Here is a 72089-nt window from a genome sequence, read left to right as displayed (position 1 = left end):
ATTAGTTCCATTAACCCTAAATTATTCCACAGCTACAATAAGATCTAGTTCGTATTCGGAGTTACCTCCACAACTTACTAAATTTCCGAAGTTATCAACCCACGATTCAAGGAATCACTGATGGATAATGTGGCCGAAACAACCTGATATTGCTGTCCTCCAACCTAAAATACCTCAGATCAGTACAGAGCAAAGATCTGACACATACCCGAGTATATATATCTAAGGGATACCATCTCGAAGTGGACCAACGAAGACAAAGCCGACGGTGGATCGTCGGCTAGGGCTCGAAATGTGCAGAGGTGCGGCGGGTCGTGAGCACAGGGAGGAGAGGGAATCGAGAGTCGACCAGGGCTAGGGCAGAGGAAGCTGCGGCGGCGTAGGCTGTGGCGACGATAGCGACGCAAGGCTCGGATGCTGACGGATCGAGGGTCGGCGTCGTGTCAGCCAGAGGAGAGGAAGAGGGCGTCGGCGGGGCGCTAGGGCACAGGCGTCATCATTGACTTCCTGTGGTCGGTGATCAGCGCGCGGCTCGGCAAAGTGGTGGAGCAAGGTGGCGCCAGGTCGGTGTCAATGCGCATATCCGAAGAGGGGAAGTGCGGCGCCAATAGATGTCCGGTGGCGTGCAGCTCGGAATGAATGAGGAGGAGAGGGGATCGGCTCTGGAAGGAAGAATGAGAAGAGAAGAGATGGTGCACTGCTTTTGTTCGCGAGGTGGGGGAAAGAAACCGTCGCGACGCCGGTTAAGGCAAGGATCGACGTTGCAGGGGCTCAGGAGGAAAAGCATGCGGGTGAGAACAAGGGAAAAGAAAAAGGAAATAAACTTTTCCTCATTAAATTGGGTAGCCTAAACAGACTTTCTCGGACCCCATATTTATCCCCGTAAGCTCGTCCATACGAGCTCCGAAAAATTCTCAAAAATTTTCTAAAAATTTCGAAAAATTTCCTTATCATTATTCACCATTTTTCGGTATTTTACAAGAATCCTATCATGGATCTAAAAGGTAAAATTATAAATTTAAAATATAAATTTCACATAACCTATTTTAAGTGTAGGGAGAAAGGACACTATAGAAACAAGTGTTCTACTCGTAAGATTCGACCGACACAACCGGAGAAGAAGGAGAAATTGATCCGAAAAGGGAAGAAACACATTGAATGCTCCAAGTACAGACCAACGGGTCACTGTAAACGACAATGTCCAAAAAGAAGACCCAAGAATCCAGGTAGAGAGATCAAGGTAAGTAAATTTACATTACATGAAAATCCAATTTGTGCAACACATGTATGTACTCTAGCTAATTCCGCTTACTCTAGTATAGATTTCTCTATAAAATTAGATATGCATACTAATAATACAATGAATAAATTTGATTCAAATCTAAATAAGAATAACTCAAAATTATTTAATAAGAAATTAACTTTTAGAAAATTAAAGACACAAAGTAATATTTTAAAAGATAAAATATGTAAGTTAGAAAAGATTATTAGCCCATAAAATCTAGACTTGGGTTACAAGTCTAAGGTAAAACTTAAACCCTACAAACCAAGCTATAATCAAGTACCTTTTAATTATAAAACAAACTTAAATAAAATCTAACCTAAACTAAATTAACTCTAAATCTAATCTAACTTAAATCTAACCTAAACTAAAAACTAATCTAACTTAAATCTAACCTTAAATACAATTAACTTAGATCTAAACTAAATCAAATTAAAATTTAAAAGTTAACTTAAAATTGTTAACTTAACTAATAAATTGTTTGACTTGGTTGATCCATGCAAATTACCATGATCATGCATATACTAAATTGATCATGATTATTAATTGTATAAACTAGAATAGTTAGATAAGGACCTAAGCATTATTCACACTTAACTAGTTAGACCTAGGGGTTTCAGAAAGAAAATTAAATATCCAATTTTTTTGAAAAATTTTGTCTAGAAGTGGTGAATGATCTCATACCCAAGAAGGCCTAGTGTCTCGCCACAGCCTGAAAGTCAATTATTAAAATAGTTATTTAATTGACTAACTATAAAACTAGAGTCTAACTCAAATGTAAATCAATCCTTAGATAATAATTTAAATTGAAAATAAAATTAACCATCTCACAAATCTATTAAGGCTCCCTGATTGAAAATCTAGAAAAAGGTGAGATAGATTTAGGCTTAAAGTAGTTCCAAATTAATTAACTTAATTAATTTCAAAAAATTAATTTCAAAATATTAATCTTAATTTCAAAGTGTTAATCTTAATTTAAAATGTTTAAATCATAATTAAATTATATTTTTTAAATTAATTTCAAAAATCATAATTAATTTCAAAAAAATTATTATTATTAAGTTTCAAATCATAATTAATTTCAAAAGGCTAATTAATTTCAATCAAAGTAAATTATAATTTTTTTTTATAACTTCAAAATTCAAAATCATCATTTACAAAATTATAATTTTCAAATCATAATAATAATTTTAAAATTATTAATAATTAAAATTTTAAAATATTAATGATAATTAATTTCAAATCATATTTAATTTTTGAAAATTTAATGATAATTAATTTTCAAATCATATTTAACTTTTCAAATCTTCAAATCATATTTAAAATCTTAATGATAGTTAATAGGTAAGATTATAATTTCAAACTTAATTAATATATTTTCAAAATCTTAAAAAATTTAAATGTTTACTCATATTTTAAATTCAAACTCATTAGAAATTCAAACTTCTATTTTAAATCTAAATTTTAATATTTTTAATATTGCTAAAATTGAAATAAAGTTAACTCCGTCTCACACTCACTTATAAGCTGAACATACTTGATAACATAGAATGAGTGAGATAGAAAATTAGGAAATTAAAAATAAATAATAACCTAAGTTTTCTTTGGAAAGGTTATAACAGTTTTAAAACTTATGTTTATCTAAGTTTTCTTTTGAAAAAGCTAAGTATTTTAAAAAAATCTCCACTTTAGCTAAGTTTTTTTAACCAAGTAATTTTTAAAGCTAAAATTTAGCTAAATTATTTTTAGAAAATTAACTAAGTTTTTTTCAAAGTAATTATTTTCAAAGCTAAGCTTAGCTAAGTTTTTTAAGTGCTACCCTTCAGAGGAAGCTTAAAGTTAAATGAAGTATATTTTTACATATTAAACAAACTTTCTCTATACTTAGTATTACTTTTTATTTATGTCAATTGCGAGAGGGGGGTAGTTAAAGATAAGAATTCAAACGAATTTAAACATAATCTTTGTGAAAGGGAGAACATTAGAGTTTTTTTTCTTCAAATTATAGTGTTTATGCTCATGTTTAAATTCCTTTATTTATTGTTATGTTTTACTTAACTTTGAATTGTGTTGTCATAATAAAAAAGGGGGAGATTGTTGGTGCGAGAAGCATCCGACGATCGAACCTGTGTTTTGATTATATCAAAGGGTTCAAAGTTAAGTTGTCTTATTATCTAATGTGTGTGAATGAGTTTGCAGGAAAGTCCTAAGTGTACTTAGGAAAAAGTCCTAACTGCGGTTAGGCAAGTGGAAAACCCTACGGGGTGGTAATCCTAGGTCCTAGGGTAACCCTGGAATAGGACAAATCACCGATGATAAGCACAGAAAGAAGAGCAAGGAGATGAGGAAGGCGAAGGCGAAGGCGAGGAATGCAATGGGACTAAGAAAAAAGTTAAGGGTTTAAAAACCCTATGAGCAATCGACTCGGGTCGTTCGATAGAGGGTTTTGGAAAATGAGGCTTCATCATGATCGTTGAATTCGAAAAGGTAGCCGATACATCAAGCTTAAACAGTCACCTATCACATCACGCATGCAACGACATACAGGGGCGACACGTGGCATTTGATTACAGGTGGCATTAATGAGGAGGCAGAGAGCATGATTACAAGTCGTAGTCAAACATGCTTTGCATTAATAGTTGGGGATTTGAACGACTTTCTAGAAATCAAAGTGACATTAGCAATAATTGAAAGGCATAACGTGGGTTAAGCGGTTGGAACAGAGATCAGAAGGAAAGCAAAAAAGGGCTAAGTGTTGGCTATGATATTGTCGTGCGACAGATGAGCATTACAGTCAAGCGGTGACTATAAATCCTTGAGCAAAGAAGATCATAGTCGCCCGAGCGGGAGGCATTACGGCCGAGTGAACAGCATGTATGAGTGGACGAGTAAGGCTAAATAGATAGCTCGAAGATAAGAGACAAAAGGCAGTGCATCCCCCGGTCGTTGTCCTTGCCGAGCAGGAGGCGTGCCCGTCCGGATGAGAGGCAACCTTCCAACATCGGAAAAGCTAAGTAAAGGAAGATGGTGTTGTTCAACATGACCGAGCGGACGTAGACTGGCCTACAATGGGACCCAACTGCATATCTCCTCGTACTGTATTGGAGGTTTGTACCACTGACAACAGAATATGTTCCTCAGACAAATCCTACTTCAGAAGCTTCCAGCATGTTGCATCAAAGATATGCATGCACGCTTAAGGAAAAGTATCAGGAACACCTTTTGACTTGCCTTTTCATAGGATATTTGGAAAAATGTGCATATGCTTTGAGATGCGTGCACAGACACTACAGTGACACTATAAAAGGGAGTTCCCATATATAGGCAAAGGTATATACAACTTTGTTATTCTACATGTTTTAGCTACAGTTTTTTACTATTCTCTATATCATTGGAAACTGACTTGAACGTCGGAAAACCGACGCCGGAAACCCTTTCCCGTCCCAACAATAACGCTTCTGTGTTGCAAGACTACATTGTGTCTCCGCCCCGTCAACTTTCTAACCACATCGCTAGCTTGTCATCTTCTTCGTTTTTGGATAGGAACATCTAACTTTAACAAAGATAACTTAAATTATAAAATAATCTAAAAGATAATAAAAAAAGACCAAATATCTTTTAGACCTCTCAAAAGGTTTTAAATGATATTTTTCAGTTTGAAACTGAGTTGTTATAGGTTTCCGATAATCAATTGTAAATTTATGAATAAACTCCAATTTGATGTATTATAAATCTCATACTTCAACTTGAATCAAAAGTTATAATTTTTCAAAAAAATTTTATTGATCATACATCAATCCTGCTTGATCTTATCGATCCCGTCATGATCCCACTGATCATACTCCGATTCTACTAAAAAATGATCATGTATGATCCAAGATCAATTAGGTATTCTAGATTATAGGATCATACAATCTTACAATTCAAGATCACGATTTTATAAACATGGTTCAACCATATAAAAGAGCAAAGGATGATGATGATGATAATTGAAGGCAAACTTTTCTCTACGAGAGCCCAAGCCTTTCATTTATGCTCTTCCATTTTTCTTTTTCTCAGAGGGTGTTTGACTGAGTTTATAAGCTTTCTAAAACAGTTTATAAGTTGTTTTGGAACTTATAAGCTCTTCGAATTTGTTTGGTAAAAATGTTTTCAAACAGCTTATAAGCTGTCAAAATAAGTTATTTTGGAGCTTATAAGTTGTTTTTAAAAAAGTATGGAAGACCCTACTTTTTTTAAAAAAATCTTATTTTAATAATTTTTTTTCTAAAATATCCTTATATAATTTCATAAATCCTTATCTTATCCTTCATAAATTTTTTATAAGCCTAATATCTTTTTATCTCCGTCGACTTCTCTTCCAACGTCGTGTCATCTTCTCCGCCAATGCCTCTTTCTAATTTTCTCTCCCCCGGTGCAGAAATCCACCCAAAACCCTCTATTAATAAAAATCTCTAAACCCTCTATTAATAGTATTATATCATTTTTGATAATTTTATTAATAAAAAGATCTTATAATATCAAACACATCAATACATTTAAGTAGATGGTAATAAGTTCATCCAAACACTTTAACAACTTATTTTTAAAATAAGACATAACAATTTATAAACTCCTAAAATAACTTATAAATTATAAGAACTTATAAATTATTTTTAAAAAATTTAACCAAACATCTTTTCAGTCTCACGCTAACTTGATATCTCGAGGGATCCCACTGAATGCGTGATGCATGTTGATACAAGTCCCAATAACCGTCCGAGTGCAGAAAAATAAAATCTCTATCGGTTTGAATCAGTGGAGAGATGTGGTTCATGGGTCGGAATATTATCAGTCATTCAAGTAAAGTTCATCAAATCAATACTTCTATTCACAACTCGTCTTATGCTATTGATTACTTTTTAAAAATAGTTAATAGGCTTAGAAAATTGGCACTCGCCAGGTTCCACCTCCGCCAATTATTGACAGGGAGCGTGCGAGAAGCCAACCACGTTGGTTGGTGCAATAAATTACCAGCAATAATTCCACCCATGCCCCAACCAATAACGAGATAAGAAAGCAGCGGTCCCTACCTGCCAAAACAGCTTGGCTGTCCGGGGTCCACCTCCGTGCGTGACGACGCGGTTAACTTGATCATCGACAGGCCCATCTCAGCCGTCCGTCTATCTCTTCGCCATGTTTCGACCATGCGTGAGTACGTGACGGCGGGGTTAACTTGACCGTCGACACGTCTTGACACCGCTGACGAGGAAAGAGAGGGACAGCAATGAGAACGATGACTCATTCCACCACCAATGGCCACTTCCCAAATCCCCATCCCCATAGAAAGAGATAGAAGAAACTGACGTAAACATCTGCTTCTCCCTCCCGGCCACTGACGGGCTCTTCTCAATCGGCGCCGGCCTCTATACCTGCTGCCATATATCTAGGTCCTCTTACTGCCATTCTCAATTCGAGTAAAATTCCCTTTGATTGTTAACTCACTGACATCGATGAGCTGTGAAATACTTGTGAGTTTTCAAGGTTAATGTTATCTGTGTGTCTGAGTTTTTTTAATCTGAATTTAAAAAAAAAAACAGATATAAAGTCTATTTTGAGCAAGGAAAAAAAGATACAGTTTTGTTCTTTGAAAAACATTTGATACCTTGCTCTGTCCCCGTGGATCCCTAAGGAAGAGGGGCTCTTCCAGCGACTGAAGTGCCACCAAGAGTCGACATCATCAATGTCTCCATTAGAAGCCGGAGAGTATGATCCAAGCAAACCGAGCCGCTAAAGAGACAGAGAGCTTAAGTGGAGAAGGGGAGGAGCAAAGTGTTGAGCGAGATGAAGAGGAGGTGAGGCATGATAAACAAAGAACAAGAGCCAGAGAGCACAACTGGAAAAGGGAAGGGGGGGAGGTGAGGCCGAAGAACAATGAAATTTTAGTCCCGCATCGCTAAATATAACTCTCCGAGTGCGATTGAGAACTTTAAAAGAAGGAAGGATCCTACTATGTAATTCATACCTTTCTCGGCCTTTTGGCTAAGATCAAGTGTAGTATCTGTTCTTATCAGTTTAATATCTGATACGTGGGCCATTGGTCCACTATGATATTAAATTAATTTTTTATGGGGAGAGGGTTCACCACAATAGCTTGCTATTGGAATCCTTGCACGTCGCCTTTGTGTTGCACTATTGCATAGGTTGGCGCACCCGACCAAATATAATTTAAATAACAAAATTAGCTTTATTAAAGTTATATTAAATTGAGTTAGTTCTAAGTTTAAGTCTTTATGTTTTGCTTCTTTAAAAAACATTAGATATCTTGCTAATAAATAGATGCCACCAAGAGTCTTTCCCTCTTGTATAAATTGGAAGGTGTGATCTCAACAAATCGAGCCGCTATATTGACATAGAGCTTCGGCGGAGAGATGGGCAGTCGAGGATAAGAATGGCTACGAGTAACCCTTGTTCCGTATAACACGTTATGACATAAGATTATATTAAAGAGGGTGAAGAGCATTGAACTTTAGACCCACGTCACTGAATTAAGCGCTTCGGGTGCGATCTGGATCTTTAAAAGAAGGCAGAATGTAACTATCCAATTTATATCTTTCTCAACCTTTTGGTTAAAATTAAGTGTAGCATATGTTCTTATTAATTTAATATTAGATAAGTGAGCCATCGGTCTATTATGATGTTAAATTAATTTTTTATTGGGCGAGGGTTAACCGCAGTAGTTTGCTACTGGGATCCTCGTGTGTGTTGCCCTTACGTTGCACCATAGAATATTATGGGTTTGATGCATCTAATCAATATAATTTAAATATCAAGATTAGCATTACAAATTATATTAAATTGAGCCAGACTAATTAAAATCTATTTGCGTTGCACTATTGCATAGGCTGGCGTACCCGAACAAATATAATTTAAATTACAAAATTAACTTGGTAATTTAAATATATTAAATTTTTGCAAAGCTAAAACATGCATGTAAGGATACAACTCAAATTTTATAGAAATTAATTATGATAGGATTAACGAATTTGTTTTGCCTCTAATTGTATATGATATGATTTCGAGAGAGATATGTTGGTCCCATGCGATCAACAACTTAGATTAGTAGTATAATTATAAAAAAATTAATTTAACAACTAAAATAAAATAGGCAGAAGAATTATTTGATTATAACTTAAGTGGTCGTTAATCAAGATGTTGAAATAATTTTGAACTTTAAATTATATTAAATTTTTGCAAAGCTAAAACAAAACATGCATGTAAGGATACAACTGAAATTTTATAGAAATTAATTATGATAGGATTAACGAATTTGTTTTGCCTCTAATTGTATCTGATATGATTTCAAGAGAGATATGTTGGTCTCATGCGATCAACAACTTAGATTAGTAGTATAATTATAAAAAAAATTAATTTAACAACTAAAATAAAATAGGCAGAAGAATTATTTATTTATAACTTAGGTGGTCGTTAATCCAAGACGTTGAAAAGCTCACTAAAAAATTCTCAATTCTCCTTCGTTGCAGACGGAGAACCCTCTTACAAAAGTTGACGGCTCAAAAGAATGACTAAGAAAAAGTACAAGACTTGTTCAAGTTATTGATTAATTCCTACCTCCAGAGACTTTTTAAAGATCTTGAAAAATCTTATCCATAGGTTGAAGGTGCCTTCAAGAGGGTTTAAGACACCTTCAAGTGGAAAACTTAATCCGCCGAAAATAAGATTTTATCTTCGGCTAATGATTAGGGAAGACACCTTCAACCAACTAGAATGAGCCTCGGTACTGTTCATGGAAAACGTCTTCCAAGCTATTGAAGGTGTCTCCATACAACAGATCAGCTCCATAACTGATCTTCATCCTCGAGCAATCTTTCGCTCCAACTTCTCGTCCTTCGAAAACGCAACACGCTTCCTTGTTCGCCAGCATACATTTCTGCAGTACCTTGTCCCTCGGACGCGCTGAGCCCGTAGACTCTTTCCCGTGTCATCCTTCTCGCTAGCTGTCTTTCGCTCGACTTCTTGTACTCCTAATTTCCTATACACTTATACGCAAGGTCAAACACGACAGAACATAACTTAACTTAATTAACCACATCAAAACTAACACGGGATGTTTACAATCTCTCCCATTTTGATGTGCATCAATCTAAGTTAAAATTTTTTTAACGGAATAACATAGTAAATTATAATTATATAAAAAAATTGCAATGCAATGAATTAACTAAGTTAATATTGCAAAATAAGTATAAGAATAAAAATTATAAAAAATATCCAAACTCCCCCTTAATCCCCTATAACTTTAACCTATTTCTCCTTTTTGATCCCATAAAAAAAATATAAAAAAATAGTTATAAAAATTTGAAAATTTGTCTTGCGGCTTATAAAAGGAATATCCAATAAAGTAATATTTTTCAGAAACTATTTTAAAAAATAATTACATTTTAATGATAAATCTTCTATTTTGACCAAAATAATGTTAAAATTTACTTATTAGTTTTCAAAAATATAATTTTTTTTTATCAAACTCAAACAGGCAGCGTTAGATCAGTATACAAAATTTTGACAAAAATAATTTATATTTTAATAGAAATAAATCATTTTAGTACATCTTGTTTTTCATAAACTTATATTTAAAAATGTATTTTTATATTTAAAAATTTTGACAATTTTTCTAAATCGGTATTAAAAAGTAGAACGATAGAAAAATTAAAAATTTTTAAATTTCGATTTGTGTGAAAAATTTTTTCGATAATTAATTCAAAATAAATTTATTATAGATCAAACAAATTTGAAAATACTTAGACTAATAGAAAGTTTACTATTATATCGATATAAAAATTTTAATAAGAAATTCGAACATAAAAACTACTTAAAAAATATTTTTTATTAAAATAATTTCTATCCTAATAAATCAAAAGATTTAGGAGTTTAATCTAAAAAGAATTTAGAATCCAATATAAATTCGTACCTACTAGATTTACCAAGAACTTTGAGGTACTTTTTTCTTAGGAATATTCCTAATTTGTTTAGTAATTTCTAATATACTTGATTCTATCATAATTTTTAAACTTTGTTTTTTGAAAATTATTTGAACATGCATGGCTATTTTCTATTTTCTCTAATTTTTCTTTCAGATTTTCATTTTCTAGTTGTAAATTATCATACATGTATGGGGCATGAATTTAGTAAGTTTAATTTTAACCTAACATTATTTTTTTTAACAAATTTTTAAATAACATCTTGATAAATTCAAAAGATTATTTAGGGGATAATGTACATACCTTAGTTACTTTGTGGTGTGATGCTCCCCTTTTATCGTAACTTTCTTCTGAAGATCTTCCTCCTTTAACGATGTTCATCTTTGAGTTGCTTTCATCTTCTCCTTGATGGTTCGCTAATAGGACTAGTCCGGCGTATTCTTCAACTTTTGATTCTGATATCGACGATTCATCCCACGTCACCTTCAGAGTTTTGAACTTCGATCTTGTTGGTCTTATGCCCTTGTTCTTCAGTTTAGGGCAATCGTCTTTGATGCGACCTTTTTCTTAGCAATTGTAACATAAGACATTCCTTTCGCTCTGAGATTATTTCTTAGCCTATGCCTTATTAAATTTATTAGATTTAATAAGATACATTTTTGTTCTTTGAAAAACATTTGATACCTTGCTTTGTCCCCATGGATCCCTAAGGAAGAGGGGCTCTTCCAGCATCCGGAGTGCCACCAAGAGTCGACATCATCAACGTCTCCATTAGAAGCCGGAGAGTATGATCCAAACAAACCGAGCCGCTAAAGAGACAGAGAGCTTAAGTGGAGAAGGGGAGGGGCAAAGTGTTGAGCGAGACGAAGAGGAGGTGAGGCATGATAAACAAAGAACAATGGCCAGAGGGCTCAAGTGGAGAAGGGGAGGAACGAAGTGCTGAGCGAGATGAAGAGGAGGTGAGGCCGAAGAACAATGGAATTTTAGTCCCACATCGCTAAATATAACTCTCCAAGTGCGACTGAGAACTTTAAAAAAAGGAAGGATCCTATCATGTAATTCATACCTTTCTCGGCCTTTTGGCTAAGATCAAGTGTAGTATCTGTTCTTATCAGTTTAATATCTGATACGTGGGCCATTGGTCCACTATGATATTAAATTAATTTTTTATGGGGAGAGGGTTCACCACAATAGCTTGCTATTGGAATCCTTGCGCGCCTTTGTGTTGCACTATTGCATCAGCCAGCGCACCTAACCAAATATAATTTAAATTATAAAATTAGCTTGAAAAAAATTATATTAAATTTTTGCAAAGCTAAAATATGCATGTAAGGATCAAAATTTTATAGAAATTAATTATGATAGGATTAACAAATTTGTTTTGCCTCTATTCGTTTCTGATATGATGTTTATATTCTTTCAACTTAGATTAGTAATACAATTATAAAAAAAATTAACAATTAAAATAAAATAGGCGGAAGAATTATTTGGTTATATAATCTAAGTGGTTATTAATCCAAGACGTTGAAAAACTCACTAAAATATTCTCCGTGTTGCAGGTGGAAAAACCTCTTACAAAAGTTGACGGCTCAAAAGAATGACTAAGAAAAAATACAAGACTTGTTCAAGTTATTGATTAATTTCTACCTCCAAAGACCGTTTTATAATTCCTGAAAAAGAAAAAGTATAAGACTTGTTCAAGTTATTGATTAATTTCTACCTCCAAAGACCTTTTTATAATTCCTGAAAAATTCTATCCATAGGTCGAAGACGCCTTCAAAAGGGTTTAAGGCGTCTTCAAGTGGAAAACTTATTTGAAAATAAGATTTTATCTTCGGCTAATGACTAGGGAAGACACCTTCAACCGACTAGAATGCGCCTCGATACTGTTTATGGAAAACACCTTCCATGCCATTGAAGGTGTCTTCCCTACAACAGATCAGCTCCTTAACTGATCTTCATCCTCGAGCAATCTTTCGCTCCAGCTTCTCGTCCTTCGAAAACGCAGCACGCTTCCTTGTTCGCCAGTGTACTTTTTTGCAGTACCTCATCACTCGGACGTGCTGAGCCCGTCGACTCTTTCTCGTGTCATCCTTCTCGCTAGCTGTATTTCGCTCGAATTCTTGTACTCCTAAGTTCCTTCCTTGGATATGCACATCTAGATTCATGAATTTCAAAAGTAGAAAATAATTCTTCTAGATTACTTACTTCTAAGTCCCTAGAGATGTATGTATTTACTAAAGTTAACCATTCTGGTGTTCTTGGAAAAGTGTTAAGTGCATACCTTAGCGAATCTCGATTAGTTACCTTTTTTTTCGAGATTTGTGAGTTTCGTGATTAGCTCCTTTAGTTTGGCGTGCAACTGAGGAACCGTTTCACCTTCCTTCAGCCGAGGATTTGTTAGTTGTTTCGAAGTAGATCTCTTCTTACGAGCTTGACATCGGAGGATCCTTCGTGAAACTCTTGGAATTTTTATCCAGAGATCTTTTGTATACTTGTAGACTCTGATCCGGTTGACCTCTTGTGGTGGCAACACACTCAGCAGATGAAATTTTGTTTTTCCGTTGGCCACAAATTCGTCTTGTTCCTTCTTTGTCTAATTGCCCTCTTTCTTTAGATCGTCATTGGTGTCGGTAGGTACTACAGAACGTTTGAAGTTTACCTTCATTTTCTTCTTCTAAGTCCCTAGAGATGTATGTATTTACTAAAGTTAACCATTCTGGTGTTCTTGGAAAAGTGTTAAGTGCATACCTTAGCGAATCTCGATTAGTTACCTTTTTTTTCGAGATTTGTGAGTTTCGTGATTAGCTCCTTTAGTTTGGCGTGCAACTGAGGAACCGTTTCACCTTCCTTCAGCCGAGGATTTGTTAGTTGTTTCGAAGTAGATCTCTTCTTACGAGCTTGACATCGGAGGATCCTTCGTGAAACTCTTGGAATTTTTATCCAGAGATCTTTTGTATACTTGTAGACTCTGATCCGGTTGACCTCTTGTGGTGGCAACACACTCAGCAGATGAAATTTTGTTTTTCCGTTGGCCACAAATTCGTCTTGTTCCTTCTTTGTCTAATTGCCCTCTTTCTTTAGATCGTCATTGGTGTCGGTAGGTACTACAGAACGTTTGAAGTTTACCTTCATTTTCTTCTTCTAATGGACGAAGTCTCCCTTGACCTTAGACAGATGAATACTTGTTCCGATCATCGTCTTTTGTACTTTAGTCTGCGGTTAGTTCTTCTGAAACGGTTGAGCTCTGATACCACTTGCTGGTCCTGTGCGACCAACAAGAGGGGGTGAATTGCCTATCAAATGAAATTAACCAGTGGGGGTGAATTGTCTATCAAATGAAACTAACCTCTTCTCGTTCTTTTAACTTGATTAGTAGCACAATTTTAATAAATTAATTGAACAATTAAAATAAAAGAGGCCGAAGAATTACTTAGTTACAATCTAACTGGTTGTTAATCTAATGCGTTGAAAAGCTCACTAAAGAATTCTCTTTCATTGCAGGCGGAGAAGCCTCTTACAAAAGTAGACAGCTTAAAATAATGACTAGGAAAAAGTACAAAACTTATTATTCAAGTTATTGATTAATTCTTAGCTCTAGGGGCATTTTTATAGCTCCTGTAAAATTCTATACGTGGGTGGAAGGCGCCTTCGAGTGACAAACTTTATCCACCGAAGATAAGGTTTTATCTTCGGCTAATGGGTAGGAAAGGCGCCTTCAACTAGCTAGAATGCGCCTCGGCACTGTTCATGGAAGGCGCTTTCCATCAACTCCTTAGTTGATCATCATCCTCGAGTAATCTTTCGCTCCGATTTCTTGTCCCTCAGAAATGTCTCGTGCTTCCTTCTCATCCGCTAACGTACTCTTCCGCAGCAACTCTCATGGGCGCACCAAGCCTGCCTACTTTTTCCCATATCATCTTTCTTGCTAGCTGCGTCTTTCACTTGACTTCTTGTGCTCCTAAGTTCTTGCACACTTAGACACAAGGTCAAATATAATAGGACCTAACTTAACTTGGTTAACCATATCAAAATTATGATGAGGTACTTACATTATCCCCCTTTTTATGTCCATCAACTCAAGTTAAAGTTAGGGTTAAATCATAATGAAATAACATAGTTAATTGTAATTATATATAAAAAATTACACCACAATGAATTAACTACATTAATATTGCAAAATAAGTATAAGGACAAAAATTATAAAAATTATCCTAACTCCTCCTTTGATCCTATCTGAGACCTACGGAAATAACACACTGGGCATGGTGGATGAGTGATTCACCGTCAGAAGACCTTTCTCTTCAACAGAAACTTCTCCTTTGATCCTGCGCACAAGCAAACGATTCAACAAAACGCTCGTGTCTAGAAACCAGAGGGAGTCCCTAGCAAAGGTCCTCCGACGCTCAAGATAATCCCGATCCGAACGAATGGAAGAATAGAGAGAATGTATGCACGAGAGTGGAGTTGCAGATGTCAGTGAGTGTGCCTTCGTTGCGGAGAGGACTCCCCCTTTGTATACCACCTCTTATAACCTCTGCAATCATGAGATAGCAAAAGATGTCAAAGTTTGTTAAACAGTTCACCATAAGCGTCCGAGGAATCTTTGTTGTATCCACATGTATACCCTTTTTGTCATTTACAACTTCTGTTATTGCTAAGGTTGTCGAAGGAATATACTGTTATTATTAGTCTGCTGATAGGAGACACGATAATCCTTGAACAAGTTTCCAGAAGAATATTCTCTGACACAAAGTTATTATCATGGTAAGTTGTCGGAATATTGTCTGCTAAACATGATTCTGTCGATCCTTAAGCTGGCCGCCCTGTTGAGATGCTATCGTCAACTGAATATATCTCGGTCAGTCCTTAAGTCGGCTGTCATGTTAAAATGATGTTGTTGGCTGAATATGTCTCAGCCAGTCTTTAAAACGACCACTTTGTTAAGATGATGTAACCTGCTGAATATATCTCGGTCAGTCTTTAAGCCGACCGCATCTATCCTAACCAGTCATTCAGCCACTCTATTATATTCTACGCAATTCTGAGATATTCGTTTGAGGGTCTATAATAAAATCTTAGTCACATTGGAAATATGCTTGAAAAATAATATCGCACCCTATGCTCTCTAGAAATCCATCTGATAACATCTGCTTTGTTGAAATCTCGCCCGGGTGATAATATGAGGATAGGTACTATAGGTCCGGTCGTTCTTTTCCCGCTTGGTCCTATAATGGGCTACTAAGAGAGGCAGCTATGTTTTGATAAACTCGGTTGATATATTGAGTCAAACTACATCATGTCATTGCTTGACCGAATTTTTATATGGTCAGGGTATATATACTCGTCTGACCTTGAGGCTGGATGGATGTACATGCACACTGTTACTTAAGATTGGTAAGCTATGGAGTGAGTCAGTTATTCCGACCGATATGTAGGACCGGTTGGCCTTTGTTTCGATCATCTTAAGATTTGGCCGCCCTTGAGACCTTAGACTTCCTGATTCATTCGACTTAAGGGTTGATCATCAGTCCCCGACCAAATTAAAATTCGACCTAATGGAATCAAAGAAGCTTAGTACGAGGCAATTTGATCAAAAATTGGATGAGGGGATTTTATTCCATCTAGAGTATGACTGTTACCTCACATTGACTTTGACCGCCCCTTCACTTGAACTTTGACCACTACATTATCTTCTGGGTCCACTCATCATAACCCGTATCACCCTTAATCTCTCTTAACTTTGACCAATTTTTTCCTTTTGATCACTTAAAAAAATAATAAAAAATATTAAAAAATAGTTATAAAATTTTGAGAAATTGTCTTTAGGTTTATGAAAAGAATATCTAGTAAAGTAACATTTTTCAGAAATTATTTTCAAAAATATTTAAATTTTACTGATTAATCTTTTATTATGAACAAAAATAATATTAAAAATTACTTATTTTAAAAAATCCTAAATTTTTTTGTCAAACTCAAACAAACAATGTTAAGTATAAAAATTGTTACAAATAAATATTTTATACTTTAATAGAAATAAATTATTTTATTAAAAAACCTATTTTTTGAAAATTAATATATAAAAATTCTATTATTTTTTCTAAATCTTTATAACAGAAAGTAGAACTATAGAAAAAATTTTAAAAATTTAAATTTTTATTTTTGTGAATTTTTAGTATTAAAAATAATTTTTTGGTAATTAATTTACAATGATTGTATTATAGATCAAATAATTTTAAAAATATTTATAATAATAGAAAGTTTACTGTTCTAATAGTATAAAAAATTTGAATAAGAAATTCGAATATAAAATTTCTTGAAAAATATTTTTCATATTAAAATAATTTATATCCTAATAATTCAAAAAATTTAGAAATTTAATATAAAAATGATTTAAGAACCCAATATAGATTTCTACCTATTAAATTTATCAAGAATTTGGTGATATTTTTTTCTTAAGGATTTTCTTAATTTGTCTCTGATTTCTAATGTACAGATAATTTTATTATAATTTCTAAACTTTAATTTTTTGAAAATTATTTGAACATATTTGAACTGGTCATTTCCATTTTTACTAATTTTTTTTCCATATTTTCATTTTCTATTTTAAAATTATCATAGATAAGTAAGAAGCATGAATGTACTAAGTTTAATTTTAACCTAGCATTATCTTTTTCTAGTTTTAACAAATTCTTAGATAACATCTTGATAAATTCAAAATATTATTCAGAGGTAATACACGTTCCACATTTACCTTATGGTGTGATGCTCCCCATTCATCGCAACTTTTCTTCTGAAGATCCTCCCCCTTCATCGATGCTCATCTTTGAGCTGCTTTCATCTTCTCCTTGGTGGTCTGCCAATAGGGTTAGATCGACGTATTCTTCAACTTCTGATTCTAATGATGGCATTCGCCCCACGTCGTCTTCAGGGTTTTGAGATTCGATCTTGTTAGTCTTTTGCCCTTGTTCTTTAGTTTAAGACCTTTCTTCTTGGAAGTTGTAGCATCGGACCTTCCTTTTGCTCCGATATTATTTCTTAGCCTACGTCTTATTAAATTTATTATATTTAATAAACTTACTAAATTTTCTTACCATTAGGGCTACTTCATTTTCGTCAATAGAAATTTCTGAATCTAATTCATCCATTTTTATCCTTAAGGTAACATTCTGATTCGGCTTCTTCCTTAGTTCTGCAAATCTAGATTTAAGAATTTCAAAAGTAGAAAATAATTCTTCTAGATTACTTATCTCTAAATCCCTAAAAATGTAATATGCATCTACTAAGGCCGACCATTCCGGTGTTTTTGGAAAAACATTAAGCGCATACCTTAGCGAATCACGATTGATTATCTTTTCTCTGATATTCATGAATTCAGTGATGAACTTATTTAGCTTGGCGTGCAATTGAGGGACCGTTTCACCTTCAATCGAAGATTTGTTAGTTGGTTGCAAAGTATATATCTTCTTGTGAGCTTGACTTCGAAGGATCCTTCATGAAGTTCTAAGAATTTTTTATAGAGATCTTTTGCAGACTTGTAAACTCCGATCCTGTTGACCTTTTATGGTGGAAGCACACTCAACAAATGGAATTCTATTTTTCCGTTAGCCATAAATTCGGCTTGTTCCTTCTTTGTCCAGTTGTCTCTTTCTTTAAATCGTCGTTGGTGTTAGTAGATACTACAAAATCATTTTTCAAAACTAGAAAAATATTGAAATATGTTTCAAAGCATACCTCCATTTTCTTCTAGTAGACAGTCTCCCTTGAACTTAGGCAGATGAATACTTGTTTTGACCATCGTCTTCTATGCTTCAGTCGGCAATTAGTCATTCTGAAGCGGTTGTGCTCTAATACCATTTATTGGTCTCGTGCGGTCGACAAGAGGGGGTGAATTGTCTGTCAAATGAAATTAACATCTTCTCGTTCTTTCAACTTGGATTAGTAGCACAATTATAATAAATTAATTGATCAGCAGCAACAGTTGTTAGCCGAAACAAATCTTCTAGTGGACGAATGCGGTAGTAATAGATCAGCAGAAACAGACTTCCACCTACTTCCCTTTCTGTTCGACTAGAGCAAAGCCACCGCCAACATCGATGCTATCCGGCAGCAACATTTGTTGTGAGGAGGAAGCTTGCTGGCGGTGCTTCCTTTGGCCGGAACAACAGCTTGGTCGGTGGGGGAAGATGAGTGCCGACGGACTGATACTATCCGTTGGTTCTTCGCTGCATGGGCGGCGAACTAAGGCCGGAGAACACCCTTCGACGTCCTTCTGGCCAACTGGTGCTTATGGACGGAAGGGAGGTGGGGCCCGAATGGCTTGGGCAGCAAGAAGGGGCGGCGACGACAGACCCCCTTTTTGTTGGTGTCAGTTCTTCATTTTTTCTCTTTTCGAAAATGATAGAAGAAAAGAATAAAAGGGATAGAGAATAAAGAAATCTCCTATCGAATTTGGATCACATCCAAACTCATATCCACTAACGCACAATCCATACCATTAGCATTTGATTCAAAATTAAACCATTTAGTTTAAGAACCAAAACTCTTTTAATTAAAACTAAACCAATTTAATTTATAATTTAACCAAAAAAGGTCCAACTCGTCTTCAAAAAAAATGATTCATCCATGCGTCCGTTTCGACAAAATATCTCCTATATTTGTCCTTCATCTAGTCCAACCAAACTTAATCTCTCTCAATCTTAGAATCAAATTGTCAAACTCATTTTAAGTCTTTCGGATACGCTCATTGTACTTGTGACCCAATAAATTATCTATTTATGTTGGTTGCCCATAATTAACCATTAATTATAGAGTGATTATGAGTAGCACCTAATAGTACATTATGATCCCTAATTAATTAAAAAATTGACGATTGATTCTAGAACCATTTCTAAACCTTTCAGTAGCTATAGTGAGTCATATCTCGTTCCTTTCATTTGTCTTATACCTGCTTGATTTAGGGCATAGTCTATGTGTAGTTTCCATTAAGTTGACTACGTCACACCTAGCTCAAGTAATACTTCCTTATCCTGCCAATTCAAATTACTCGTACATGTATCTAAAAATACAATATTCTTAACATGTATGCTTTAGCCAAATACAGTAACAATCCTCACAAGTGACTAGAGGGTATATGTCTCATCGTAAGGAGCGGTGAATTTTTTATTAGTTATTCAAAAACCTTCACATTTTGACTTATACGAAATCATCCTGAATTCACATGAAGTCTCATAACAGGTCACTCCAAAGAACTAGTTACCATAACTAGTATCCAAATTTAACTCTTGATACCATAATGTCTCCAGTAGTAAGGAACTGTTGTACCCCGTGGTTGTTTTGATATGATCAACCAAGTTAGGTTAGGTCCTGTTTGTTATTGATCCCTGTGTTTAAGTGTGCAGGAGCTTAGGAGCGCATGAAGTCGAGCGGAAGACGCAGCTAGCGAGAAGGACGACACGAGAAGGGAGCCGACGGGATTGGTGCATCCAAAGGATGAAAGAGTTGTGGAAGAGTACACCGGTGGACGGGAAGAATGTGCGCGACGATCGAGAGACGAAAAGCCAAGGCGAAAGCCCGCTCGAGGAGAAAGCCGAAAATTGGATTCGGATGAGCCCTATTTCGATTGGTCGCAATCACCAAAGCAATTGAAACTTCGGAAGCTAAAGTGAAGATGAAGAAATGTTGGGAAAGCAGCTGGAGGCGCCCTCAACAATCGTTGGAGTCGCCTCCGCCCTCATCAGATTGAGGGCGCCCTCAAAGCGCAATAGAGAGGCACCCTCAACAACATTGAAAGCGCCCTCAATGCCTTTAAGGGCGCCCTCAACCTGTTCAGATTGTCGTTGGCAAGTGGATAAAGTTTTATCCGCTTATCCCCTTAGAGACGCTCTCAACCCCTTTGAAGACGTCCTCTACGCTCGAGATAGAATTTCCAAGAGCTATATAATGACCCCTGGAGCTAGGAAATAATTAATCAACTCTTGTACTAACTTCCTAACAACTCTTAGAGCTTTCAATGTGTAAAAGGCTTCTCCGCCTTCAAAGAAGGAGATTCTTAGTGAACTGTTCAACCGCTTTGGATTAACAACCACTCCGATTGTAACCAAGTCAATCCCTGAGTTTCTTCCCTAATTCTTTTATGTTATTTGATTTTATTTTATTGTTGCAATTTAAGAGTTGAAGTACGAGGAGGTATTTTCTTATTTCAGGCAATTTACCCCTCCCTCTTGCCGGCCCGCTGCACCAACAGGAACAACTGCTTGGATAAACTAAAAGTATAACACGTACTAGTCTCACAGAATCGATCATGTCCGTACTCATCAATTCAATGACTAGAGTTTATTTTAATATATTCATAATTGTAAATGTAAAGATGTTCACTAATTGTGATCCAATCACAAATTCTCTCATGCTATAAATTATATTACGGACATTCAGTAAATGAGTTTAGGATATAATCATACACATAGAGAATGTACACTCAAATAATAAATTTCTATTTATCCAATAAATAGTAGATCTCATAAGACAATTGTCTTAAGATATCTCTCTAATATAACATACTCACACATAGCGTAATATCAATCGTCATAACATCCAATATTACAGCGTCTACTTTACTCTCAAACTTATTTTAAGGTAGAGGTTTTGTTAAAGGATCCACTAGGTTCCTTTTAGTTGGATTTTTTTCGATTTGTATTTGTTTCCTACTATAATCTCCCTGATCATGTGACAACGATGAAGCATATGTTTAAATCATTGATGAGATCTAGGTTCAATGACGAACTTCTCGATCTAAACCACTTTCATTGATGCTTTAAAAACTACAATATATTTCGTCTCAGCGGTCGAATCTACAACGGTTTCTTGCTTATAACCTTTTTAACTTATTGCGCATCCATTTAAGATGAATACATATCCGAATTGGGACTTGGAATCATCCCGGTCCGTTTGAAAACTGCATCATTATACTCATGTATAATCATATCACCCCCTCCATATACCAAGAACAAATACTTAGTGTTGGTGCAGGAAGCATCCGACGATCGAACCTGAGTTTTGATAATGACAAAGGATTCAAAGTTAAGAGTTGTTATTATCTAACATGTTGAATGAGTGTTTCAGGAAAGTCCTAACTGCGGTTAGGCAGGTGAAAACCCTAGGGGGTGGTAACCTTAGGTGGAGAAAAGTCCTAACTGCAGTTAGGCAAAGGAAAAACCCTAGGGGGTGGTAACTCTAGGTGGAGAAAAGTCCTAACTGCGGTTAGGAAAAGGGAAAACCCTAGGGGGTGGTAACCCTAGGTCATAGGGGGTGGTAACCCTATGCGAAAAGTCTTGGCAGGTCGATGGCTTCAGGCAAAAGTCCTAGGGGGTGGTAACCCTAGGTGGAAAGTCCTGGTGTCGCGAACCAGGTGAAAGACTGGGCGGGTCATGGAGCGGATGTCCAGCAGAAAGTCCTGGAGCGTCGAGTGCTGAGCAAAAGTCCAGTCGATCCGGAGGATCAGGCTGGCAATCGTTAAATCCTGAGTGGAGTAGGTGAGGACGCGTTCCCCGTAGAGGGAACAGTAGGCGTCGGGTCGACCTAGGGTTTCCGGTAGGAAATCCGAAGTCAGACCCGGACAGTCCAGAGACTGTCAATACTTCATTTATCATACTTATTGTATTATGTGCTAACTTTGTGCTGCAGGGTAGTGTTTGGGACTAACGTATCTTGCATGTGCAAAGAAGCAACCAAAAGCCTCGGATGAACAGTATCCGAGGCGCCTTCATGGAGCTTGGAGGCGCCTCGGGTGCAAGGCTGGAGCTGGCTGCGAGAAGCTGTTCAAGGCGCCTTGATGAACAGTGGAAGGCGCCTTGAATCTGTGATAAGATTCGACCAGTTCGCTCCTCATCTCCGCGGCTGACTAGGCCTATTCAAGGCGCCTTGGAGCTTTGTTTAAGGCGCCTTGAACAGCATTTAAAAAGGGGGTTCGACCAGCAGCTTGGCACAACAAGATTCAAGTCTTCCTTCTGCATTTAGCTGCTAACGAACTCGTCCCGAAGAGCTGCAACTCGACACCGACAACCCGAAGCTTCAATTTAGTATTTTCCATTGTCGGTATAAAATTATTTACTGCATTACTTGTAAATCATCTTTGTATACTTTCGAACTTATAGTTGTTGCCCACCGGAAGCGATCAAGGATCGCGGGCCTTCGAGTAGGAGTCGCCTTAGGCTCCGAACGAAGTAAAATCGACCTGTGTCTTTGTGCTGTTTGTTTTATTCCGCTGCATTTTTACTCGAGTGTTTTACGAATCGTACGAAATAACCGCGAGCGCTATTCACCCCCCGCCCCCTTTAGCGCATCTCGATCCAACAATTGGTATCAGAGCGGGGTCATTTTGAATCGGTGCAACCACCATTCAAGACAATTTTCTCGTGATATTTTCAGATTTTTCCGGAGTCGATTAGAAGTTAGCCTCATAGCTTTATTCTAATTCTTTTTCTCGAATCGATTTTCTGCTCGGAGTTGGTGCAACACCACCCGAGTTCGTGATTCTTTTATATACTTCCCGCACTACTAATCCAGGACTAAGTCCTGGGATTTGCTTGTCATTCTTTTTCTTCATAGTTATTTTAAAATGGCTCTACAAGAGGGCTACAGTACAGCCCGGCCCCTACTCTTCACCGGAGAGGACTTCGGTTACTGGAAGGGCAGAATGGAAAACTTTCTAAAGATCCAGTTCGAGACGTGGATGATCGTCAAGACTAGTTTGGATCTGCCAACAGATAAAGATGGAAATCCTACTCCTTGCGAGGATTGGGAACCAGCATTGATCAAGAAAGTGGAAGCAAATGCAAGAGCAACTTGTACCCTCCAGTGCGGACTAACAAAGGAGGAGCTAAACCGGGTCGGTCCGTTCTCAAGCGCCAAGGAGCTATGGGAGAAGCTGATCGAGCTTCATGAAGGGACCACCGATACCAAAGTAAGTAAGCGTGATTTATTATTCAATAAATTGTATAATCTAAAAATGCAGGAAGGTGAAACGGCAAGTTCACTACACGCGCGCATTCAAGACATCCTCAATTCTCTCCACGGAATCGGACAAAAGGTAGAGAATCGGGACGTCATAAGGTACGCACTAAATTCGTTTCCGAGGAGCACATTGTGGGCATCAATCACTACAAGAAAATTGGGATTCTACAACACTTAAACGACAACGCTTTTTATAAAAAGCGTTGTCTATTTTTTTTTAACAACGCTTTTAGTGAAAAGCGTTGTCTATTTCATTATTTTTTTATTAATAGACAACGTTTTTCTAAAAACCGTTGTCTATTAGTGATTTTTACGGGTCAAAGACAACGTTTCGTAAAAAGCGTTGTCTATTAGACTTTTTTTTAGTGTCTACGACAACGTTTTTTAAAAAGTGTTGTCTATTGTTAAGTTCTCATCTAAATCTTGATTAATACAAACCGTTGGATCTTGGATCTAAGGTAGAAAACCCGAACCCTTCTCCCAACTCCTCATCTCACGCGGCTTCTCCATCCAACTCCTCTCCGGCCTTCTCCATCCAACTCCTTCTCCATCCTGAACCACTCCTCCGAACTCCTCTTTGTCAAGAACACACCTTCGTCAAGCGGCAGATCTCGGTGCTGAGGCGATCGACCACAACAGATCAACCCATCTCTTCGCCTCCTTCACCCCGACGTTGAGGCAGTGTAACCACAGCAGATCCCATTGTCGACCTCGCTCAAGTCCGCGGCTCTTCTAGAGCAGATGAAGGTCCATCTCGCCACCGACGCTGGAAAGCAGATCTCCAGCAAGATAAGCCTCGTCTACCAGCTCAACATCGCCCCAAAGGTCCTTTTCCATTCTGGTTCCCATTTTCCCCAAACCCTAAAAAAATTCTATTCCTTTCTCCTTCGCTCTGCAGAAGATTGGAGTGGATGAGGAGATCTACGTTGTCGATCTCAAGCAAGGAACGGTCACCGAAGGTCTCTCCTTTCCCTATTTCCCATCGATTTTGTCGTTGATGTATCATTCTAAAATTTGTTGTTTTTTTTTCTAATCCCCCTTTTTTCCCTTTACAGATAACGATTTCCTGTCAATTGCGACAGGGAAGATGAACCCGCAGATTGCATTCGTCAGATAATGCTCCGCCTTAAATTTATGTAAAGAAAAAGTTTTGGGGGGTTTGATTACGGATTTTTTTTCTCCCTTGAATTATTACAGAGGAGCGATGAAGATTAAGGGAAGTATAAGTGTAGCTCAAAAGTTCACACCTGATATCTTCCCCAAACCATCAAAACTTTAAACCGAAAGCCTGGTGATGCTCCCTTTAGTGCAAACTAGTGTATGCTCATCGTTCTGCCTGTTCTAGTCTTTATAAAATAAAAGATAAAGGAAATCAAAATCAGCTAAAGGTTTGAGTTGCATCATTTCACTGAACAAATCATACTCTTGTTATTTGTAGACATTGTTTTCCTAAATGAAATAATTATTGTGTTGAGGTAAGCTTATTCCTAGTTATTTATTTGTTTGTTCAGAAATTACTTCGCCAGTCTTTACCAGCTTCCAAGGCCTATTTCTACCTCTATTGAGTTTCTTGGATTGTAAATGTCGTATGATATGATATTGTTGTTTACATCGCACATTTGCTGCAGAACTTACCATTGAAAGTCATCCAACATCAGCCATTTTACCAAATCACACCCTTTGTATTTAATCTTTTGATCAAATCGCACACTATTTATTTTATACCAAATTACATCCCCATCATAAATTTTTCCATATTGTGTCCTTAATTTTCAAGTCCTCCCAGAATGAAAATGAAAACCGATTTACAAATGAGTTTGTCAATCAATTAACATTTGGATTTTAGAGGTAACTTAAAACACCAAGGATAATATCTGAAAATTTTATTGCCATTCAAAAACCACAATAGTGGAGCATGATTTGATCAAAGCCAAACACAACGGGTATCTCGTTTGGTACAATGCCCTTCGACATTTGTTTTTTTTTCCATAGTTTTTAAGATTAGTTCTCAAGCTAAAAGATTTTTGCTTCTACTATTTATTATTGTTGGAGGAATGATAAATATATTTGCATTTCTCATTGTATTTGACTTTTATTTTAATAAAAAGAAATGCAGGTCAATTCCATTTTCAATTTTTTCCAAGCAAGCTGGTGATCTGTGTTTTTTCTCCCATCCATTGATAGATTTAAAAATCTCAGCACCTAACCAAATCACATTAATACTAGTATTGGTGCCATGTAACATCGGGTAAGTAAAAATAAAACATCACTTTCCATTGTTGTCTTTCAAAAATTTATTGAATTATATGCACTAATTATGTGTTTGTGCATAGTTTCCATTGGATTCTCACTGTCATTAACCCTTACAATGAAGTTATTTATTTGTTGGATTCTCTAAGGCACCGCATTCATGATGAGGATTGGAAATATATAGTGGAAATGTGAGTTCATATTTCTTTTTTATTAAACATTTATGTTAATATAAAATTTATATATAAAAAATCATTAATGTATGAAGGGCCTTGAGATTGTTTAATTCAAACAAGGGAAAGAAAGGTAGAAAAAAGACTATGTGGGTAGTAGAAAAGGTATATGTAATTTTTATAACATATATTTTAATGTGTATGTTTATCATTAATAATTTATCTCTAATTACCATAGGCTCCTCGACAACAAGATGTCAAACAATGTGGTTATTATGTGATGCGATTTATGAGACAAATTGTTGAAGAAGTTGAAATTATCGAGAGAGATTCACTACGATCTATAGTAATATTTTCTTTCTTATGTCTCAAATTATTTGAAATAAACTATTTCAATTTGAAAAGTCAATGTTGATTCTTTTCATTAATGTCACAGTTCACACAAGCAGAGTATTCTCGAGAAGAAATTGATGAGGTGCGATCGGAGTTGGCAGAATGTATACAAGATCATATTTATAAGTATGTGCGTTCAAGTTTATGTAAGTTCATTACCTTGTTTTAGCTAAAGTTTATGTAAGTTCATTACCTTCTTGATGGCCCAAAAACATCAGATGAGTTTAGGAATATGAATTTGGGATTGTCGTATCTTTGCAGGTCAAACAAAATATGACTGACAGAACTCATCAACTTCTAGATGCTCGATCAAAGGGCAGGTAATATCCAAGAGTCGGCTTCAATATCTTATAGAAAATACCATGTTTACTGGTTCAAAAATGGTTTTTTGCTACCTTCATGTTGACATGTTGAATTTTTAAATCCTTCCTTTGCACTCTAGAATCAAAGTCATATTTTATATGTATAGTTTAGTACACCGGAAAACTACATTTGCTACTGGAAAATTTCAAGTCAAATTGTGTTTGATAAAGCTATAAGTTATGCAAACCAAAGAAATCAGAACATATGCTGATTTCGACTTTAGTTCATATGTAAGAACTCAAATGAAATATATGTTGTTCTTTTTGCACTGCATCTCTAATTATGTATTTAGGTCTCATAGTGGTTTCCCTAGCATCTCCAATTATGCTATTCTTTTTGCTATATTTCCATGGCGGAAACAAAGTAGCACATGTATTTTTCGTTTGCTCTATTCCCCATTATCTTATGCTTAATTCTTTTTCTCTTAAAAATTATTGTATGGTGTGAACTGTGACCTTTATTTTCAGCTATTACCACCGAAAATTTCTTTTACATAATACTGATGGTATTATTTTCTGTGACAGATACACAGTGGTAGTTGTTTTGTCTCAGTCTCAAGCCGTCAATCCATTTTGATCAATATATCTAGTAGAAGTAAACATGCAGATCATTGTCTTCGAGGCCGGCTAGCTATTTTGTGCTTTTTTTTTTTAAAAATTTGAATGTCACTAACTACTTTGAAACAGAAATATTTAGTCTTTGTGTATAGTTGAATTCTCCTGTAAATACTAATACTTTGTAGTTGAATTATATTGTTTGGTACGAGTTTGAAATCATTAGCTAAGCTAATTAATGCTATTTTATATGTCAAATTCAAATTTGGACATGGTAAAAGAAAATTAATAATTTTGTAAATATAAAAAAAAAATTTGTAAATAGATTTTTTAAAAAAAATTTAAAAAAAGACAACGCTTTTAAAGCGTTGCACAAGTGTTGTCTTTGCCAAAAACAACAACGCTTTTAAAGCGTTGCAATAATGGTGTTTTTGCAAAAAAAATACACAACGCTTTTAAAGCGTTGCAAAAGTGTTGTCTTTGCTACAAACGACAACGCTTTAAAAGCGTTGTCGTTCAACAGACTTTTAACAACAGTGCCTTTAACAACGCTTTTTCAGGCACAAACACAACGCTTTAAAAGCGTTGTCTATTAGCTTTTTTCTTGTAGTGAATGGTAGATGCCTACAAAGTCTCCAAGGACTTATCTGCTTTAAAGTTAGATGAATTGTTCAGTGAATTTGAACTTCATGAACAAACTAATGCACAGCCATCCGAGAAAGGTGTAGCTTTGCTTGCAGAGACAAGTAGAACGCGTGAACCGAGATCCCGGCGAAAAATCGAACCGGAATCAGAAGATGAACCCGACTCAGAAGACTCAGAAGACGAACTGACCAGCGAACTCGTGAACCTCGTGAAGAGGCTCTACAAGAAGAAGAAGAGCTTCAACAAGAAAGATCTGAAGAAGGCAGTTCAATTCAAGGAGGCCCAACCGAGTCCGAAAGTAAAATTTGAAGTTACCTGTTACGGGTGCAACCAGAAAGGGCATATCAAAGCCAACTGTCCCAACCAAAAGGAGGCCAAAAAGCCAAGAAGAAAGAAGGCCCTGAAAGCAACGTGGGACGAATCTTCTTCGGAGGACGACGACGACGAACTCGATCAGACGACTTTGCTCGCATTGATGGCCCGGGACCAAATCATCGAATCTGAGAGCGAGAGCGAGTCGGAGGCCGAGTCCGAGCGAAGCCACGGATCCGCATCCGTTTCCGAAGGGCCAGACTCCGCTGTAAGTATTCCTAGACTTAATAATTTAGTTAATTATTTACTTCGCAAATTAGCTAAATCGAACCTTAAGATTAAGTCACTTCTAAAGGAAATTTCTGTCCTTAAAGAAGTGACTAACTCTGAATCCTTACCTGATCAAGTTCAGACTGAAGATTCAACTCAAGTTCAAAAACTTGAGGAAGAAAATTCAAGTTTGAAAAATCAGGTCAAGGATTTAAAAGATATCTTAGAACGGTTTTCTTTAAGTTCCAAGAATCTTGACCTAATTCTTGGGACACAAAGAGCCGTTTACAACAAAACTGGACTGAGATATAAAACGAAAAGGAAATATAAAACTTATTTATCTTTAATAAACAAACCAAATAGTAAATCAGTCCAAGCATGGGTCCCCAAGTCCAAACTGGTCAATCAAGTTGGGCTTGGCCAATACTGGGTTCCGAAGGACGAAATACACTACCTCGATAAACCATATCGAGGATATGATCCAGGGAAAGCTAAAAGAAAAACGATATTATAAATTTAAAATTTAAAATTCGAAATTAATTATAAATTTAAAATTCAAAATCAAATTATAAATTAAATTATAAATTTAAAATTCAAAATTCAAAAGTAAATTAAAAATTCGAAATTAAATTATAAATTTAAAATTCAAAAAAGAAATTAAAAATTTGAAATTAAATTATAAATTTAAAATTTAAAATTCAAAAAATAAATTAAAAATTCGAAATTAAATTATAAATTTAAAATTCAAAAGTAAATTAAAAATTCGAAATTAAATTATAAATTTAAAATTCAAAAAACAAATTAAAAATTCGAAAATAAATTATAAATTTAAAATTCAAAATTCAAAATTCAAAAAACAAATTAAAAATTCGAAATTAAATTATAAATTCAAAATTCAAAAGTAAATTAAAAATTTGAAATTAAATCATAAATTCAAAATTCAAAAATAGATGGTGGATCCAAACTAGCTGGCACTTCCAACTGAACTACCCGACAGGATAACTGAACCTAATTTATCCGAAATGGGTAAAACAAGAGTAGATTACCCGATAGAGTAATTAAGGCTAGTTTAAAAACGGGTTAAATTTAACTTGAACCACAGTACCGATGAAATTTTTGGATGATAGTACGTTCAGGAAATTTGGGCATCGCATGTCTAGGAAGATATGGCTTCGACCTGGTGCATTTGGCCAAGTGGAACTGACCGAAGCTACCCTTAAATGGATCCTAACTAGTAAGACCAAGGATTAGTATTAAGTTCAATGGGTAGGACTATTTGGAAAACCTCGAAGGCATGGTTACTTTAATGAGCTCCGTGTGACTCACCATAGCCCAGAAGTTTATCCAGAGAATGCTTACTTGTTGAAACCAAAGCTAAACCTGAATCTAACACAAAGTTAAACCAGACCCTTAAAATCAACTATAATTCATCTCACAACAATTATAGGATTCTCTGATTGACAATTTAGATCGGGTGAGATGACTAAGAAATTAAAATTGAGTTAATTAACAACTATTTTTAAAATTTCAAAATTATTTTAAACTTAAATTTCAAAATTATTTTAAGCTTAAAATTTCAAAATTATCTTAAACCTAAATTTCAAAATTATTTTAAAAACTAAATTTCAAAATTACTTTAAAAATTAAATTTCAAAATTAATTTAAAACCCTAAATTTCAAAATTATCTTAAACCTAAATTTCAAAATTATTTTAAAAACTAAATTTCAAAATTACTTTAAAAATTAAATTTCAAAATTAATTTAAAACCCTAAATTCCAAAATTATCTTAAACCTAAATTTCAAAATTATTTTAAAAACTAAATTTCAAAATTATTTTTAAACTTAAATTTCAAAATTATTTTAAAAACTTAAATTTCAAAATGTTAATAACAATAGGCTTAAGTGTTTGCTAAATTACCTTGAATACAATAGAATAAAATAGAAAATCCAAGGAGTCTATTTCAATCACGCTATCTTTAAATTCATTAAAAAGAAACCAATTCAGCTACTTCATGTGTAGGAATTGGATCAATGGATGTTGAAAAGTGGATGCTCCAGACATATGACTGGAGATAAGTTGAAGTTTACCAAACTCAAGTACAAGAGTCTAGGATCAGTTGCATTCAGCAACGACGGTAAACTTAAAGTAATCGGAAAAGGTAATGTTGAACTTAATTCCGATTTCATTATTCGAAATGTTTTATTGGTTGAAAATTTTAACTTTAATTACTAAGTATAAGTCAATTGTGTGACAGCGAATACCTAGTCAATTTTGATAAATCTGGATGTCTAGTTAAAAATATTGAAAACCCGAAAATTAAACTTAAAGGACTTAGAAAGAATAACATCTACACAATTGACTTATCAATATCCTCAATAAAGTGTCTCCTGACACAACAAGAGGAAACCCAACTGTGGCACAGAAGGCTGGGTCACACTCACACTAGACTCATTTCAAAAATGAGTCAAAATGGTCTAGTTAGAGGTTTGCCCAAATTAAAATTTATTGAAAACTCAATCTGTGATGCGTGTCAAAAAGGAAAACAAACCAAGTCAACCCACAAGTCAACCAATCTAGAAAGAACTAACACCATACTTGAGCTCTTTCACCTTGATCTATTTGATTCACATAGAGCCGAATCACTAAGCAAGAACCAATATTGCTTAGTAATAATTGATGACTACTTTAGGTACACATGGGTAAAATTTCTAAAAACAAAAGATGAAACCTGTGAAATATTTAGTAATTTTTGTAATTTAACGAAAAATGAAAAAGATACTAAAATTAAAAAAATAAGAAGTGATCACGGAGGGGAATTTGAAAATCATAGGTTTACCCAATTTTGTAAAATAAATGGATACCAACATGAATTTTCATGTCCTAGAACCCCCCAACAAAATGGTCTAGTGGAACGTAAAAATAGAACATTACAAGAAGCCGCTAGGACTATGTTAAACGAATATCACTTAAATCATCAATTTTGGGCTGAAGCGATAAATACTGCAAATTATATTCAAAACAGAATTTTAATTAACAAATCTCACAATAAAACACCATATGAACTCTACTATCATAAAATTTCCAATCTAAACTATCTAAAAGTATTTGGGTGTAAAGTTCACATTTTAAATACTAAAGATTACTTAGGAAAATTTACACCCAAGTCTAACCAAGGAATATTCTTAGGATACTCCTCTACCAGTAGGTCCTTTAGAGTATATAATCAAAATACCTTGAAAGTTGAAGAAACAACTAACGTAATATTTGATGAAGAAAACAACTTACCTTATATAAATGAAAATATTGACATTAATCCAAGAGCTATAGAAGATGATGAAATCCAACCTAATCTTAATGAGTCAGAAGAACCAGTTTCTGACCCACAGATAAGACCAACTAGAGTAAGTACCTCTCACCCACCTGACCAAATTTTGGATGACCCAAACCTAGGAGTCAGAACTAGATCATCCTATAGAAACCTTAGTCAAATTGCCCTTATTTCTAAAATTGAACCTAAGACTATAGAAGAAGCTCTGCCTGATCCAGACTGGATCATTGCAATGCAGGAAGAATTAGCACAATTTGAGAGAAACCAAATCTGGGACCTTGTACCTAAACCCATAGATAAATCAATAATAGACACCAAATGGGTTTTTAGGAACAAGTTGGATGATCACGGTGATATAATAAGAAACAAAGCTAGGTTAGTAGTCAAAGGATTTAGTCAAGTCGAAGGCTTAGACTATGATGAAACCTATGCTCCGGTAGCTAGACTCGAGTCCATTAGGATGTTATTAGCCTATGCAGCAAATAAAGGATTCAAATTGTACCAAATGGACTTTAAGTCAGCCTTTTTAAATGGTTTTATCAAGGAAGAGGTCTACGTAAGCCAACCTCCAGGGTTTGAAGACATAGACTACCCTAACCACGTATTTAAATTAAAAAAGGCATTATATGGACTAAAACAAGCCCCTAGAGCATGATATGAAAGATTATCTAATTACTTAATATCCAAAGACTTTAACCAAGGACAAATCGATCCGACTTTGTTCGTGAAAACTATAGAAAAAGACATCTTTATAACCCAAATCTATGTTGACGACATAATCTTTGACTCAACTAATTCAAAATTCTTAAAAGAATTTGTTAAATTAATGGAAAGTGAATTTGAAATGAGTATGGTTGGAGAACTTAATTTCTTCTTAGGCTTACAAATTAAACAAACTAAAGATGGAATCTACATTTATCAAACCAAATATGCTAAGGAGTTAATTAAAAAATTCTGTATGGAAAATTCAAAAATTATAAATACTCCAATGGCAACCAACATAAATATTGACTCTGACCCTGAAGGAAAACCAGTTGACCCAAAATACTATAGGAGTGCTATAGGTAGCCTACTTTACCTAACCGCAAGTCGACCCGACATATTGTTTGCAGTAGGTATGTGCGCAAGATACCAATCCTGTGCAAAAGAGTCACACCTATTATACGTTAAAAGAATACTTATGTATATTAAAGGAACTCTAAATGTAGGACTTTGGTATCCAAGAACTTGCACCTTTGACCTTTATGGCTATTCTGATTCAGACTATGCCGGGTGCAAGTTAGACAGAAAAAGTACAAGTAGTAGCTGCCAGATTCTAGGTCAGTGCCTAGCAAGTTGGTCAAGCAGAAAGCAACATTGTGTTGCTCTATCCACCACAGAAGCTGAATACATAGCTCTAGGAGAATGTGCATCTCAACTGTTGTGGATGATGCATACGTTAAAAGACTACCAACTAGAATATAAAAATACACAAATCTTTATTGATAATATCAGCTCAATTAATCTCACCAAAAATCCTATTCACCACTCTAGGACTAAACACATAGAGGTAAAACACCACTTTGTAAGGGATCATGTAGCTAAAGGTGAAATTGCACTCAACCACGTTGAGTCCAAATCAAACCTAGCTGACATCTTTACAAAACCCTTACCTGAACTCGAGTTCAATGCACTTAGAAGGCAAATAGGAATGTGTTGGGTAGAGTAGGTGTCTCATTTTGTTATCTTGTTCTTCAAATTCTAGGAAAAGTAATTTTCAAAATTCCCAATTTTCTAGATTTTTCAAAATTCTGGAATTAGCCTAAGTTTTCCCCTAGAAATCATGCTCCCCTAGACCTAAGCCAGAGCATCTCATAAACACCTAGGTATACCTTGATTGTGCTTGAAAAACATAGAATGGCGTGAGATGCATAGGGTACTGCCTGGACTCAAGAATACTTATATCTGTGCATCAATATGAGTCTGGGCGTTAAAAACGCAATATACATTAATCAAGTTGAGTCTTCGAGCTCTAGTCAAATCTAACTGGACCAAATCAACTTGACTTGACTAACCATGTGAAAGCTGTTGCCCTATAGGCAGTCAGCAAGTAGCTAAAGGTTAGACAGTTGGTAAAAGGACACTCAGTTTTCTGCTTAAGCATGTTTTGATCTTTAGGGCTCTGATACCTAGTAAATTAATCTACTGATTATAACTCATGCTTGGACTTAAGGACCAACTGAATTTTAATGAATAACCTAAACTAACTTTAAATATTGTTCAAACTTAAGTTTACTATTAACCTAAGTTTTCAAATTCAATACTTCTAAAGATCTAAGCTAAGTTACAATCTTAATGATCAAATCCTTGCTGAACCTAGCTAACTTTGAAATCTAACATTGTAAATACCTGCAGAGTTCTTTTTATTACCCTCAAAGATTACTTTTCTCCTAGCCTTTAAAATCTATCAAAAAGATACATCTTTTCACTTAACTATAAATAAGAAATGAATGTTAAGTATCTAAGTTATTCAAAAGTCTATTATTTTTGATATATGGCAAAGGGGGAGAGTAGCAAAATTTAAATTTAAATAAAAGGGGAGCAATAGTTAAGGGGGAGCATATAGTTTAGCAAATTTGCTTTAGTTAATGTGCTCACCTATAATTAGCAAATTTGCCTGTGTTAAATGGTTATCTATTCGTTTGTTTACTTAACTTTGAATTTGAGCTGTCATAATAAAAAAAGGGGAGATTGTTGGTGCAGGAAGCATCCGACGATCGAACCTGAGTTTTGATAATGACAAAGGATTCAAAGTTAAGAGTTGTTATTATCTAACATGTTGAATGAGTGTTTCAGGAAAGTCCTAACTGCGGTTAGGCAGGTGAAAACCCTAGGGAGTGGTAACCCTAGGTGGAGAAAAGTCCTAGCTGCGGTTAGGCAAAGGGAAAACCCTAGGGGGTGGTAACCCTAGGTCATAGGGGGTGGTAACCCTATGCGGAAAGTCTTGGCAGGTCGATGGCTTCAGGCAAAAGTCCTAGGGGGTGGTAACCCTAGGTGGAAAGTCCTGGTGTCGCGAACCAGGTGAAAGACTGAACTGGCCGGGAAGCGGATGTCCAGCAGAAAGTCCGGAAGCGTCGAGTGCTGAGCAAAAGTCCAGTCGATCTGGAGGATCGTACTGGCAGCAGGTAAATCTCCTGAGTAGAGTAGGTGAGGACGCGTTCCCAGTAGAGGGAACAGTAGGCGTCGGGTCGACCTAGGGTTTCCGGTAGGAAATCCGAAGTCAGACCCGGACAGTCCGGAGACTGCCAATACTTCATTTATCATACTTATTGTATTATGTGCTAACTTTGTGTTGCAGGATAGTGTTTGGGACTAACGTATCTTGTAGGTGCAAAGAAGCAACCTAAAGCCTCGGATGAACAGTGTCCGAGGCGCCTTCATGGAGCTTGGAGGCGCCTCGGGTGCAAGGCTGGAGCTGGCTCGAGAAGCTGTTCAAGGCGCCTTGATGAACAGTGGAAGGCGCCTTGAACAGATGAAGGCGCCCTGTGAACAGTAGAAGACGCCTTGAATCTGTGATAAGATTCGACCAGTTCGCTCCTCATCTCCGCGGCTGACTCGGCCTATTCAAGGCGCCTTGGAGCTTGTTTAAGGCGCCTTGAACAACATTTAAAAAGGGGGTTCGACCAGCAGCTTGGCACAACAAAATTCAAGTCTTCCTTCTGCATTTAGCTGCTAACGAACTCGTCCCGAAGTGCTGCAACTCGACACCGACAACCCGAAGCTTCAATTTAGTATTTTCCATTGTCGGTATAAGATTATTTACTGCATTACTTGTAAATCATCTTTGTATACTTTCGAACTTATAGTTGTTGCCCACCGGAAGCGATCAAGGATCGCGAGCCTTCGAGTAGGAGTCGCCTTAGGCTCCGAACGAAGTAAAATCGACCTGTGTCTTTGTGCTGTTTGTTTTTATTTCGCTGCGTTTTTACTCAAGTGTTTTACGAATCGAACGAAATAGCCGCGAGCACTATTCCCCCCCCCCCCCCCCCTCTATGGCGCATCTCGATCCAACACTTAGTGCCTAAGGATTGTCATAATAGCCAACTAACAAACTATATCTGGATCCAATTGATATCTGCTCATGACATTCAGAGCGTACAATATTCTACTTCTAACACATATGAGATCTAAATCATGTGAATCCTCTTGTCTTGTGTGCTCAGACAGATTTTGAAAGATAAATCTCATGTCACATGGAAAGACAACCGTTATTGGATTCTTCTAAGCTAAACCATTTTAGTACTTTAATGATGTATGTTGGCTGTGAAAAATTAAGTAACATTTCTGATCTATCTCTATAGATCTTAACACTAAGAATATAAATTATCTCTTTCATATTTTTCATGAAGAATATTTTAGATAACTAAATTTTAACTGATTGATGAACAGGTACATCATTTCTTATGAACAATATGTAATCAACATATAACACTAAAAACATAACTGCTCCCCCACTAACCTTCATGTACACAAAGGGTTCATTTGGATATTGTGAGAAATAAACTCTCATCCATCTTAGCATAGTGGTAGCATGGATCCTTCGGAACCAGTTCTTATTTTTTGGCCTTGAGAACAATTCTCAAGTTCGAAACTAATCCAAGAAGTTCAGCCTTGTCAATTTGGTTGTTTCTAAAGTTGAGTGCAAATTCAAAGAAAATATGTTATTTTAATAAAATAGAAATACACAATCAAGTAAATATGATAGAGATGATTTATTCCATAAATATAAACAACATACACATAAATATTGATTCCCACTTAATATCCATTATTGATAAGAACAACCTTAACTTTGGCCAACAAATATTCTTAGTTATAGTGGTAGATATCACATATACTAATATGTATCTCATATACAAAATTATCATATTATGCTATCAACTAATTAAATATTTATATAAATATTAGGTTACTGACACATTAACAAGTATACATCAAATATATATCACCAACTTCACCTCTATCCACTTAGACCTTGACTTTGACCAAAAAATTAATACTTCAAGTTAAAATAAACTCGTTAATCATGAGATCGTATCTCAATGGTTCAAACATATTTAATTTCAGGTTGAGTTTCACTTTGGCCAATAACTTAAACAAGAAATCAAACTCTAGTTCTTATCCGTAGGTGTAAGTCTTAATATTTTTAAGTAAAGGATTTAAGTATTATCATCATCATGCAAATGTACTTTCTAAATGACATCACACTCATGTCTTAAATGATGACATATGACATCGCATGCATGACATAATCAATAATGTAACACATTGTGCACATGATATATACATCTAATACATCAACATGACATACATTTATGTTATGGCATGACATGCCATGCCTATTATTCATAATTTTATTTATATATAAAGTACGATTAAGATTCTGATTTTCATGAATCAAGCTTCTTTTACTTAAATTAGGAAATAAATTTTTAAAATTTAAATACATATTTTATATAGAAAATTATTCTCAATCACGAAAATCTAATTAATTAGAAAATAATTCCCTAATTTTAAATCTTCTAATAAATTAAAAAATTAATAATTAAAATTTTGTAAATAATTCAAAATCTTTCAAATTTGGAAAAATTTTAAATTATTTCAAAAACTTTCTAAAATTAATTTACTAACAAATTAAAAAACTTTCTAAAAATAAAATTTCTTAATAAATTTAGAATCTTTCCAAATTGAGATTCCTAAATTATTATATAGTATTCCCATATTAAAAATTTCTAAATTATTTTATAACTTTCCAAAAATAAATTTTCCTAACAAATTAGGAAACTTTCTAAAAGTAAAGATTCGCAATAAAATAGAAAACAAAATAAAAATATTAATTTATGACCAACTATGACTTAAAAAAATATTTTACGATCATGTCGAAGCACAATTAAATTCTAAAACCGTTGTTAAGGAGCCCGACACGGAATCATGCTAAAATATATTTCGTAAACATGCACGGTAGAAATAAGAACATAATTGATCCTGTTTGAAAATGAACAAATGATGCAATGGCTAGAACAATAGAACAAGTCAGAACATTACAATGGGCTTAGTGAATAATGTGGAAAAAGATGAACAGTAGAACAACAGTGTGGATACGTATGCATGTGCGAGTATGTGTATGTAAGTACCCTTAGCCAACATAGAGAACCCCTTTCTATAATGTCTCACATAACCTCTACAATAATGAGACGTTAGAGAATATCTAATGTCAAAATATGTCGAACAATGGAGGATATACAGTAGCCTCTCCTTGGGTAGCAGAAAGTTCCATGCGTATATATATATATATATATATATATATATATATATATATATATATATATATATATATATATATATATATATATATATATATATTCCCAGGCGTGTGGCGACTATTCTTTGATAGGGGAACTGAGAAGTGGGGAGTTGAGCCCGGTAGATTTGACTAGCTATAGGGCCACTTGAGTTTGTGTTGGGATCCTTACCACTGAGAAGTGGGGAGCTGATCCCTGTAGGTTCGAACGGCTCTGGGACAACTTAGGTTTGTGTTGGGAACCTTGCCGTTGAGAAGTAGGGAGCTGAGTTCCATAGGTCCGACCGGCTCTGGGACCACTCGGGCTTGTGCTAGGAGGCTTGTCCATGAATAGGAGACGTATATCCTGTTGGTCCCGATGCAGCCGACAAGAGGGGTGAATTGTCCTGAAATAACAAAACTACTCTTCTCGTTCTTTCAACTTTAATTAGACAAACACTTAATAATAAAAATAAAAAATACATTAAAAGAAATTCGAGGTTACTGAATTTTACTTGATTTACAACCGGAAAAATTACTAATCTAAGACAATGTTAACACTAGCGAAGTCTCCTTTGAGCTAGGTCGGAAGTGGAGAAGCCCCGTACAACGTTTGAAAGCACGAATACAAAAGACATAATTGAAAATTGAAGTACAATAAGTGTTGTCAAGTGTCATTATAAATGAAGAAGACCAGAGCTTTATTTATAGCCCACTAGTTGAAAATTGTCGTTTGCTGACGTGACATCTCTAGGCATCTGGACCCTATCGAGGCACCCCTAGCGGTGCAAATTCTATCGTCTTCGCAACGACCCAAAGATAAAAGTTGTCCTTGTCCGGGCGCTTGGATCGGTCCGGGCATCTGGACTGTTGTCGACGTGTACCCAATCCTTTATCCGCAGCAACGTTCTGAAGAGGAGGTGCCTAAGGAGGTTCGGGCACCCAAGGAGGTTCGAGCGCCCAAATCCTCTTCAGGCGCCCGGAGTCTGGGCACATGTCCAAGCTCCTGGACAAGTCAACACTGTGTTGACTTATCCGATCTTCCGGTCCAATCACTTGGGTGATTCTCCTGCTATCTAGAGTTGAGCTTACCCGAACTCAACTCCGGCTTTGTCCTCGAGCAATCTTCCACTCAGGCTTCTCGTTCGTCAGAAACGTCGCATGCATTTTTCTCACTCCACCGATATAATCTTCCGCAGCTTTTCGTCCATTGGAAGCACCGAGCCCGTCGACTCGCTCCTAGTGTCATCCTTCTCGTCCGCTACGTCTTTCGCTCAACTTCTTGTGTTCCTAAGTTCTTGCACACTTAAACACAGATCAAAGCATTATAGGATCTAACTTGACTTGGTTGACCACATCAAAACCAACCCGGGAGTACTTACAATCTCCACCTTTTTGATATGCATCTAACCCAAGTTATATTAGGGTTAATCAAAACATACAATAAGTAATAAATTAATTTCGCAAATATTACAAGTAAGATAGTTCAATTAAGTACTAAGTAAAATATTACAAATTATCTAAAATTACTAACTCCCCCTTAACCGGCTAAATTTCTATCCCCCTTTGATCACATAAAAAATTAGGGTAAATTCTACCACGGTACAAATTTATCCGCCCTCTCTCTTCTTTTCTTCTTTACTCAACTCAAGGGACCACGGTGCAAATTCTATTAGCTTCGCAACAGCTCAAAGATAAAATTTTTCCTTATCCAGGACCCTAGATCGACTGGGCGCCTGGACTGTTGCTGACGTGGACCCAATCCTTTATTCGCAACAACGTTCTGAAGAGGGCGCTCCCTAGGCGGTACAAGCGCCCGTAACCTCTCTGAACGCCCGGAGTCAGGGTGCCTGGGCAAGTCAACACTATGTTCACTTGTCCGGTCTTCCGCTCCAGTCGCTTGGATGATTCTCCGGCCATCCAGAGATGAGCTCACCTGAACTCAACTCAGGCCTTATCCTCGAGTAGTCTTCCGCACCAAATTCTCGTCCCTCGTAAACATGGCTGCATCCTTTTCGCTCCTCCAGCATACTCTTCCATAGATTCTCGTCCCTCGGATCCACCGAGCCCGTCGACTTGCTCCCTGTGCCATCCTTTGCTAGCAGTGCTTCCTTTGGCCAAAACAACAACTTGGCTAACGGAGGAATATGAGCGCCGACAGATTGATACTATCCGCCAGTTCTTCTAAGTTTTTATTTATTTATTTATTTTTGAAATAATTTGATTGTTTATGGGAAGGATTGTATAATATAGATATAGTGAACTTCGTACCAAAGATCCTACACATGGAAGTATAATATTGATACTATTCAGCAATTCTTGTAGTTCTACACATGGAAGTATGCAGCATGCACACTACACTTACAAGGTCCTACTTAAAGAAGATGCAGAAAAAATCATAGTTAATATGCTCAGTTAAACCAATTCCATGTACATTAATTGAACTAGAAACTATGCTTATGCTTAAAAGAAATGAAAGGAACATCTGAAATTATAAATTAGAACAAAAAACATACTCGTGCATCAGAAAGAGCAGGATTAATGATGTCATTTTGGAAAGTTGAGATAGTGAAGGTAGAACCAGTTCTTTCTGCTTTCAAAGCATATGCAGGAATAAGATCAATATTTGACAATCTGAGGAGGGAATATGTCAGCTTCAGTGCTCGAGATTTTGTTGTCTCAATCTGCATTTTAAGAAAAGAAAGATACTGCAAAGATTCAGAAAAATTACTTATAATCTTAAAATTTGAAGAAATTCAGGAATAGAGATTAAGCTGTTGTTTGTATGATCCCCTATTACTACCCTGGTAATATTATCTATAACCATGCATACCAAAGAAGTGATACTCTTCCTCCATGTAACAGGCAATTTCATACTCTTCCTATCACTCTTAATTTTTGCAGAATAGTCTTTTACACTGCTAAGGATTCCAGTGATTGAAATCAATCCTCACAGGCAATTTCATATTCTTGTTTTACAAGTGCTTGGCAGGAAGATAATAGCTTGTGAGCAATAGCAAGTGGTGTTTCAAGTTTCAACTTCACTCTCTCCAAGCCACTTTCTGTTGTTCCATCTAAAAGACTAAATAAGAACTTCTCTGGCTCATAAAATTGGCTGCTCATCCAACGACTATCACTAAACAAGGCTTCCTTATATTTTACCACACTGTAACTTGAAGAGGAGAGTTTCGCATCCAAAGCAGACTGTGCAGATACAGGAAATAAGCAGTCTACGTAGACTGAGTTAAGCAGTCTACGTGCTTTTTCTTTTACAAAGGAAGTTGCTTCCTCAAGCTACACAAAAGAATAAGTATAACAGACATTGAAATTAGAGATACACAACATAGCTAAACAGCAGCACAAATTACAATGAAATATATCAGAGGAGGAATTCATAACCTCACTGCTTGTTCGATAAAGATCCAATTCATTTAAAACAAATACAACTTTTTTCTTCCACTGCTGGACATAAAGAAGAAAGGCAACCTGACATTTGGACAGATAAATAAGTAGGCACATACATAAATACAGATTTCCACACTGCAGAAATATATAACTGACATTGCTTAACAGTTGACATTCCCAGAAACAAAATTAGCAAAATTGAAAGCAAGAATATGCTAAGCATGCAATCAGGGGAAGAATATCAGATTCTACAAAAGTTGTATTAGATACTAAAAATAGTGAAATTATATGATAAATCAAGATAATACCCATTATATTGTAGGCACTAATGGTTTCCTTAAAGTGAAATGAGTCTTGGAGGATGAAGCTTGGCCACTTTCAAAAGATTCGTGAGAGATTGCACAGTGAAATGAGAGATTGAGATTCAATATCATGCTCTTCAAATAAGAAATTAAAATTGGAAGAGAGACCAAGTAAAATCCAATATTACTCAGAGATCTCAAGGAAAGGCTTCATAAGTTATGGCATTTCCAAAGGACAATCTATCTTTTCAGAGTTACAATTAATAATGGAACTAAAAAAGCATCACAGATATGAGTGAGTTGAAAATTCCAACATCTTTTTCTGTGAGGGGAGGAATGTAAGTAACAAAATTATTGACCATTTTACTTTGAGAGAGGGAGAATGTGTTAGGACAGATTTAAGTGAAATTGGCACAAGCTCTGATAGAAGAGATGTTGAAAATGATAGATAAATAGTAATTTTTTCTTAAATCATGCAAAAAGGAAAACAAAGGGTGCTGAGGTAGTAACTATGTTGGCTAAATATCGTTACCTATCTCTAATACTTGAACTCATATAACCCCTCCATAACCGTGTTGGACAATGATACTCCAACATTGACACTCCAAGATAATTCTTGATACTCCTATCCGTCATGTATAATTTTTTTTTAAAACAATCGTGTTGAATATTTTGATCTAACACATGTTTAATACCTGCATCTGTGTTCAACTAACATAGATTGTCATAATAACTATAATAGAGAGTTCTTTTCTAATACTGATCACTTTAGACAACGGAATCATCTAGAAGTTTGACCATTAAGTGTGAACTGAAAGAACATAAGAATGAGATAGAAGGGATGGACAATGTGTGGGGCAACAAAGATGATGTGCCATCATACAAAGAGACAACCACATGATTTTGATGATAGAAAAGTAATTATAACTTATAAATAAACTTCAACTGACAAATTAGTTTATACAATTGCAGTGTATTAAGAAATAATAATCATTTAGATCATAATTTAGAAATTAGTAAGTAAGCATGCAGAAGTAAGACAAGATTCCAAAATACGCAAACCCCTAGTGAACCAATGCAATGAGAAATCACGTGATTAACCACAACAATAAAAAATTACGCTAAATCAGTAGGTGATCCAGGATTAATTCTCTGATTTGATCTATCAGCTCTAATAATATGAATATATAAGAAATTAGTAATTCAAATTTCAATATATTTGAATACACAAGTCACCATCTGGTGTTGGACACCAACTTCATAGCAGTAAAATTTTAAGAGTGTTTACGTTAATGAAAAATATATAACTGCGAGGGAACTTTGTGCATATGGAGGCAATAGAAAACAAGGGTCAAATTGAACATAAAAATCTGAAGTTCTGCCCTCTTGCTCTAGTGGGATTAGTAGCAACATTTTTATAAGTTCAACAGTTCAACCTTGTAGCCTTGGTAAGGCAAACTAGCTTAAAATCTTAAACTATAAAAACGTTTAACTTCAATACCACTTTGAAAACAAAGGGTTGGAAGACAACAAGATGGGTCTTGTATTAACTAATTAGGCATGCATAGTAAACACGTAAAACAAGCAAAGAGAACCCTCAAATTTAAGCCATCAAACCAGCTTTATATTTCCCAAAATCTAACGTTTATGAACGATACATTTCTGAAACTCCTTGATCATTACAAACATCTAAAACCGCTAGGTAAAACTCTCAATTTATCTTCATGGAAAACTGTTTTTGTTCCAAGTCCAACAACCTAAAATACAGAGAAGCCGCCAACTCAGGAAGTTTCAGGCTAGTATTTGAATTCTTAGTACCAAACATTCTAGTATGATTTAATGGCAATTAATGGTATCTGTAAGATTATTTCTTAAGAATGTTACATTTGGAGCAAGAATAGCCCAAAAACAGCAATATACTGAACAGAGAGGTAAATTGAAAATTCTCTTTAACTTGCTAATAAATAAAGGTCATATTAATGTTCCTAAATGTTTACAGCTCCCAAGCAAAAATCTGCCAATTGAGCAGAATGGAAATTATTTGTATCATAAAAAGAAGATTGATGTATCACTCATCAAAGTATTGAAAAGGACTTTAATATTTGAAAGGGGAGAGAATCCACTGGCTAATGTTGTCATTCGTGTCTTTTAATATGCATTCATAAATTTTAACTTTTCTTCTTGCAATGACTAGTGACGAACCAGCAAATTTATGATGGGATTTGATCCCTCAGTTGGTGAATGTCTTGTTGAATTAATAAAGAAACAGTTGGCAAACAAAACTTTACCAATTAAATTAGTCGAGAAGACAATAAATTAAACCCAGATCTTAATGAAGGACAAGTTCCTGATGGCAGTAACATTTGGTGCTTAATGTTGTATTTTCAAGCTAAATTTTGTTGGTATTAAAAATGAGCTTTCTTAAATGACAGGCTGAAATTTTAAATATGAAAATGCAATTAATTTAGTCTTTCCTTCAAGAGAGAATTCTGCACCTAATTCTTCTATTTGCTTATAAGATAAGACCCAAAAAATTGCTCAGAGATGATATGAAGCATGACTTTGAAAGAAACATGCAAGGACAAATAATTTGAACATAATATTTTAGAGAAGTTTAGATTTATTAACTTGTTTGAGTATTGGAGATGACAAATAGCATATAAATTGTCCATCTGGATTTCTTTCGCAGCGGCTGTATTTGGCGGACTCTGTCTCAGAATGCAAAAGCAATGTGATCTCATTTGTAGTAGGAACCACTCCTTCCTTGAGATATCTCTGTCCAAGAAGGGCATTGATAATAGTAGATTTTCCAGAGTTAAATTCGCCCTAAGAACAAAATGAACCATTTATCTTAGAAATAAGAAAGATTAAAATAGAAAAGGCAATTTCAGAAACATCCACTCAGGTTTCTTTCAACGAGTTTGTATTGCATAACAAAACAAAATGAGTTGGCAGGGATCATGGGAATTTTTGCAACAATGTGCAGATAGTAATCAACAGAAACAATGAATTGCTATTACTTGTCAGCCATCACAAAGTAAACAGTAAACAAAGAGTATACAACGAAATTATGAAGAAAGCATATCAACTGTTTTATGTACAGCTCTCCCACAACAATTGAGATTAAACGTAACTATCATAGAAAAAGGTTAATAACTACATAATTGACTGTTGCAGGAAGTTATAAAGAACGCTGCAGAGTTAAAGGCAGAGATGATATTACATTAAAAATAGACAGTAGGCGCTACCTCTTTACATCTGACAATAGGAGTCTGTCAAACCACCAACAGAGACAACAGCCAAGTATTGTGCAAACCCACATTTAGGGAATACGTTCATGTGAAAATAATAATGGCAAAAATCACTAAAGAATATACCAACAATAAGAACTTATGATCAACATTTGAGTACATCTACTCAATCTCAAAACTAATTCCATAGTGGGCAAAACATGTCCTTTCAGCTGTGTACAGAAACAGAGACTCATTTGGATGGAAAACGTGTATACGTTCAGCCCATGTTGCTTAATACTAACCATGCATTGCTCATAGTGGGCAAGTTGCCTACTAAGTATTCTTCCTCTTGGTCTTCTTCTTCTCTCTTTTTCTCTTCCTCTCATCATTCGTGTTATGCTTGATCCATCATTGCCCATTTAGGTCTCATCTCATGTTAGTTGCCTACTAACAACTTTGTACAATCTTCACCTCTGGTACCCCTATATCCCTGATCAGTGTATCGTCCATTAAATGACATTGTGATTTCACTCTCTCTCTAACTTTCCCACTGGATCTCACACAATACAGAGGAAGTATAACAAAATAATATATATGTACCTACATGTGTAAATATTAAATTGAATCAAGTTGTTCCCACAAATGGAGAGCAATTAGAAGGTAGGCTGTCGCCGACCAATGATTTCAGAGCACGCGCCACCGTCGAGCACAACCACTCCGACTCCTTTGGGCAAGGCAAAGTCAATTTCGGCCCCCCTTTCGAGCGACTCGTCCACGCTTAATCGGAGCACCAAGGTGGGGACGCTAATCTCCGGCCGCTTGAACCCGCCGGGGAACAAAGTCCTCACCTGCTGCTGCTGCTGCATCTGTTTGTGAGGATTGGGGAAGGAAGACGAGTTGGGCCCGACGGCATTGACGGTTCGGGGAGTAGATGGACGGTCGGAGAGGGAGGGGCGCCGGCAGAAGGGAAACGCCGAGAGGGGTTTAGGAAAGCGAGGAAGGTGGGGGCTGAGAGCAGCGGCGACGGGCGCGTGGCCGTGCAGCAGGCGGGCTACCATCGGTGGCCGACGAGAAATTTGGACAGCGGAAGAGAGGGAGATGCGAAGGGGAGAAAAGCACCCGAAACATAAAACTCATCCACAAAAATCCTCTAATCCGGATTTCGTTCAATTTCTTATCAGAATATTTTTCTTATAAAGCGGAGAATACCTCGATAATAGTCCGTCCGTTAGTTTTGGGAGGCGAAACGACTCCGACTAACCCACGATTATATGGCCCGTTCACTGAGCTACCGTTTCTAGCTGTTAATAGATAAAACCAATTTCTTCCAGCAACTTGGTAGCAAATCAAACACTTCTAAGAGATTCCCGTTGGAAAATATCATGATCAAATCGGACCTCTTGGTCTGAATGTCCGACTATTCCTTCTTGACAGGTACACTCAGACATGAATTTATAAGTATATGTCACTAATAAGATTGATAATGACAAATATAACTCATGATGATGATTTTCACTTAGCATTAGGTGCACGACATCAACGTCACATCTATGACACTTATCAAAAGCAAGCTCCCAACACCTACGGCCCCTTGCTTCTAGTAGTACGTGAGAATTTGAGGTTCAGGATATATTGTCCTATAATCTCTACATGCAAACTTTTCTTCCTAAGTCCCTATATCAAAAAAAAATTATCCTCACTACTTACATATAAATTTTTCTTTGCTTCAACTCCCTAATGCACACTGATTACCTAAATTATCCTTATTTTTTTTAAGTAAAAGAAGTTTAAAATTAAGTATAAGTCTTCTTAAATTCAATAAATGTAAACTAGAATCTAGTATATTTTTTTATCATATTGAGCACGACCCTTTTTCTACATGACAAGTCGATTGATATACTCGATTCTAGTTAAATGATGTTGAATTTAGTAGGAATTACACTATTAGATTTAGATCAGAATCTCTTATTATTTTTTATAGATATAAAAAGTTTAAAATGAGGTATAATTCCACCTAGATTCAGTATTATTCAACTATAACAAGTATATCAATTGATTGGTTAGGCGAAAAAAAGAGTTATGCTCAATTTAATAGAAAATATACTATATTTTAGTTTAAATATACTGCACTTAAGAGGAATTGTACCTCATCTTGATTTTTTATACCTAAAAAAAATAAGGACAATTAGTTAAATCGATATCCATTAGGGAGTTGAAGTAAAGAAAAGTTTGCATGTAGAAAGTGGGAATAAAGCTTTTTTTGGCATAGTGACTAAGGAGGAAGTTGAATTTGCTATTAGGGATTTTAGGGCAATTTACCGTTAATTTTTAACTACCATGCTATTTTTAGCATAATAATACTCAATAATATTTATATTCTCATATCACAAAATTCAAGAGTATAAAATTTCTATTAACATGATAATAATAATTGTATTCAACTTCGAGAATATTCCCTTATTCACAAGATAATTTAATTTATGGGAAAATAAGCAGTTAATGTAATAGAAACTATTAAAAAAAATTATTCGAACACAAACGTTGGAAATAATTTTCTAAAGACCTATTGATTTAGTAGAATATCATACGATAGACATCTAAAAACTTATCATTTTGGGGAAAAATAAACGACATAATATTATTGATAAAAATTAACTAAATAGATATTTAAATAATCTCATAACTCTAACCCTAACTCTATAGAAGACAAAAATAACTTAAATTATAAAACAATCTAAAAGATAATAAAAGACTAAATATCTTCTCGACATCGCAAAAGGCTTTTAAACGATATTTTTTAGGTCTAACACTGAGTTGTTATATGTTTCATCTGATAATTAACTGTAAATCTCTAAGCAGCCTTCAATTTGATATATTATAAGTCTCGTAGTTAAATTTGAGTCAAAATTTATGATTTTTCAAAACTTGATGCTACTCCGATTCTATTCGATCTTACGGATCCTGTTACGATCCCACCTCTCTTGATCCGATTATATTACAAAATGATCTTGTATGATTCAGGATTGATTTTGTGTTCTAGATCGTAGGATCCTACAATCTAAGATCACTAATCCTGTCTGAGAGCTGTAGAGATAGCACGCTAGTGACAATGGACAGATGTTTGACTGGAACAAGACTTTTTCCTTCTTGGCGAAGATTCCTTGCGATCCTACGCACACGCAATGATCCAACAAGGAGTTAGTGACCAAAGGGTAGGGAAGGAGATCCCTGACAAGGCCCTCCGACACTAATGTTAGTACGATCCTGGATGAAGGAGTTAAGAACAGAGAAGTGCTCACCCGAGAATAGAGCTCAAATGATGTAGATTGGGTATCTTGCCAATGGAGAGGACCCCCTTTTTATAGCACTTCTCATAACCTCCGTGATTATGAGGTGGCCTTGTGTATAGGAGTTTGTTAGTTTGTTATCACATGAGTATCCGAGAAATCTTTTATCTACCCACAGATGTACCTCTTTTGTCGCTTCTGGCTTAGACATTTGATGAAGTTGTTACAAAAGTATGGTGTCATAAATGGTTACACAGTAGGAAACAAAATAGCTTCTGAAGGAGGTTTCATAGGAATATTCCTTGACAACTCTGACATGTTGTTAAAATGTTACCTCATGCCTGTTTGCTGAATAAATCTCGACTAGATAACAAGGCTAGTTGTCCTTATGCTTATCTTTGCATTAAGCTTCTCTATTATGTATTGAATGTTGTCATAAATCCAGTCAGAAATTCATATGATACGTTAGGCCTGCTAGAAATCTGCTTAGGTAACCCTCCGATAAATTGTGTGCACTGAAGATCCATTTAACAATAAGTATGCAACTAAGTTTCTTAATTTTGATTGGCCTTATGACCAACTATTCATGAAGAGCTTTATAAAGTTAACTACCTCGAATCTGACCGACCTTTTATCTGTTTGGATAGATATGGGAAGATTTGGGTCGGACGTATACAAAAAGATTTATGATGCTAACTGCTTTAGGACCGGCCAGTCTCTCATTCGGTCGGGTGCACATAAAGCTTTATGATGTTGAGTGCTTTAAGCCCGACCAATCTTTTATCCAGTCGGACGCATATAGAGCTTTATGATCATGAATACTACGTGGAGAGTTATGGGGCTAAGTGCTTTAGGCTTGGCTGGTATTTCATCCGGTCGGATGCATATATAGATTTATAATGTTAAGTGTTTTAATCTAGACCAGTATCTAAATCGAATAGGCACGCATGGAGAGTTATAGGGCTAAGTGCTTTAGGCTTGACCGGTATTTCATCCGTCCGGGTGCACATATAGATTTATAATGTTAAGTGCTTTAAGCCCGACCGGTATGTAAACCGGGCAAGCGTACGTGGAGAGTTATGGGGCTACGTGCTTTAGGCTTGGCCGATATTTCATTCGGCCGAGTGCACATATAGATTTATACTGTTAAGTGCTTTAAGCCCGACCATTGATGTACTCAGTTGCATGTCTAAGAAGATGACCGAAGTCCTTAGGGGGCCTCCAAATGAGCGAGCGGAAGAACTCGCCCTCCAACAGTTCTTGTGAGAATGCACTCATAAGGATCTCTGGCGTGGCTAAAGGGACTTCCATAGCTACCTGGTTAAATCTCGCGATGTCGGTCCGCAGTGCCGCCTCCTTAAGCCCCTGCTTGACTGCTAACAGATTGACGTTTGTCTTCTGATGACGATGGCTGCTTGTAAAGTGTTGTAGGAACGATACTTGAAAGTCTTTAAAGTTACAAATAGAGCCAATCCGTAGTCGCCTGAACCACCCTTGAGTCGATTCGGAGAGTGTAGTGAGAAACACTCGGCATTTAACCCAGTCAGAGTATTGATGGAGCATGGCCATGTTGTCAAATTTGATGAGGTGATTCTTAGGGTCGGCTGCCCCATGTATTCTTCGATGGTTAACAGTGCGTAGTGTCGAGGTAGCTGGTCGTCTAGGATCTCCTAAGAGAATTATCTATTTATCCATTCGAAGGAATCATCGATCCTTAGGGATTTACCCTTGCGCTCGTCCTGACCGGGCACTTCCTCTGATGATGATCCTTGGGCCCTATCCGCTTAGCCTTATTCCAATAGAGGGGGTGCAGAACAACGCCCAATGATAGGGGATTGGCACATTCGGCGCGTCTCTGAATGTGTCGATTGGCTTGTTGTTTGACCAATGAGCGGTGGTGTTTCCCGCTCTGTCTCTATAATCTGTTTGTTGGCCAATCGTCGATGTCGCAGGTTCATTTACTTGGCGATCAGCTATTGCATGCAGCTGCTCCAACATTTTCGCCACTCGCGCTTACACCAACATGTCGAACTCCTCTTGTGTCAACGCCACAATGGTGAGTCGTCCAACATCCTCCATCTCAACATTTCAGATTCAGGTAAGCTTCCCATAGACGACGCCAAATATGATCCTATTCAAAACCAGCAAAGATGGCAAGCTGGGGATGTGGTTGTGCAGTTGACACGACGAAGACTCCACGTAGCTCTACAAGATAAAAACATCAATGCTGGACTGGGAAGGGGTTACCAACTTGGTCCTCCGACGCTCAAGTCAGTATCTGGTGATCTCAAGAAATGGAGAGTTGTAGCAAGTAGATGTAGAAGATGAAGTTGCACATACATTTTCCGGTAACTAAGAACCCCCTTTTATAGTGTCAACATGGTACTTATGCATGCATCTCAAGGCGTAGGCACATCTTCCTAGGAAGAGACAAGTCAAAAAGTGTCCCTTACACCATTCCTTAAGCAGCCATGCAATCCTCTGACGTGACAACCTGGAAGCTTCTAAAGTACTATTTACTTGCTAGACATGCCCTGTTGTCAGCGACACAAACTCCCAAAAAGATATGATAAGATATTTGGCGAGTTCGTGCTCAGTCGATCGGCGTTCGCTCAGTTGAGCTTCTCCCACTCGGTAGCATCATTAGGCTTGCTAGCTCATCCCTTTTAGAGCTTCCCGACTGTCCTCAATTATCTTCGTCTAACCAGGCGTGGTGCCTGGTCAGCTAGGCTAGTGGCTGCTTATCTTTCTTTATGGTTGGAGAGCAATTTATCCGGCCGGGACAAGCTCAGTTTACTTGTCTCTCAAGTAGGTATCATCCGCTCTGCAGTATCTATTCCGCTCGATAGCACATGGTCTACTCGGCCGTAGCTAGTCTGCTCGGCCGTAGCTAGTTTGCTCGGCGGACTTGAATACTCCGCTTAACTTTATCTTCCACGTCAGCTAGTCTTCCCTACTTTGACCCATTTTTGGTGGAACCCCATTGTTGGGGTGTATACTAAAAGCCTAGTTTTTGTAAACATTTATTTTTGAAATAAAAGAATCACATTGGTCAAATGTCTATATTTATTTGTTAAATATAGTTGTTCAATTAATTTATAAAGTAGATAACATGGTGTGTGGTGTCACACACAAAAGATCATATCATCAGCTCTTTATAAATTATAAACAGTTGCTCACGACTAAGATGGAAATGAACAAACCATTGGTATAGTTGTAGTGTAATTAGGTATTAGTTTATCTTGACTAATAAATTACACTAGTACACTCTAAGTGTATTGAGTATGACCATTTTAGGTAAGTTCTTTTTATACTGACTTAATAAAAGAACTAGACCTTAGTTATTATGGAAGTGTGTACTCTTAATCCTAATATAATAACAAGCATATATATTTAGTATCTATTTCTTTAACTTATCAATGGGTGAGATTTAGCTTGATAAATCAATAGGACCGATAAATTGGGAAATGATATTACTTATAGTGTGTGTTGTTGATTATAGAAGGAAACTGTGTCCTAGTTATCTAGGTTGAGAATGTCCCCAAGAGGAACTCATAAGGATTGTCATGTTAAACCCTGCAGGTGGACTTAGTCCGACATGACAATGAAGTTGAATGGTACTACTCTTGGAGCTTGATATTAATTAAGTGAATTGTTAGTAACTTACTTAATTAGTGGGCATTCGTTATCTTAAACACAGGGAAACTAACACACTCATGGTAAGAAGGAGCCCATAAATGTAATTTGGGATTGGTGTGGTAGTGCAACAATAACTCTCTAGTGGAATGAGTTATTGTTGATGAACTTGAGTTGTGTGTTCGGGGCGAACACAGGATACCCAAGCTCATCGGAAGATCAAAATTAATTTCTCCTCTAGGTCTCTGTCGTAGCCTCATTAGTGCCTTATAAACTACTCATTAAAAGCCCTTCTTGGTGTCCAAGAAAGGAGACCGGCCCATTGCTTGGTGACCAAGCAATGGTCGGCCACCATCTTCTCTATGGGGTCGGCCCTATTGCTTGGTGACCAAGCAAGTAGGGGTCGGCCATAATAAATTCAAATAGGAGAGGTGTTTTGAATTTTTTAAAATATTCTCTTTGAAGAAAACTATAAGTTTTAAAAGAGAGATTTTAATTTTAAAAACTTTCCTTATTTGAATTAGGTCACATGGTTTAATAGAGAGTTTTAAAAGTTTTAAAATTTTCCTTTTTAACCATCATTATGGTTTCAGAAAAAAGGAAGAGAAGTTTTAAAAATTAAAATTTTCTATTCATGTTAAAAAAGGAAATTTTTGAAGAGAAGTTTTAAATTTTAAAACATGGTCTTAATTTTTAAAAGCTTTCCTTTTTAACATTCACTTTAGGAAAAAGAGCTTGCAAAATTTTATAAGAGGATTTCTTCTTGTAAAATTTTATAATAAAATATTTTCTTATCCTTGATGAGGTGGCCGACCACCTTGCTTGGTGCCCAAGCAAGGGGTCGGTCAATCAAATTAAAACCTCAATCAATCCATGATTGGTGATTGATTCAATCAAGAGGAAAGAAAATGAAAAATAAAAGGGAAAAGAAAAAACTAGAGGAAGATTTTAATTTTTGTAAAAAAATTTCCCTTATTTGCCTTGGGCAAGTAATATAAAAGAAGGGGTGAGGAGGCCTCATGAGATAACAATTCTTATTCTCTTGCTTGGTGATCCTCTTGGTGTGGCCGACCCTCTCCCTTCTCTCTTTCCCTTTGCTCTTTTTTGCTATTTGTCAGTGGTGGCCGAATATTAGAAGAAGGAGAAGAAAGCTTTGGGTGATGTTCATCTTGGAGGATCGTTGCTCACACGACGTCCAAGAGGCGAGGCGAGGAATACGGCAGAAGATCTCGAGGTCATTAGCTTGCAAAGAAAATGTATAATTAGCAATTGTTTTCCGCATCATGCTAGTTATTTTTCTTTGTATGAATTCCAAACACAAGAGGCATTAGATCTAGTTTTTCAAATTTATAATTCATGTTTGTGTTTTCTTTATTTTTCGAATTTGTGATTCGATTGTTCTTTTTTGTTAAACCTAGAGTTATATAAGGAATTAAATATTATCTTTCTTTAAAAGGCTTTGTCTAGAAAGTGGTGGTTGCTCCCATATCTAAGAAGGTCTTGTGTCTTGCCATGTTTAACCTGTAAGCCAATTTTGGAAATTAATATTTAATGGAATTTATAACGTAGGTGGATTTGAATCAATAGTGTTAAATTCCACTTGCGATTCAAATCTAAACCATTAATAATAGATAAGTTAAATTTGGAATCAATGATGTTAAGTTCCGTCTGCGATTCCTAATTTAACTTCTAAAGAACACAATAGGTTATTTAGGAAAGGTTCGACACTTGTACAAAATTTTTGTACAGTGGAACCGGTACGATCTTCCTAGGACTAACCAACACCCATATCATTACTTGATCATATATTATTTAATCAAATATTCAGGTCTGAATATTAATAATCCCTTTCATCCCTACACATAATTCGTTGTTTTTGTCGATTAAATGGTGTTCACTGAGCTACCATTTATACCTGTTAATAAATATATGAATTTCTTCTAGCAACTTATGTCTTTAATATTGATATTAGGTGAATCAGTTCCCTTTTCAGCCTACAAATCCGGTCCAATAGATCTGATTCAATTACTTATAATCAGATTATATTAGGGCAAGACCCATATACCATCACTGATGTATTTGACGAAATCTATTTAGGGTCGGTCAATCTGTCTGCCTAAGTTGGTTAGCCTATAGGTAGCAAATTAAACATTCGAGAACATTCTCGTCGGAAAATATCTAGATCAAATCGGACATCTTTCGATCTGAATGTCTAACCATTCTTTCCTAATAGTTGTAACTCCGTCATAAAATTGTAAGTATATGCCACTAACAAGATTGACAACGACAAATATGACTCATGACGGCTTTCACGCAATGTTTGGTGTACTACATCAACACCACATCTCTAACACTCTATCAGACACATGCTCCCAACACCCACAAGTGGATGTGGTTTCATGACCCCTTGCTTCTAGCCGTACGTAAGAATCCATGGTGGACATCAGAGTTTGACAGCATAGTTTGAGGAATCATGATGGCAAGAGTTTGAAGAATCATGTGGTAAAAAAGGTGATTCGCTCGCCCCCAGTGCCCCCGTCAACACGGAGGAGGTAAATCACGGATGACTACTAGCCATTAGTGCAAATGGTCAAGACATGGGGGAGGTTATGCTCGGTCACACCGAGTTTCGACCCCAAAACCTCATGTGGCAACACCCCATACCTTAACCATCGCACCGCCCCGAGAGGACAATAGTTTGAAGAATCATGATCCTAGACAAGATAAATTTATGGTCATAATTAGATCAGTCAGGATAGTAGAATCATATAATCCTATCAAAAATCCTTTAATTTTATGTTAGATGTATATTTATTTATTTAAATTAGCTAGTAATTTAACTACAATATTATTTCTAGCATAATAATACTCAATATATTTATATTTTTATATAACAAAAAGTAAGAGTATAATATTAGTCTTATAGGTTTCAAAACTCAAAATTCAAAACTCTAACAAAATAATAAAATATTATTGATAAAAACTAACTAAATAGATATTTAAATAATCTCAAAACTCTAACTCTAACGAAAATAACTTAAATTATAAAATAATCTAAAAGATAATAAAAAAGACTAAATATCTTCTGGACTTCTCAAAAGATTTAAATGATATTTTTTAATCTAAAACTGAATTGTTATAGATTTCATCCTGTAATTAATTATAGATTTCTGAACAAACTTTATTTTATTGTATTATAAGTATCATGATTTAATCTGAATCAAAAGTTATAATTTATTAAAGCTTCTATTGATCGTATGCTGCTTCGATCTTTCCGATTCTACTATAATCTCATTGATAGTATTCCGATTCTATTATAAAAATAATCTTGCATGATTCAGGATCAATTAGATCTTCTAGATTATAGGATCAATCGATTTTACCAACATAGTTCAACAGTATAAAAGAGTATAAAAGAGCGGATGATGATGATTGCAGGTAAGCTTTTCTCTATAAGAGCCCAAGCCTTTCATTTATTCTCTTCCTTTTTTTCTGTTTTCTCAGTCTCATACTGACTTGATCTCGAGGGATCACTGCGTGATGCATGTTGATGTAGGGCCCAATAACCGTCTGAGTGCAGAAAATTAAAATCTCTACCGGTTCGAATCCGTGGAGAGATGTGGCTGAGCAGCATGGATCGGCATCGAATATTATCAGTCATTCAAGTAAAGTTTATTAAATCGATATATCTGTTCACAACTCGTCTTATGCTATTGATTGTTTTTTAAAAAATATTTAATAGGGTTAGAAAATTGGCCCTCGTCAGGTTCCACCTCCACCTCCGCCAATTATTGACAGGGAGCGTGCCGGAAGCTTACGACGTTGGTTGGTGAAATAAATTACTAGCAATAATTCCTCCCATGCCCACAAATAACGAGATAAGAAAGCAGCGGTCCCTACTTGCCAAAAAAGCTTCGCTGTCCGGGGTCCACCTCCGTGCGTGACGACGTGGTTAACTTGATCATCGACAGGCCCATCTCAGCCGTCCGTCTATCTCTTCGCCATGTTTCGACCGTGCGTGACGGCGGGGTTAACTTGACCGTCGACACTCCCTGACACCGCTGACGAGGAAAGAGAGGGACAGCAATGAGAACGCCGATTCATTCCACCACCAACGGCCACTTCCCAAATCCCCATCCCGATAGAAAGAGAGAGAAGAAACCGACGCGAACATCTCTCCTCCGCTCGCCGGAAAGGAACACGAGAGGGGCGCACGGTGTCAACTGTCAACAATCCTCGTGCCTGCACCCCCTATCGACTGCTTCCCCGCTTTTCCCACCTTCAATTTGAGATAGAAAGGTCGCCGCTTGACTGTTTGCAGCAGGAGATGGAGCCACCCGCTGCAGAAAAGGAAGAGAAGCTCGGCGGAGAAACGAAATCGGATGGAGGAGACCGGAAGAAGGAAGTGGTGGTCGACTCGTCGCCGGGAGAGATGAGGGTGTCCAGGTTGCAAACGCCGCATCCGGTGGCCCCCATCCAAGTCGCCCCGCCCGCCGCCGCCACTTCAGCCACCGCCTCCGCCGGCTACCAACCCACTCCAACCCCCCATCAGGTAATGCTTGTGATGTGAGATCGTTGTTTATTATTAAATGGGGGCGAGTGCGATTCGAGCTAATTGAATATGGTGGGAGATTAGGTCGACAGCCGCGGCTCGCTCAACTCCAAGGTGTACACCAATCAGATTTCGCTGCTGCTCTTCGTCTTCCACCTCCTTGTCGCCGGCGCCGCCATGTGCTTCTTCTCCTACAAGGGCGTCCAGGGGTTGCTCGACTTCAGCTCCCCCAGGGCCCGAAAGGAGAGGCATGTGCTCAAGTTCTGGCTTCCGCCCATCGAGGGCGCCTCCGTCCTCAGCATCGTCCTCGCCTTCGTCTGGCAGAAAGCGGTGCGGTTATATCCCACCGTAATGGTCCACTTCATCCTCTGGGCCAGCTTCTTCGCCACCATGGCCGCCGGAATCCTCCTCCTCTGCTTCTCCCTCCCGGCCACCGACGGGCTCGGCGTCGCACTCATCGCCTTCTCAATCGGCGCCGGCCTCTACACCTGCTGGGTCACTCGTCGCGTCGCTTTCACGGGGCAGATCTTCAGCCTGGCGCTGAGACCGGTGACCAAATTCCCGGACCTGAATGGTCCGGTCTACCTTATGATGGGCGTCGGGTTCCTCTGGATCTCGGTGTGGTGCTTTGCTGTCATCGGAGCCCTCAACTTCTACTACCCGCCACTGACCATCCTCGCGCTGGTGCTGAGCCTGGCTTGGACGGCCGAAGTGATGCGCAATGTGGCCAATTTGACGGTAAGCCGAGTGATCGCCCTGTACTACCTTCGGGGAATGCAGACGAACACCCAGTTCAGCTTCCAGCGCGCCACCACCATCAATCTCGGCAGCGCCTGCCTCGGCTCACTCTTCGTCCCCTCCATCGAGGCGCTCAGGATCATCGCTCGCGGCCTCAACTTGTTGGAGGGAGAGGACGAGTTCTTGTTCTCCTGCGCTCACTGCTGCCTCAGAGTCATGCACTCCATCTTCCGCTACGGGAACAGCTGGGCCTTCGTCCATGTAACCGATCGATTCCATTTACACCCTCTCGCTACTAATTTGTTGTTCAAATTGAATAAAAAATGCGATCTTGATGAGGATGTTCACAGATTGCTGCATACGGAAAGGGGTTTGTGCAAGCGTCGATGAGCACTTGGGGGCTATTCGAGCGGAACAAGATGGAAGAGCTCGTCGACTCGGATATCACCAGCGCTGTCTGCTTTCTGACCGGAGTGACCAGCGGTGCCCTCTCGCTCATCTTCGCCGCGTCGTGGACCTTCTCGTCCCATAAGCACTACACGGCCACCGTCTCCCTGCTCGCCTTCTTCGTCGGCTATCTCATGGTAAATCAGTTCTCCACTCTCCGTCGAGTCTCGTCTCGTCTCGCATCGCTCACTCGAGATGGCCGGCCTTATCCCATACCCTAATCGGTTAATCTCTTCCTCGCAGACTCGGATCGGCATGGCGCTCCCGCACGCGTGCGTGGCGTGCTACTACGTCTGCTACGCCGAGAACCCGACCTCGCGGCTGTTCGACTCGACCATCAAGGAGCGGCTCAGCAAGATCGAACGCGATGGGACCGTGGCAACGCCTCGGCGCATCGCGACCACCTGAACCTCCCCTCCACACCGACGCCGGCTGTCCTTTCTCCGCCCGAGACGCGCCGTGCGATCGAAGGGCGTTTTGACACCCGGCGATGTGGCCAATCAAACGCCCACCACGACGACGACGGAACCGGCGCTGCACGAATCCAGATTCGAGCTCGAGATCGCGCCAGCTAGCGCTGGACGAATCGGAGGCGCACGCCAAGTGTATGCATATTTGTCTCAGTCAAAAAAGACACGAGAATCGTAGCGCGACCAAGTGGGGTCGTCGTCGTCGTCGTCGTCGTCGTCGCCAGAGTCGCTGTCCGTGCATTAAGTAATGCGAGTGGTGGGTGCGGCTTTCACAGCGACAGAACGTGGGGCAGCTCTCACGGGATGGATGATGGATCGATTTGATTGGAAGAGGGAAAATGGCCACGAGACAAATCAACGTCCCCTGTGCCTCGTACTTTTTCTCCTGGAATAATTAATTATTTCATCACTTCGTTTGGCACGTGAAAGTATGAAACAATACGATATCTGCTTGTTGTCCTAAACGCGTCCCATTTGTTTCGGTTATTTACTCCATCAGAAATATTCTAGTTTGATGTTACACATCGAGGTTGATTAAAAATGCACGTCTCTCTCGATCAAAGGACAAACAAAAGAGACTAAATAATCACACTCGATAAAACTAAAACGTCATCGATTAACAATGGTTGGGACATGGTGAGACTGTTCATATCATATCAGTAGAAGCGGCCATGGTGAAATCGATCCAAAGACATTTCAGTGGTCTCAGGCTAATCAACTGTATATTCTCACAGGTGCATTCGAAATCCCGGTACTTCAACTACCGACGCTAGACTCCACTTGCTTTTTTTTTATCATTAACGACATATCCAAAAGCAGCACTCAACAGGAGTTCTTCATCTGTTGAACAAGGGAGAGAGAAAAGAGACATAATGGATCGCATTGTTCAGAGATCGGATCGGATCATTGTTCTTCATCAGTAGTGTAGGTGATGCGGATCAGTGGGTGAGTTGGGAAGGAAGGCGAGGAACGCGAGGAGGAGCACCATGGCCACAGGGAGCAGGAGAAGGAAGGGAGGAGGTGGAGGGAGAGGAGGCAGCACCAGCGGCAACAGCAACAGCAACAGCAGCAGAGCTGCCATGGCCAGCACCGCCACCACTGCACTCTCATTCACCATCGAAGCAACACAAACCTATAGCTCCTACCAGAACTTGGTGGTGAAGGATGGCAGCACGAGCAGCTCATTCAAACATGCACAATGCATTATATTGCTTCCTCGAGGACTCCAGTCCATATTTATACTACGTTTTACTAGTAACAGTGTTAACTCGAACCGAACCACGGAGCCGGTTGGGTAGGCTAGCTATGTAGTTGTGAGTTAACAAGTCGATTCGAACGAGTCGACCAGAGTGGGCCGAGAAGCCCCACTGAATTGGTCGGTTTAGGCAGCTGTCAGGTGGCTCCATCCATTGAACCTAATTGGCCAATTTTGATTATTCATTTATTGTTGCCGTTTGCTGTCAAATCCACACGAGACTAATATTCTTTGCATTGGCTTCATTGTAGAACCTTTTTTTTTTCCCCTTATTAGATAATATTAAATTAACTGAGATGCCGTAATGAGGAGGAGTCCATCCCGTGAAGGATAATTATCACGATAGAAATCAAAATTAAGATGATCAATACATAGATAGTATCGGTCGGTTGGACGAGAATATCCTAACCGTGGAAAGAAGGTCCCGGTCCGAATCCGCTTTCGACACGGGGAGGTGTCAAATGATTGACTCAATGGAGTATCGAACGTCGGACGAGGAAGACGATGTGCAGAAACCGGGCCGAGTGGCTATCCCGCTCAGCCATGCAGCAAGACTCGACATTGGCAGAGCAAAACTTTGATCGAGCGAACATGACATAAGCACAGTGGAATTCCGATTGAGCGAACGAGACACATGAATAGCGAAATTACTGTCACCGAGCGGACTAAACATAGTCGAGCCCCGGTCGAGCAGACGGGGCACAGGAACTGTGAAGCTCCGGACGAGCGGGTTGGCCACTCGGCCTACCAACATACTCTCTCTGTATCCATCGATATCCTTCTGGGAGTTAGTGCCGCTGACATCGGACATTGACGATCAGAAGATCGTACAGTGGAAGCTTCCACTGTCACTTCAAAGATATGCTCAGTCTATTAAGATACTATGTCAGGAGCATTTTACTAACAAGTATTTTCAGGAAAAATTTTTGAGAAGTGTGCTCATCTTGGGAAGCATGCACACACACTACGGGAGCTCTATATAAAGGGGGGGTCCAAGCATCGATGGAGATATGCGATATTCACTATTTGTACTCCGTTTTATGTTTCATCGCCGATGACTGACTTAAGCGTTGGAGGACCAATATCGAAAATTTCTTTCCTAACTCGATACTAACATTAATTATATTACAAGTCAAAGCGAAATCTATAGATGATGAATGAGAGCATCATATCTTCACTTTCCCATCTTTTTCGACTTCTGGAGAGATCAACTGATAAGAGTACAATTTGAAGTTTGAATTCTGAAATAAAATATTGTTTTAGTATTATTTTCAAGAGTATATTGTTTTAGATAATTGCTGAGTTATGACTTTGATTAAAAAAATGAAATTAGTTGTAAAGATGCCGTTATTAAGTTGCGTGGGTGCGTGAATGAATATACAAAATGGCAGGATAATAAAATAAAAATATTAAAAAATAATTAAAATTAGAATAAAATTAAGATAAATATGCGTATAAAATGAGAAGAAGAAAAGATTTCATTAATAATAATTAATTCGGTCTGAAATTAGAAGAGATTATGTACTGAATAGATAGCGATACTATTGATTAGGAGAAGACGTGAATCGAGGCGAAGAGACTCCTTCCTCTATGCACCCATAGAAAATAAGTCAACAGAACATTAGAGTGAGAATCAAGGAAGAAATTTTTAGAGTAGGAGTTATCGAAAGCTCCGAACCATACTACTTCAATCCCTGAGTTTCGGTAACAATTTTTTTTTTATACTTGAATTTTGCAAACGGGAAGTACAGTATGTTGCACTTCTCTGATCTTCTTTATACTTGATTCTCTCTTCCGGAGGTACCGGAAAAGATTTTTAGTGGATTACCCATCGATAGGTCCGCGAGACCTGAGTCTTAGAGTAGGAGTCACCGAAGGCTCCGAACCAAGTAAAACCGCCTGTGTTTCCTTGTGTTGTTCTTTATAGTTTTCCACTGCGTATACTTTAATTTCAAAATGATAAAACAATATTTTCAAAAATCACGTAATTCACTCCCCCCCTCTCACATGCGTATCGATCCAACACCTAATTCGGACTCGTCCTCACGGGAACACTCTCCTCCAGCGATTTACCTTACTTATCATGTAGAATTGTTTGACTTCCTTATGGTCCACTAAGTCCTCCTACCAATTGTCAGGTCCGTAGATCCTACTAGATTTCAGCTAGCTGTCCACTAAGTCCTCCTACCAACTGCACCAACAATAATTAGCTATAACAACCTTAATTATTAAAGTAACATCATGGAGCAATTTCACCCTTCCAAATCCTTAGGTCCGAACCTTATTTCAAGCCCCTGTGTCTGCTCCTGGTTGTAGCCAATTGCGTGGATCTCCAGTTAGCGAGAGTACGACTTCCTCGCCTGATTGAAATCTCTATTGGTCGGACCTCCTATGATCATGCCAATGTCCCCCTGGACGGTATTATTGTTGTTTTCCTCTTGCCGTGTCGAGAGATATGTTAGGACCGAAAAGTAGCTAGAGGGGGGGGGTGAATAGCTCGGCGTGTGCTCGTCGTCGGCATTGCTCGTTTCTTCAGAGATATGCAGCGGAAATACAAAGAAACAAAAGCATACAACGCTAACAAGGTTGGTTTACTTGGTATCCACCTCACAAGAGGTGACTAGTCCAAGGATCCACACCTACTCACGCACCCTCCACTATGAAAAATACTCCTTTATGGTAACTACCAAAGGCGGAGAAGCCCTACAAGTTCACACTACAAGAAACAAGGGAAAGGATACAAAATACAAGCACAAAGCTTACAATGAGTACAAGAAAACCCTAACCCTAGCTTTCTTCCTCTTGCTGTAGCGCCGCCTCTTGACTTGGAAGAACTCCAAGAACCTTCAAGAACTGGCGGTGAGAACCCTGTGGAGTCACTTGTGAAGATGGGAAGAAGTATCCGTGAGTTCTGTTGAAGAAGACGCGCGCCTGCTGCCTTTATCTGCGCCAACGGTCGGATCCCGATCGATTGGAATGCTCCCAATCGATCGGGGAGGCTTTGGATCGATCAACCGATCGATCCAGAGCGCCTCTGTGCTCTCTGGAATAGCCTGGATCGATCGACTGATCGATCTAGGGCTTATCGCGCACAAACAGCAGTTCCCAATCGATCCACTGATTGATTGGGACCTCTGGATCGATCCACGGATCGATCCAAAAAGGTTCTGTTCGCGGGGACTCACCCGATCGATCAACTGATCGATTGGGCATGATCCAATCGATCGGCTGATCGATCCAGATCTGCTGGATCAATCCGCTGATCAATCCAGATCTGCAGGATCAATCCACTGATCAATCCAGATCTTGGTTTTTGCCCAAAAGCAAGTCCAAAGCCCCCTAAACCAACATTCAGTCAACCATGACTTGTTGGTACATAAAACCTAGCATCCGGTCACCCTTGACCAGCTAGGACTCTCTCACCAAGTGTCTGGTCAATCCCTTTGATCCACTTGGACTTCCCAACACCAGATGTCCGATCAGCCTTGATCCATCTGGATTTTCCCCGTGCCTGGCTTCACTCACCAGGACTTCCAACTGCCTAGCTTCACTCACTAGGACTTTCACCTGGCTTCACTCACCAGGATTTTCTCACCTGCCTTGCTTCACTCACCAGGACTTCCAACTGCCTAGCTTCACTCACTAGGACTTTCACCTGGCTTCACTCACCAGGATTTTCTCATCTGCCTGGCTTCACTCACCAGGTCTTTCACTTGGCTTCACTCACCAGGATTTCCTTACTGCCTAACATCCCAGTTAGGACTTCCCAGTCAAGTATCCGGTCAACCTTGAGTTACTTGACTCTTCTTCAACCAACCTGACAGATCTTGATCAGAGGGGAATTGCACCAAACAATCTCCCCAAATGAACAACTGCATTGTCAAACATCGAAACCCAAACCAAGACTCAAGCTTGGTCAACCAGGTCAGCCTTGACCTGAGGGATATTGCACCAACAATCTCCCCCTTTTGATGTTTGACAATAACACATTTAAGTTAGGCTAATCTCATAGCCTCAATCTCCTTCATGTCACTAGGTAATGAAGACATAAGTTAAACCCTTCATTCTCCCCCTATTGACACACATCAACAAATGCCCCATCTTTGGGCACACATCAACAAATTCACTTGTTGAAAACTCTCCCCCTGAAGAGTTGCTCATCGTTGTTCACAACTTCACTCGTTGTGATCAACACGATAATGAAAGTCTCATGCCCTTCATTATCCTTAACTCTACATTCTCCCATTAATGTAGTCAAACGTCCATCCTTGAGCATTTTTAACTTAAATCACTTGAACAATGAGGATATCCACTCCCCATTAAAGTTCAAATGCTCAACCTTGAGCATGGTCTGAAAAGAAGGTTAACCACCTTCCAAGGTTCATGAAAAATAATTTTCATGTCTTTAAAGAGTCCCTTCCCCTAAAGACATGGTGGTAACTTCTGTCATTGCACCAACAATGACCTGGAATCCCTAAACCTTTAGGAAACCCAAATTAAGAAGTTTTGAGCTTCAAAAGTTCAAAATTTAAAGCAAACCTCAACCTAAACTTCTATTTAGTCTCCCTTAACCAATCCATCCTTGTTTTCAACATGAAAACACCCTTTTTATGTATACAAATATATTTTGAGGGGTTAGGAATGGTTACCTAGACTAAAATAGGTTCAAAATGCTGAAAATAAGCTTTCCCAGTCAAAATCAGCATCTTCGATCGATTGGAGTTGGGTTCTAATCGATTGAACCCTGCTGAATCGATCCACTGATCGATTCAGTCTTCTTGGATCGATCGGCTGATCGATCCAGCGAGCTTCTGCTCGTGAGAAATGCCTTCTCAATCGATTCGCTGATAGATTCAGACACTCCAATCGATCCACTGATCGATTGGAGTTCTGATAGTTGCTAAAATTCCATTTCAGTCAACTTCAGAAACCCCTAGAAAAATCTACAAAAATCCAAAAATTGTGAAAATTTGTGTAGACATTATTTAGGGCATATATTATCATGGAAAAATAATTTTATAAGAAAATACTTCATATTTTCCAAGATTGACACAAACTAGAAAGCTTGCATAAACTTTAGTGTTTCCTTCAAGTTTGTGTCTAACCATTCAATGGTGATTACTATCAAAAGATAGCCTTCACCAAGGTTTTCCAAAATCATTTTAAACACCTTTTCAAAACCAATATCCCATCATGTTCTTTGGGCTTAATGCACATGACTTGTACATTAGCTTTCCCAATGATGGGAAAACACATAACTATGTGTTTTGATGAACTTAAAACTCAAAGAAATGCACTAAATCAACATGTTGAGTTTTGTTCATCATCCTAACATCTCACTTGTATATATTGTGCACAAAACACATACAAGTCATCTTATAGGTCTTTGTGAGATGTAAAATTTGGTTTTGCCCTAATCTAGGGATCATGCATATCTATCTAGACATTTTGTGGATATTGAACATCCACCTAGGATGTCACTTGTTGACTTGTTGATAAATGTCATTTGTCCTTAATTTTAAGGAAATAAGCATAATGCATGATAATTTTATGACATACATCAAAAAGAAATAATTTTCAAAAGAAAATTTTCTTATAACTACATGATGTATGTATGGCATGACATGGTATTTTTGTATTTTCATGATAAGGCATGAGTGCAAAAATAAAATATGATGTCATGACATATAATGAGCAAACAATCATGGCAAAGTCTAGCATAAATAAAATACCTAGATTACTATCTAAGTATCCTTAATCTTAGCTAATCCTAAAACTTAAACCCTAGATTGCCCAAAGTGTTAGGATCGTTCGTACGGCTAGAGAGGGGGGGGTGTGAATAGCCGCCCCAAATCGCTCGTTTCTTCCTACAATTCGTTAGCGCAGCGGAAAAATAAACTAGAAACGAAAGGAAGAATATCAAACCTTAACACAGCTATGTACGAGGTTCGGAGATGATGCTCCTACTCCTCGGCGTGTCCGTAAGGTGGACGAACCCAATCAATCCGTCGGTGGATGAGTCCCCAGAAAACCGGCTAATAAAAACTCCTTCTGGGTGGAGAAACCTCGCCACACTTATTTGCAACAGCAAACAGGAGTACAAGTACAAAGAATAAGCAAGAAATACAATAAGAATACACAAGCACTCTACCAATCTTGCTTTCTCGTCGACTGGAGTCCAGATGAAGCAGCAGCTTCAAAAACCCTAACAGCAGCAGCTGTTCCAGTCGGGGAAGCTCACGCGAAGCTTTCGGAAGGAACTCAACAGAGCTCTTATCGCAGCCCACAATTCTTCAGCAGAAGAGAGGAAAAGTAGGAAGTCCCAAACACAGAAGATGCCCTCGATCCTTTATACCTGTGAAGGAGAAACAGCGAAGAAACTAGCCGTTGCGTCGCAACGGCTAGAACCCTGATCGGTCTGTGGACCGATCAGGGAAGAAGCCTTCGCTTCTGTTCCGTCCCTGATCAGTCCATGGACCGATCAGGGAACTTCCTGATCGGTCCACAGACCGATCAGGGAACTTCCTGATCGGTCTGGGGACCGATCAGGCTTTGTGCTGATCGGTCCCCAGTGCGCCTCGCTCCTGTTCGGCTTCTGATCGACTCCTGATCGGTCACCAGACCGATCAGTTATCACACAGTATGCTACTGATGTGTTACTGATCGGTCACCAGACCGATCAGAATATTCGCGGTATCACTGGATCGATCACCAGATCGATCCAGCTCATGGTTTTCGCCCAAACCAAGTCCAAACCAACATCCGGTCAATCTACATTATGCCTAGCATCTGGTCACTCCCTTGACCTGCTAGCACTCCCCGCTAAGTGTCCAGTCAATCCCTTTGACCCACTTAGACTTTTCCACACCAGATGTCCGATCATCCCTGATCCATCTGGATTTTCCACTTCGTGCCAAGTATCCGATCACTCCCTTGACCTACTTGGACTTTCCAACACCAGAAGTCCGATCATCCCTGATCCATCTGGATTTTCCCTTGCCTGGCTTCACTCACCAGGACTTTCACCTGGCTTCACTCACCAGGATTTCCACACTGCCTAACATCCCAGTTAGGACTTTCTTACTGCCTGGCTTCACTCACCAGGACTTCTCCGTGCCAAGTCTCCATACTTGGACTTTTCCCGTGCCAAGTCTCCATACTTGGACTTTTCCCGTGCCAAGTCTCCATACTTGGACTTTTCGCGTGCCAAGCTCCCTGCTTGGACTTTTTCAGTGCCAAGTCTCCATACTTGGACTTTTCCAGTGCCAAGTCTCCATACTTGGACTTTTCCAGTGCCAAGTCTCCATACTTGGACTTTTCCAGTGCTAAGATCCCTGCTTGGACTTTTCCCAAATCAGGTCAACCAGGTCAACCTTGACCTACGGTTGCAACAACAACCTCCCAAACATCTATTCTTGTCCCATATCAAGAATAGAACTCTCTCACGAGTGTCAAACATCAACATGCAACTCAACTAGGTCAACCTTGACCTAAGGTTGCATCGACAATCTTCCCAAGTCAAACATCAAAATACAACTCGAGTCAAGTCACCTCGAGTCGGGTCAACCAGGTCAACCTTGACCTAAGGTTGCACCAACACAAAGTGCTTCAAGAGAGTGCCAAAACCTAAATGGGCATTTCTAATTCTCTCGAGTAATTTATGCCAATTGAAATTAAGCTGATTCCTCAAATGTTGGCATATTTCATTTTTCCACAAGAGTAGCACTTTAAATTAAGGCTCAAATTGCCTTTAATTTTCTAAGAACATACCAAAATCCCAACTTGGTAGGTCTTGTGATTTTCCAATATGTGCCATTTTAAAATAAAACCAAAACTTCTCAAATGTGGCACATTTTACTCTTTCAAGGAGTAAATCATAAATCCATTTCATTTTCAAAAGTTGATAATAGCCTTGAAAATGCTCCTTGAGTGTCAATTTCTTCAAAGTTGGGTTATACTACCCTTCTTCTTAGAGTTGACACTCTCTAACCCATCTATGGGGTAGAGAAGATGCTCCTAGGAACCCAAAACCTATTGGTGCTCCTTGGATGCTCTAGGTATTCACTAGGGATAACTTCCCTAGATACCTTCCTAGTGACCTTGTTTGGCTTCTTAGAAGCCTTGGTCACTTTTTCTAAGTCAACCCTAAGGATTGCTTTCCTTGTGACCTTGTTAGTGACTTTCTTAGCCTTCTTAGAGGTCTTAGTCACGTTTGTCGTTGCAAAAATACTTCTAGAGATAACTTCCCTTGTATCCTTGACTTGACCTCTAGACTTAGGGTTGGTTCCATAGCTATATGGAATCCTATGGTAAGTAGGTACATCCTTTTTGATTTTAGGTTTGTATCCCAAACCTCTATGGCCCTTGGATGACCCTTGTAGTACTCCTAAACCTAGGTTTTGCTCATTTTGTCTTTTTAGGATATTTTCCATTATTTTTAGGGTCTTTTCCATTTTATGAAGTCTTGACCTCAAGACTTGATTTTTTTCCCATAAATCCCTAGATTTAGGTGTTGGTGCAGCGGAGGCCGGCAAGAGGGGGGCGAATTGCTGAAAACAAAAATTAAACTATACCCTCCTCGTACTTTCAACTCAATTAGTGCAATAGTGATAAATTAATAAAGCAATAAAAACTAAATAAAGAAATACAGAGAAGATCAGGATTTTAATCTGGTTACAACAAAGAAGGTTGTTAATCCAGGGTAGTAGAAAAAGCGCAGTAGAAAAATTCTCCTTCTCTGAAGGTGGAGAAGCCTTTTACACTTTGGAAGCTCAGAACTATTGCTAGGAAACACTACACAGTTGATTGCTTGAGTTGTTATTGAATTCCTAGCTCCAGGGGCCTTTTTATAGCTCCTGGAAATTTTATCCCGAGGGTCCAAGGCGCCTCCAGTTCGGTCAGTGGATAAAACTTTATCCGCAGCGCAAAGGGTCAAAACAGACCTGTTGAAGGCGCCTTCAACAAGGTTGAAGGCGCCTTCATGATGGAGGTGCCTCCAAGCTGGCAGCTCCATTTTTCAGCTTGGTTTCTTCAGCTTCTGATGCTCTGTTCTTTTGGGTGATTGTGGCCAACCGGAATAGGGCTCACCCGAACCCAATTCCCGGCCTTCTCCTCGAGCAGCCTTCCGTCCGACTTAACGTCCCTCGAACGCCGCGCACGCTCTTCACGCCCACCGGAGTACTCTTCCGCAGCTCTCTCGTCCTTCGGAAGCACCGAGCCCGTCGGCTCCCTTCCCGTGTCGTCCTTCTCGCTAACTGTGTCTTCCGCTCGACTTCCTGTGCTCCTAAGCTTCTGCACACTCAGACACAGGGATCAAACACAGCAGGACCTAACCAACTTGGTTGATCACATCAAAACTACCACGGGGTCCAACATTAGGTTTTCTATTTAATCCTTGAACATTTTTATTTCTAGGCTTATAGTTATTGACCTTAGTGTTCTTGCCTAGATTTTTATCTACATTCTTAGCCCTAGGTGTAGTGGTTTTAGCATGAAATGCTACATGATTTTCTTTAACTTTATCATGCCTCCTATTTTCATGGTAAATAGCATTAAAATGATATAGGTTAGTGCTAGCATGCTCTTTACCATAATTTAAAGGGGTAGGCTCAATAAAAGTTACCTTTCTTTTTATCTTGGAGGCTCCCCCTTGAATTGAGCTTCCTCCAAGAGCCTTGACCACCTTCTTCTTCCCCTTAGGGGATTAACTTCGGTAATGCCCCTTTTGATTGCACAAGAAGCACACAATGTGCTCCTTGCTCTTCTTTGTTCCGGGGATGGTCTCCTTGGGCTTCTCCTTGCTCTTTTGTGCCACTTGGCCCTTCTTCTTGGCCAATTTAGGGCAATTACTTTTGTAATGCCCTTTTTCCCTACATTCAAAGCATATAATATGGTTTTTATTATTAATTGAAATTGTTATACCTTTGCTTGCAGGGGTGACATCTTCTCCTTTTGATCCGGAGGTAGAAGCTTCCTCTTGATCCGAAGATGATACTCCTCCATTTGATTTTGCTTGACTTGTGGAGGTGGAAGCTTCATCATCCTCTTCTTCTTTTGACCCGGATGTAGAAGCTTCTCCTTCTTCTTGATCCGGTGTCACCAAAGATTGCTCCCCCTCAATTCTAGAGGTGGAGGCTTCATCATCTTGTACATGGAACAAGGAGTATGCTCCCTTCTTGTTCCCTTCATTGCATTCCCTCGAAGATGAAGCTTCTTCTTGAACTTCTTCTTCGGAAGTTGAGCATCTCTCAACTTCAAAGTCCTCCTCTTGATCTTGCTCCAATGAGTCGCCCTCTTTGGATTCCTCTTGATTCGGTACAGTGGAGGGGATCTCATGAATTGATGCCAACTTGCTCCAAAGCTCCTTGGCATCCTTGAATTCTCCAACTTGAGCCAAAATATTGCTTGGCAATAAGTTGACCAAAATCTTGGTCACTTTATCGTTTGCCTTTCTCCTTTGAACTTGCTCTTGACTCCATTTGCTTTTCTTGAGAGTCTTGCCTTTGGAGTTTGTTGGAGCTTCAAATCCTTCCATGAGAGCAAACCATTGCTCTATCTCCATCATCAAGAAATTTTCGATTCTTGATCTCTAAGAATCGAAGCTTGTGGATGTGTACGGTGGAGCCACCCTTGTGTCAAATCCAAGTCTATCTTGGAATTGCATCTTGAAGTTGAGCCTTTTGATGATGTCTTCGACTTGTAAAATTTCTTCAACTTCTTCACCCTCTAGCTTGCTTGTTTTGTTTGCCCCTTCCGGCGATGATTCCGGTGAAGAGCGGCATCACTCTGATACCACTTGTTAGCACCGAAAAGTAGCTAGAGGGGGAGTGAATAGCTCGGCGCGTGCTCGTCGTCGGCATTGCTCGTTTCTTCAGAGATATGCAGCGGAAATACAAAGAAACAAAAGCATACAACGCTAACAAGGTTGGTTTACTTGGTATCCACCTCACAAGAGGTGACTAGTCCAAGGATCCACACCTACCCACGCACCCTCCACTATGAAAAACACTCCTTTATGATAACTACCAAAGGCGGAGAAGCCCTACAAATTCACACTACAAGAAACAAGGGAAAGGATACAAAATACAAGCACAAAGCTTACAATGAGTACAAGAAAACCCTAACCCTAGCTTTCTTCCTCTTGCTGTAGCGCCGCCTCTTGACTTGGAAGAACTCCAAGAACCTTCAAGAACTGGCGGTGAGAACCCTGTGGAGATCTGTGGAGTCACTGGTGAAGATGGGAAGAAGTATCCGTGAGTTCTGTCGAAGAAGACACACGCCTGCTGCCTTTATCTGCGCCAACGGTCGGATCCCGATCGATTGGAATGCTCCCAATCGATCGGGGAGGCTTTGGATCGATCAACCGATCGATCCAGAGCGCCTCTGTGCTCTCTGGAATAGCCTGGATCGATCGACTGATCGATCCAGGGCTTATCGCGCACAAACAGCAGCTCCCAATCGATCCACTGATCGATTGGGACCTCTGGATCGATCCACGGATCGATCCAAAGAGGTTCTGTTCGCGGGGACTCACCCGATCGATCAGCTGATCGATTGGGCATGATCCAATCGATCGGTTGATCGATCCAGATCTGCTGGATCAATCCAGATCTGCTGGATCAATCCACTGATCAATACAGATCTTGATTTTTGCCCAAAAGCAAGTCCAAAGCCCCCTAAATCAACATCCAGTCAACCATGACAAGTTGGTACATAAAACCTACCATCCGGTCACCCTTGACCAGCTAGGACTCTCTCGCCAAGTGTCTGGTCAATCCCTTTGACCCACTTGGACTTCCCAACACCAGATGTCCGATCATCCTTGATCCATCTGGATTTTCCCCGTGCCTGGCTTCACTCACCAGGACTTCCAACTGCCTAGCTTCACTCACTAGGACTTTCACCTGGCTTCACTCACCAGGATTTTCTCATCTGCCTGACTTCACTCACCAGGACTTCCAACTGCCTAGCTTCACTCACTAGGACTTTCACCTGGCTTCACTCACCAGGATTTTCTCATCTGCCTGGCTTCACTCACCAGGTCTTTCACTTGGCTTCACTCACCAGGATTTCCTTACTGCCTAACATCCCAGTTAGGACTTCCCAGTCAAGTATCCGGTCAACCTTGAGCTACTTGACTCTTCTTCAACCAACCTGATCAGACCTTGATCAGAGGGGAATTGCACCAAACAATCTCCCCAAATGAACAACTGCATTGTCAAACATCGAAACCCAAACCAAGACTCAAGCTTGGTCAACCAGGTCAGCCTTGACCTGAGGGATATTGCACCAATAAGATACTCTTGTTGCCTCCGAGCGAATGCCGAGGCCCGATCCTGCTGTTGGGGCATTCTTTAGCATCGCTTGGCACCACTCGACGCCCTAGTATTCTCTTTGGGGCAGGCCATTCGACCATTGATAGTGTTGATGGTTAGGAGATGGCGAGCGCTAACGAAACCCTTGATTAGCCCCCAGGTGTTTCTTTGGATTGTAATGATAACAATCTTGAATGTTATGCATCTTCGATCGGTGGTATGTGTAGAACTTTAGTGGAGCCCATCTAGGGGGCTCGGGGAATTTCCACAGCTTGGCCTCTACGTGTTGTACCGCTTGAGGCCGTGACTCTTGATGATGAGGTTGAGGACCCTTTTGGAGTCTTGTATGAGGAAGAAGCAGAGGCATTGCTCGACCCTGATACTGGAGCAGGCGTGGTGACCTCTTTTTTTTTGGGCGGACTGCAACTCTTCGACATTAATGTACTTTGTCGCTCAATCAAATAGGTGATCGAAGTTCCTTGGGGGCTTGTTTATTAGAGAGCAAAAAAACTCACTATCAGCGAGCCCTTGAGAAAAGGTGCTCACCAGAATCTTAAGGGTGGCTGAGGGGAC

The 72089-nt window shown here is 38.3% G+C and overlaps 3 protein-coding genes, 1 long non-coding RNA gene and 3 other non-coding genes across 11 annotated transcripts; 6 read left to right on the top strand and 1 right to left on the bottom strand.

Annotated features, from left to right (window-relative positions):
• Nucleotides 1-6650: 6650 nt before the first annotated feature.
• Nucleotides 6651-7149, top strand: LOC121979316. The gene is made up of 2 exons (XR_006111369.1): nucleotides 6651-6792; nucleotides 6862-7149. It is a non-coding gene; the product is annotated as an uncharacterized LOC121979316 (long non-coding RNA).
• Nucleotides 7150-7282: 133 nt separating this feature from the next.
• LOC121983493 lies at nucleotides 7283-7479 on the top strand. The gene has a single exon (XR_006112542.1). It is a non-coding gene; the product is annotated as a U2 spliceosomal RNA (small nuclear RNA).
• Nucleotides 7480-7869: 390 nt separating this feature from the next.
• On the top strand, nucleotides 7870-8074 carry LOC121983677. The gene has a single exon (XR_006112694.1). It is a non-coding gene; the product is annotated as a U2 spliceosomal RNA (small nuclear RNA).
• Nucleotides 8075-11319: 3245 nt separating this feature from the next.
• LOC121983598 lies at nucleotides 11320-11513 on the top strand. The gene has a single exon (XR_006112631.1). It is a non-coding gene; the product is annotated as a U2 spliceosomal RNA (small nuclear RNA).
• A 12945-nt stretch (nucleotides 11514-24458) lies between these two features.
• LOC121982831 lies at nucleotides 24459-26253 on the top strand. The gene is made up of 4 exons (XM_042535879.1): nucleotides 24459-25709; nucleotides 25787-25856; nucleotides 25930-26037; nucleotides 26128-26253. Coding segments are annotated over exons 1-4 (306 nt in total). The 5' UTR covers nucleotides 24459-25707.
• Nucleotides 26254-40262: 14009 nt separating this feature from the next.
• On the bottom strand, nucleotides 40263-45258 carry LOC121979314 (probable transmembrane GTPase FZO-like, chloroplastic). 5 transcript variants are annotated; one of them, XM_042531295.1, is made up of 5 exons: nucleotides 45120-45258; nucleotides 44213-44410; nucleotides 41277-41363; nucleotides 41040-41171; nucleotides 40263-40561 (listed from the first exon to the last, which is right to left on the bottom strand). In XM_042531295.1, the coding sequence occupies exons 1-5, from the start codon at nucleotides 45234-45236 to the stop codon at nucleotides 40376-40378; spliced, it is 720 nt and encodes a 239-aa protein (XP_042387229.1). In that variant the 5' UTR covers nucleotides 45237-45258; the 3' UTR covers nucleotides 40263-40375. The 5 variants fall into 5 exon arrangements, 3 of the variants coding, with proteins under 3 accessions (XP_042387229.1, XP_042387230.1, XP_042387228.1); XR_006111367.1 differs by having other exon boundaries at nucleotides 40351-40561; nucleotides 40711-41171; XR_006111368.1 differs by having other exon boundaries at nucleotides 40351-40561; nucleotides 40711-41171; nucleotides 44213-44359; nucleotides 45120-45252.
• A 10461-nt stretch (nucleotides 45259-55719) lies between these two features.
• LOC121979313 (CTL-like protein DDB_G0274487) lies at nucleotides 55720-58356 on the top strand. Its single transcript, XM_042531293.1, has 4 exons — nucleotides 55720-56292; nucleotides 56377-57291; nucleotides 57381-57614; nucleotides 57721-58356. The coding sequence occupies exons 1-4, from the start codon at nucleotides 56068-56070 to the stop codon at nucleotides 57883-57885; spliced, it is 1539 nt and encodes a 512-aa protein (XP_042387227.1). The 5' UTR covers nucleotides 55720-56067; the 3' UTR covers nucleotides 57886-58356.
• The last annotated feature ends 13733 nt before the right edge of the window (nucleotides 58357-72089 follow it).

Source organism: Zingiber officinale, chromosome 5A (genome assembly GCF_018446385.1).
Source record: "Zingiber officinale cultivar Zhangliang chromosome 5A, Zo_v1.1, whole genome shotgun sequence".
Taxonomy (NCBI): Eukaryota; Viridiplantae; Streptophyta; class Magnoliopsida; order Zingiberales; family Zingiberaceae; genus Zingiber; species Zingiber officinale.
This window is presented reverse-complemented; position numbering and strand designations above follow the sequence as displayed.

Excerpts from the sequence above, each read along its gene's own strand:
- LOC121982831 (XM_042535879.1), top strand. Across the intron at positions 25,857-25,929 it reads CTATGTGGGTAGTAGAAAAG|GCTCCTCGACAACAAGATGT; the intron begins GTATATGTAATT and ends TAATTACCATAG. Across the intron at positions 26,038-26,127 it reads GAGATTCACTACGATCTATA|TTCACACAAGCAGAGTATTC; the intron begins GTAATATTTTCT and ends TTAATGTCACAG.
- LOC121979314 (XM_042531294.1), bottom strand. The coding sequence starts at position 45,236 with ATGGGCAATGATGGATCAAGCATAACACGAATGATGAGAGGAAGAGAA. Across the intron at positions 44,411-45,119 it reads CCCACTATGAGCAATGCATG|GGCGAATTTAACTCTGGAAA; the intron begins GTTAGTATTAAG and ends TTTTGTTCTTAG. Across the intron at positions 41,172-41,276 it reads TTTATCGAACAAGCAGTGAG|CTTGAGGAAGCAACTTCCTT; the intron begins GTTATGAATTCC and ends TCTTTTGTGTAG.
- LOC121979313 (XM_042531293.1), top strand. The coding sequence starts at position 56,068 with ATGGAGCCACCCGCTGCAGAAAAGGAAGAGAAGCTCGGCGGAGAAACG. Across the intron at positions 56,293-56,376 it reads CCACTCCAACCCCCCATCAG|GTCGACAGCCGCGGCTCGCT; the intron begins GTAATGCTTGTG and ends GTGGGAGATTAG. Across the intron at positions 57,615-57,720 it reads TCTTCGTCGGCTATCTCATG|ACTCGGATCGGCATGGCGCT; the intron begins GTAAATCAGTTC and ends TCTTCCTCGCAG.